The sequence below is a fragment of the Oncorhynchus tshawytscha genome, linkage group LG30 (genome assembly GCF_018296145.1).
Source record: "Oncorhynchus tshawytscha isolate Ot180627B linkage group LG30, Otsh_v2.0, whole genome shotgun sequence".
NCBI lineage: Eukaryota > Metazoa > Chordata > Actinopteri > Salmoniformes > Salmonidae > Oncorhynchus > Oncorhynchus tshawytscha.
In genome coordinates, this window is record NC_056458.1 from 2,250,759 (window position 1) to 2,311,706 (window position 60,948).

Sequence of the window (60,948 nt, forward strand, 5' to 3'; positions counted from 1 at the left end):
GTTTATTGGGGTGTAGCGTGATAAGCGGAATTCAATATCATTCCAATGCAAGAATCCCCCCAAATTGTGCCCGATTTCAACTGCCCCCTCACCGATTTCACTTTATTCTGGCGCCAGGTCTGCAGCAGTGACAGGCACATGGATCAGAGTGGAGACAGAGATCTAGTCTCCAGTCTCTTACAGAGAGGGATAGGACCAGGGGGGGAGGAGAGAGAGATGAGGGGGATAAGGGAGGAAAATGACGAGGAAGAGAGTGAGAAGGGAACAGAGACGCACGAGTAAAATGAGAGAACAGGGTCAAATACAAAGAGGATTTGAAAGGGATGTGATGATATTATTTTAATAAGAGTAATACAAACAGAGAAACACTGCTTTCACCTTTTTCTAAGTGTGTGTGTGTGTGTGTTACCCGTAGAGAGGTGAAGATTACAGCCAGTGAACCAGTGAAGACCAAGAACACAGACAGAGGTGACAGCTGGCCCTTGTTGCCATGGCAGTAGTTCCTGTCTTGATCACCTGGCCAAACACACCCAACATAACAAACACTCAGCAGCCAGTCTGTACAAGTCAATATAGGCAACTTATTATAGCCCAACACATGCAGTTAGCTTCCTCTTAGCAGTCAGTCTGTAAACATCTACAGACACATATTTATTATGACCTAACATGAGCAGTTACCTTGCTTGTTTTCTCACCATTGACAAAGACCAAAAAGCCTTGCCTTCCTTTGCAGCAAACTAATCAAATGTTGTACTTCTTCTCCTGCTAAACTTTACAGATGCATTCTTATCCCATAGGCCAGCTCCTACGGTATACCATCTGCTGACTGTACCGCAACTGCCAGAAGCCTTCCAGCTGATTATATTTCCATGCAAATGGACAATAAAAGCGTTGTATGGTATCATACCCGACTAGCAACAACAGCCAGCGTGCTGGAGGCCTGCGTCGCAGAGATGAAATGTTTATGGACCAGAGAAAAGGTCAGCGCAGAGGTCAGGAGCAACATCACACCACTGTAGGCCAAGATTAACAACACACCTGCAGGAAACAAGGACAGTTAGGACACAGCCATTGTACAGAACATAAACACATTATTCCTGTGAATTGTAGCCTAAAATAAACTGTTAGGCATGAACTATTTATGTTGTACTCCCATGGCTGACATATTTTTCCTTTTACAAATGGGGTAGTGAATTGCCAAACTTTATCTGATCGAATGTTTGTGTTAAAAACATTTCAGAATTACCAGTATTGATTTAAAATGTTATCTGTAAGCAGGGACTCATGCACATTAGAAGCACACATGTATACAGAGGGGAGTGGTCATACGTTTGAGGGTGTTACTACTGTAGTGTTGGATGAGGAAGCTCATGGCCAAACTCTGGATCGACATGAGTAGTCTCTGCCCAGGCTCTGTGCAACAAACAGACAGACGTGGAGCAAATAAAGATACAATGGTTTGTCAATTGATTGTTCATACTCGAGGGGGAAGTTGTTGGTGATGCAAAAGAGTACAGGACCTGTGATGGCATAGACCTGCAGTAGGACAGACCACCAGTTGATCCCTGATTCACTCCTGGCCTAAAGTACATTCCACAACTGAAGGGAGCTGTGCTCTAGAGAAGAGGGATGAAGGAGCATAACCCGAGATCCTCTTTATGTTTTTAATGGTAATTCGTACCTTTATGCAATTACTTCCCTTGCTCCGGATAATAGTCAAAAAACCTTCACCTTCACTATACTCCATCTTCTTCCATACTGGGTATGTGGATTTATTATAGCCCTCTCTCTCTCTCTGTGTGAGCTATGACCTGTTTCCATGAACTACACGGGGACCTGCACAGATATCTTCCAGAAAGGCTCATAGTTCTAGGCTGCCAAAGGGTCAGAGACCCCATTTGGTCTACATAGAACTCAACTGAGACATCCTTCCCTAGCTCTACTCTCACTTCCTGTTTACCCAGATTAAGTGACCTTTTGTATTTTGTTATTACAACATCCTCATCTTCTACACTATGGGTCAAGTTACCCCCTGCTTTCTCGGGTGGGTCGTGGTGTATTAAGAATATGGCTCCCACAACCAGACAGCACAGACCAACCAGTACTCCTGTAAAGCCCCACCCCTTCCCGGAAAATACATCACCAGCTAGAGACCAACCCACACTTTCACTTCTAACGAATCTTCGTTAGAGGTAACCTCCGAACCCTCCCGCAATGTGTTATATGAACCCAGGTAGCTCTTTCAGCTATTCTCACCGCAAAGGCTGTCACCAGGAGCATGGTATGGCCCCTCCCACTGTGACTGCTTCCAGTTCTATTTCTTTAGTGATTGGACCCAGACCCAGTCTTCTGGCAGAATCTTGTGTGTAATCTCCTTCTGTAGTTCTCCTGTTGGGCATAAAATCTCAGACATATGGGTGTGGTTACTGAACAGTTTCCTCATGTGTTCTGCTAGTATTTTCTGTCTCTACAACACCGTGTTCCGGCCTTCCTAATTCTGGCATTCTATATGGTCTTCCAAATACTTTCTCAAATGGGGATAACCCATCTTTATCGGGGGTTATTCTTATAGTCATTAACACAATAGGTAAACACTGTATCCAATTTTTTACCTGTACTCATGTGCGTTTTTCTAAGCCTGCTTTCTGTCTACTATTATTCTGTGCACAAATAACACAACGTGAACAATAAAACATTTTAAAAAGTTAGTTATTCCGTAAGCTACAAAGTGTTATCTAATTATCTCTACCATACCATCCCTCCGGTTGATACGTGGCTCTGCCATTGTATCAAAACAGCAGCGTATCTAAACAATAATTTCGGCAGTATGGGTAACTTATTAAAAGGTCTGAATAAAAATTCAGCATAATGCCACAGCATTTCCTAAACTTTACTGCTGTCACGTCTACTCCCGCTTACCTGGCAACCCTCATTACGCATGCCTGCGCCCCATCATGAGGCACACCTGGACTCCATCACTACCCTGATTACTTCCCTTTAATCTAGCAACTCCCTAACATCACTCCACAGGCAGTATTGGTTCAGTTTTCATGTCCAGACATTTCTCTTGATTTGTAACTCTCCATGTTCGTTATTATTAAACTCACCATCTGCACCTGCATCCTGACTCCTTGCGTCTGGTTACATAATACTGCATCAGAAATTATGGAAGAATACACCATCTTCCAGACATTCGAGAAACAGGGTCATCTACTACACCAACACTGCAACCAGCTGGCTCTACTGGATATGACCATGAAGGAGGTACTCCACGTTCTCCACCGCCTCGACTCCACCAGCGAGGTTCTCCATACCTCTGACAGAGGGCCTCTTACCTTCGGTCGTCAAAGTGAGCCAGTCCCCCAGCCGTCCGCCCAGGTCAGCGATGCCCGACTTATGACGGTACTCCTTCGAAATGCAGTGGCTTCCTACTCCAGTGCTCCCTCTATTTCGCCTACCAGATGGCAGCCCCCACCAAGATTGCCATGGTTATTTCCCAGCTGACCGGACAGGCGTTGGAGTGGGCTACGTCCGTCTGGGAGAGAGGAGCGGATGAGTTGGGTTCCTATGAGCGGTTCATGGCTCTGTTCAGGGCCATCCTCCAGAGAGCAGAGAGGGAGATGAGCAACTTTTTCAACACCAGCAGGGTGCCCAGACTGATGTGGAGTGCGCCCTACCTTTCGGACTGTGGCAGCCTCCAGCATATATAATGAGCCGGCATTCCGCACTCTATTCCGCAGTGGACTGCGCGAGGAGATCCAGATGGAGTTGGCATGTGAAAGATGACAACCTATCCTTGGACGCTCTCATCTCGATGGCCATCCATGCGTATAACCTTCTTTGGGAGTGTCGGTGTCCACCTCGCCACTTGCCTCGCTCTTATGACTGTCCTGTGGCAGAACCCATGGAGGTGGGGGCCACGCACCTCTCTGCAGCTTCGCCGGAGAGAGCTGGGGCTCTGTCCCTATTGCAGCCAGGAGGGACACCAGCTTCAGCGGTGCCCTGTGCGTCCAAACCCGGGGTCCTCTAGAGCAGAGCGGCGGCCCTGTGGCCTTCCGTCCTTAGGGTATTCCATCATCTCTTTCCGCCAAACACTTTCTGGGTTCAATTTCACTGGCTGGCTTTCCCTCATCTGTCTCTATAGCTCTACTGGACTCCGGTGCTGCTGGGAACTTCATCAACCAGGCTCCTGACTCCTCCCTGAACACAACTTCTTATAAACTCTCCTCTCTTTTTCCTGTCCAAGCTCTGGATTTGCAACCATTGGGATCCAGCACATTTACTCACGTCACAGCACCACTCACCCTCACAGTGGGACACAAGCACCAGGAAAGCCTTCCCTTCTTCATCATCGCACCCATACACAAAGTTATCCTCAGCCACCCACCATCTCCTGGTCAGAGAGGAGGATTACCGCCCGGGGACCAGGATGTCGGAAGACCTGCTTTCCCACACACTGTGGTTCCACGTCGGGGAGGGTCCTGTGAGTGTCCACCAGCCCATCAATCAGTCCTTCCGTATCATTGGCCCGTGTTTTGGGACGTAGATGTGGACATCCGCCAGGCTCTGGAGAGGGAAGCCGCTACTGCCACCTGCCCTCCGGAGTGCATCTACGTCACCAAGGGGATCAGAGATTGGTTGCTGACCTGGGCACACACATCCCTCGCTGCTGGACATCCAGGTATCACCCGCACCGCTCAATCACTTTCTTAGAAATACTGGTGTCCCACTTTGGCGCAGGACGTTGCACAACTTGCCAACTCATGTTCAGTACGTACTAAATCTCCCCGGCATGCTCCAGCAGGTAAACTCTTTCCACTTCCCGTGGCTCAGCGTCCCTGGTCTCATCTGTCCATTGATTTTGTCACTGATTTCCCCTCTGATGGTTTCACCACCATTTTGGTGGTTGTGGACATATTCTCAAAATCATGGCGTTTCATCCTTATGTCTGGTCTCCCTACTGCTCTCCAGTTTGCTGAGGCACTGTTCCAGCAGGTCTTCCAGCACTATAGCCTTCCGGGGGATATCATCTCCGATCGTGGCCCGCAATTCACATCACGTGACTGAAGGCTTTCATGAAGAAGCAGGGGGTCATGGTCAGCCTCACCTCCGGGTACCATTCTCAATCTACGGGCAGGTGGAGAGGATGCCCCAGGAGCTGGGGAGGTTCCTGAGGTGTCACTGCCAGGACCGGCAGGGGGAGCAGGCCCGATTCTTTCCTTGGGCTGAATATGCCCAGAATTCATTGCGACACTCCACCGAGCTGACTCCCTTCCAGTGTGTTCTGGGTTATCAACCGGCCCTGGCTCTGAGGAATCCGAGCCAGACCAACGCTCCTGCGGTGGACGAGTGGTTTAGACGTGCAGAAGAGGTATGGAACGATGCCCACCTGAGACTCCAGCGCACCATCCGCCGTCAGAAAGAGCAGGTGGATCGCCACCGCAGTGAGGCTCCCATGTTCCATCCTGGCGATCACATCTGTCTCTCTACCAGGAACCTCCCACTCCGCCTGCCCTGTAAGAAGCTGAGTCCCCGGTTTGTGGGGCTGTTCAAAGTACTCCGGAGGGTCAACGAGGTAGATTACAACTCCCCACTAACTATACGATCTCACCATCTTTTCATGTTTCCCTTCTCAGGTCGGTGGTTCCCGGTCCCCTGGCTGATGCCATCCCCCAACACCCCTCCGCCTCCCTTGAACACACTGAGGGGAGCCCCGCCTATGCCGTCAGTTCACTCCTGGATGTCGTGTGAGTCGGCTCCAGTACCTGGTGGACTGGGAGGGGTATGGTCCAGAGGAGTGGTGCTGAGTTCCGGTGTACGACATTCTAGATCCCAACATCATCCGAGAATTCCACCTTCGCCATCTGGCCCGCTCCTCGACGGCTTCGTCCTGCGGCTCGAGTTGCGTGTCGGGGGTGGGGGCAACCCATCATTACGCACACCTGGCAACCCTCTTTATGCACACCTGCGCCACTTCATGAGGCACACCTGGAATCTGTCACTACCCTGATTACTCCCCCTTTATCTAGCACTCCCTCGCATCACTCTTCAGGCAGCATTGGTTCAGTTTTCATGTCCAGACGTTTTGCTTCCTGACTCCCATGTGTCGATGTTACAACTGCGGCAAAGTTGATATGCTTCAGTTTGCTGCCATATGACTGGTTTCACATTTGTCTCCAGCGTTAAGGTAAAACAGATCTAAAACATGTGTAATTTATATTTACAATTCCCTTATCCAAATGTATTACTCATTTACCTAACTCTTATCAATAGCTCTTATCAAGTTGTAAATGGCAGTGAATTGTGTTATTTTTATCTGTAAAAATAAAGTAGATGCTTTTTCCACTAGGAAACAGTAGGTTAGCTAAACCTTATTCATGGTTTCCTTGCACGTAAAGGTAGTGGAATTATGAGGGAATTAAGTCAAGGTCAGAACAAAGTGTATCTGTAGCCACACCCTCATTTATTTATTTGATCTCCACCCCAAATGAAAAGCGGGAGAATAGCATGCTATTCTCATGTTCAAGTTCAAGGTCAGAATCCTCATAGAAAAGTGTATAAAAAGAGAATTGCATTCCATTTATGCACGCTTAACTCGTGTCAATCGGTCCCTTGAGGTGTAGATTTAAAAAATGAAGGTGTGGCAGAGGTGTGTTTACAGACATATTCTGATCTTGACTTAATTCCTTCATAATTCCACCAAGTTTGAGAACTGTGGAACAGCATCTACTTTATTTTTTCATATAGAAATAACACAATTCTAAATGCATGGTAATTTACAAATTGATAAGAGCTAAACTGTTTGGATAAGGGGATTGTAAATATAAATGACAGTTGTTTTAGATCTATTTTTACCTTATGATCGCTGGAGACGTGAAACCAGTCACACGGCACTAGAGACAGCCAACTGAAGCATATCAACATATCACCTTTTCACAGTGAAGTTTATGAAATGCTGGCCTTACAACTTGCAGGGATACAATTTGGAGACCCAAGCTATAGTAGCCAAGCGCAAATGACAGTGTGGTGCTAAACCTGCCGAGTTGATTTAGGATTTCTAGAATGTTTTAATTATATACCCAGGCTTTTCACTGTGATTTTTACCATTTGTATCATGTTAATATTAGCCACTATCGGCAGCCACCATCAGTTATACCCACATATGCTTATAACTGTCACTTTAATGTTAGTTTCTTTACATTTTAAATCATTCAATTACATCATTAGTCTACCTTTCTGTCCTCTGTCACGTTCATATGGTTGTTCCTGAGGATCACTAGAAATATCGGATCATATTAGGAAAAATGTATTACAAGTTGTGGAATAATTTGTGGAACGCAGATCATTTGTAGCAGTTTAAACCTGGAGCCTGGTGTACGGTTCACAACGACTGGACCGTTGTCATCACAGTTCCATGATTAGTGATGATTATTAGGTTAGATTTATAGACTAATATATAGACTACTGTTCAACCCCTATTGTACACTTTTTGTACACTTTTACCTTCCATTATTTAATCGATTGAATAATTGAATATGGCAAGTTTTACCAATATATTTTGTGTGTAAAGGCTCTCCAAATCATTTTTTTGTTTTATTATTCATAAATACTTTCCTAACCCTAAATAATATACAAGATGAGTATTTTTGTATTTAGTAATTGGTGCTGAAAAAGAGACAAACATACACTGAGTGTACAAAACATTACAAACACCTTTCTAATATTGAGTTGCACCGCCTTTAGCCCTCAGGACATCCTCAATTTGTTGGGGCATGGAATCTACAAGGTGTCGAAAGCGTTCCACAGGGATGCTGGCCCTTGTCGACTCCAACGCTTCGCACAATTGTGTCAAGTTGGCTGGATGTCCTTTGGGTGGTGGACCATTTTTGATACACACAGGAAACTGTTGAGCATGAAAAACCCAGCAGCGTTGCAGTTCTTGACAGACTCAAACCGGTACGCCTGGCACTTAAATATTTTGTCTTGCCCATTCACCCTCTGAATGGCACACATATAAACTCAGCAAAAAAATAAACACCCTCTCACTGTCAACTGCGTTTATTTTCAGCAAACTTAACATGTGTAAATATTTGTATAAACATAACAAGATTCCACAACTGAGACATAAACTGAACACGTTCTACAGACATGTGACGAACAGAAATGGAATAATGTGTGCCTGAACAAAGGGGGTGGGGGTCAAAATCAAAAGTAACAGTCAGTATCTGGTGTGGCCACCAGCTGCATTAACTACTGCAGTGCTTCTCCTCCTCATGGACTGCCTCAGATTTGCCAGTTCTTGCTGTGAGATGTTAACCCACTCTTCCACCAAGGCACTGGCAGGTTCCCAGAATATTTCTAGGGGGAATGGCCCTAGCCCTCACCCTCCAATCCAACAGGTCCCAGATGTGCTCAATGGGATTGAGATCTGGGCTCTTCGCTGGACATGGCAGAACACCAACATTCCTGTCCTGCAGGAAATCACGCACAGAATGAGCAGTATGGCTGGCGGCACTGTCATGGTGGAGGGTCATGTCAGGATGAGCCTGCAGGAAGGGTACCACATGAGGGAGGAGGATGTCTTCCCTGTAATGCACAGCTTTGAGATTGCCTGCAATGACAGCAAGCTCAGTCCAAAGATGCTGTGACACACCGCCCCAGTCCATGACGGACCCTCCACCTCCAAATCGATCCCGCTCCAGAGTACAGGCCTCGGTGTAATGCTCATTCCTTCGACAATAAACGCGAATCCGACCATAACCCATGGTGAGACAAAACTGTGACTCGTCACTGAAGAGCATTTCTTGCCAATCCTGTCTGGTCCAGCGACGGTGGATTTGTGCCCTTAGGCAACGTTGTTGCGGGTAATGTCTGGTGAGGACCTGCATTACAACAGGCCTACAAGCCCTCAGTCCAGCCTCTCTCAGCCTATTGTGGACAGTCTGAGCACTGATGGAGGGATTGTGCGTTCCTGGTGTAACTCGGGCAGTTGTTGTTGCCATCCTGTACCTGTCCCGCAGGTGTGATGTTTGGATGTACGGATCCTGTGCAGGTGTTGTTACACGTGATCTGCCACTGCGAGGATGATCAGCTGTCCATCCTGTCTCCCTGTCGCGCTGTCTTAGGCGTCTCACAGTACGGACATTGCAATGTATTTCCCTTGTCACATCTGCAGCCCTCATGCCTCTTTGCAGCATGCCTAAGGCACGTTCAGAGTCAGTAGAAAGACCTCTTTAGTGTCCTAAGTTTTCATAACTGTGACCTTAATTGCCTACCGTCTTTAAGCTGTTAGTGTCTTAATGACTGTTCCACGGGTGCATTTTTTTTAGCTGAGTTTACAATCTATGTCTCAATTGTCTCAAGTCTTAAAAATCCTTCTTTAACCTGTCTCCTCCCCTTTTAATAGGTGACATCAATAAGGAATCACAGCTTCCACCTGGATTCACCTGGTCAGTCTCTACAGTATGTCATGGAAAGATGTTTCCTAATGTTTTGTACACTTTTGTACACTAACAGTATATGTATTTACATGGCTTTCTTTCATTGATCCGTAATATATTATTATTATGTATTTATTATTTATGAGTCTTTCAAGAAAATGTATTTTAAATGTCCACCAAATTTAAAGAGTGGGTTTAGATAAATGTACTGAATGAAAACTACAGAGAAAATCTGTTGGCCAGGAACTTGGTTGAATTAGTTGAATTCAATTGATACAGCGCTCGCAAGGGAACCACGCCGGAAACTTATGTTACGCACCTGCGTAAGGTAAGTCTGAATACCAACTACTGAGATGTCACACTCTGATCTGTCTCACCTGTTCTTGTGATTGTCTCCACCTCCACCTCCTCCAGGTGTCGCTTATTTTCCCCAGGTTATTTATCCCTGTGTTTCCAGTCTCTCTGTGCCAGTTCATCTTGTATGTTTGTCAAGTTAACCACTCCTTTTTCTCTTCTCTTTGCTTTCCTTTTTCTCTTCTCTTCTCTTTGTTTTCTGGACTCCATTCCCGCCTAAGACTACAACCATCTGCCTCATGTGTCTGCATCTGGGTCTCGCCTTGTGCCCTTAATTGAGAAGTGCATAGGAAAGGCATGCATAGGTAGACATACATTTCCTGAGTCTGAATTGGGCTCATGTTGAAAAAATAAATAATGTATAAATGAACATGCACAATGTAATCATCTGTCAAATATGTAAGTTGAAAGCACTGTTTTCGTGTGTGGGTGTCTCTGACCTTGCCAACAGACGAAGACCTGTGAAAGGATCAGTGGTTCACTAATCAGGGCCTTGATGGGCTCTGTGTCACGCCCTGGCCTTAGTATTTTGTGTTTTCTTTATTATTTTGGTCAGGCCAGGGTGTGACATGGGTGATTTATGTGGTTTGTTTTGTCTAGGGGTTTTGTAGTTTATGGGATTGTGTTTAGTTAAGTAGTCTAGTTAAGTCTATGGTTGCCTAGAGTGGTTCTCAATCAGAGGCAGGTGTTTATCGTTGTCTCTGATTGGGAACCATATTTAGGCAGCCATATTCTTTAGGTATTTTGTGGGTGATTGTTCCTGTCTCTGTGTTTTGCACCAGTTAGGACTGTTGTCGGTTTTCACGTTACATTTATTGTTTTTTGTAAATTGTTCATATTTTCATCTTTCATTAAAGATGTTTATGAATAACCACGCTGCATTTTGGTCCTCCTCTCTTTCACCAGAAGAAAACTGTAACAGAATCACCCACCACAACAGGACCAAGCGGCGTGGTGACAGGCAGCGGCAGCAGGAGCAGCGAAATCAAGATTTCTGGACTTGGGAGGAAATCTTGGACGGAAAAGGACCCTGGGCACAGCCAGGAGAATATCGCCGCCCCAAAGAAGAGCTGGAGACGGCAAAGGCGGAGAGGCGCTGGTATGAGGAGGCAGCACGGCGGCGCGGATGGAAGCCCGAGAGTCAGCCCCAAAAATGTCAAGGGGGGGGCACACAGGGAGTATGGCGAAGCCAGGTAGGAGACCTGCGCCAACTTCCTGTGCTTACCGGGGGGCTAGAGAGACTGGGCAGGCACCGTGTTATGCTGTGGAGCGCATGGTGTCTCCAGTGCGGGTGCATAGCCCGGTGCGGTACATACTAGCTCCTCGTATCGGCCGGGCTAGAGTGGGCATCGAGCCAAGTGCCATGAAGCCGGCTCTACGCATCTGGTCTCCAGTGCGTCTCCTTGGGCCGGCTTACATGGCACCAACCTTGCGAACGGTGTCCCCGGTTCGCCTGCATAGCCCAGTGCGGGCTATTCCACCTCGCCGCACTGGCAGGGCGACCGGGAGCATTCAACCAGGTAAGGTTGGGCAGGCTCGGTGCTCAAGAGCTCCAGTGCCCCTGCACGGTCCGGTCTATCCAGTACCACCTCCACGCACCAGCCCTCCGGTGGCAGCTCCCCGCACCAGGCTTCCTGTGCGTGTCCTCGGCCCAGTACCACCAGTGCCAGCACCACGCACCAGGCCTACAGTGCGCTTCACCTGTCCAGCGCTGCCGGAGTCTCCCGTCTGTCCAGCGCTGCCGGAGTCTCAAATCAAATCAAATGTATTTATATAGCCCTTCGTACATCAGCTGATATCTCAAAGTGCTGTACAGAAACCCAGCCTAAAACCCCAAACAGCAAGCAATGCAGTTGTAGAAGCACGGTGGCTAGGATAAACTCCCTAGAAAGGCCAAAACCTAGGAAGAAACCTAGAGAGGAACCAGGCTATGTGGGGTGGCCAGTCCTCTTCTGGCTGTGCCAGGTGGAGATTATAACAGAACATGGCCAAGATGTTCAAATGTTCATAAATGACCAGCATGGTCGAATAATAATAAGGCAGAACAGTTGAAACTGGAGCAGCAGCACGGCCAGGTGGACTGGGGACAGCAAGGAGTCATCATGTCAGGTAGTCCTGGGGCATGGTCCTAGGGCTCAGGTCCTCCAAGAGAGAGAAAAAAAGAGAGAATTAGAGAGAGCATATGTGGGGTGGCCAGTCCTCTTCTGGCTGTGCCGGGTGGAGATTATAACAGAACACGGCCAAGATGTTCAAATGTTCATAAATGATCAGCATGTTCGAATAATAAGAAGGCAGAACAGTTGAAACTGGAGCAGCAGCACGGCCAGGTGGACTGGGGACAGCAAGGAGTCATCATGTCAGGTAATCCTGGGGCATGGTCCTAGGGCTCAGGTCCTCCGAGAGAGAGAAGGAGAGAATTAGAGAACGCACACTTAGATTCACACAGGACACCGAATAGGACAGGAAAAGTACTCCAGATATAACAAACTGACCCTAGCCCCCCGACACATAAACTACTGCAGCATAAATACTGGAGGCTGAGACAGGAGGGGTCAGGAGACAATGTGGACCCATCCGAGGACACCCCCGGACAGGACCAAACAGGAAGGATATAACCCCACCCACTTTGCCAAAGCACAGCCCCCAAACCACTAGAGGGATATCTTCAACCACCAACTTACCATCCTGAGACAGGGCCGAGTATAGCCCACAAAGATCTCCGCCATGGCACAACCCAAGGGGGGGCGCCAACCCAGACAGGAAGATCACATCAGTGAATCAACCCACTCAGGTGACGCACCCCTTCCAGGGACGGCATGAGAGAGCCCCAGTAAGCCAATGACTCAGCCCCTGTAACAGGGTTAGAGGCAGAGAATCCCAGTGGAAAGAGGGGAACCGGCCAGGCAGAGACAGCAAGGGCGGTTCGTTGCTCCAGAGCCTTTCCGTTCACCTTCCCACTCCTGGGCCAGACTACACTCAATCATATGACCCACTGAAGAGATGAGTCTTCAGTAAGGACTTAAAGGTTGAGACCGAGTTTGCGTCTCTGACATGGGTAGACAGACCGTTCCATAAAAATGGAGCTCTATAGGAGAAAGCCCTGCCTCCAGCTGTTTGCTTAGAAATTCTAGGGACAATTAGGAGGCCTGCGTCTTGTGACCGTAGCGTACGTGTAGGTATGTACGGCAGGACCAAATCAGAGAGATAGGTAGGAGCAAGCCCATGTAATGCTTTGTAGGTTAGCAGTAAAACCTTGAAATCAGCCCTTGCTTTGACAGGAAGCCAGTGTAGAGAGGCTAGCACTGGAGTAATATGATCAAATTTTTTGGTTCTAGTCAGGATTCTAGCAGCCGTATTTAGCACCAACTGAAGTTTAATTGGTGCTTTATCCGGGTAGCCGGAAAGTAGAGCATTGCAGTAGTCTAACCTAGAAGTGACAAAAGCATGGATTAATTTTTCTGCATCATTTTTGGACAGAAAGTTTCTGATTTTTGCAATGTTACGTAGATGGAAAAAAGCTGTCCTTGAAATGGTCTTGATATGTTCTTCAAAAGAGAGATCAGGGTCCAGAGTAATGCCGAGGTCCTTCACAGTTTTATTTGAGACGACTGTACAACCATTAAGATTAATTGTCAGATTCAACAGAAGATCTCTTTGTTTCTTGGGACCTAGAACAAGCATCTCTGTTTTGTCCGAGTTTAAAAGTAGAAAGTTTGCAGCCATCCACTTCCTTATGTCTGAAACACATGCTTCTAGCAAGGGCAATTTTGGGGCTTCACCATGTTTCATTGAAATGTACAGCTGTGTGTCATCTGCATAGCAGTGAAAGTTAACATTATGTTTTCGAATAACATCCCCAAGAGGTAAAATATATAGTGAAAACAATAGTGGTCCTAAAACGGAACCTTGAGGAACACCGAAATTTACAGTTGATTTGTCAGAGGACAAACCATTCACAGAGACAAACTGATATCTTTCCGACAGATAAGATCTAAACCAGGCCAGAACTTGTCCGTGTAGACCAATTTGGGTTTCCAATCTCTCCAAAAGAATGTGGTGATCGATGGTATCAAAAGCAGCACTAAGGTCTAGGAGCACGAGGACAGATGCAGAGCCTCGGTCCGATGCCATTAAAATGTCATTTACCACCTTCACAAGTGCCGTCTCAGTGCTATGATGGGGTCTAAAACCAGACTGAAGCATTTCGTATACATTGTTTGTCTTCAGGAAGGCAGTAAGTTGCTGCGCAACAGCCTATTCTAAAATTTTTGAGAGGAATGGAAGATTCGATATAGGCCGATAGTTTTTTATATTTTCTGGATCAAGGTTTGGCTTTTTCAAGAGAGGCTTTATTACTGCCACTTTTAGTGAGTTTGGTACACATCCGGTGGATAGAGAGCCGTTTATTATGTTCAACATAGGAGGGCCAAGCACAGGAAGCAGCTCTTTCAGTAGTTGGAATAGGGTCCAGTATGCAGCTTGAAGGTTTAGAGGCCATGATTATTTTCATCATTGTGTCAAGAGATATATTACTAAAACACTTGAGCGTGTCTCTCTTGATCCTAGGTCCTGGGAGAGTTGTGCAGACTCAGGACAACTGAGCTTTGAAGGAATACGCAGATTTAAAGAGGAGTCCGTAATTTGCTTTCTAATAATCATAATCTTTTCCTCAAAGAAGTTCATGAATTTATCACTGCTAAAGTGAAAGTCATCCTCTCTTGGGGAATGCTGCTTTTTAGTTAGCTTTGCGACAGTATCAAAAAGGAATTTCGGATTGTTCTTATTTTCCTTAATTAAGTTTGAAAAATAGGATGATCGAGCAGCAGTAAGGGCTCTTCGGTACTGCACGGTACTGTCTTTCCAAGCTAGTCGGAAGACTTCCAGTTTGGTGTGGCGCCATTTCCGTTCCAATTTTCTGGAAGCTTGCTTCAGAGCTCGGGTATTTTCTGTGTACCAGGGAGCTAGTTTCTTATGAGAAATGTTTTTAGTTTTTAGGGTTGCAACTGCATCTAGGGTATTGCGCAAGGTTAAATTGAGTTCCTCAGTTAGGTGGTTAACTGATTTTTGTCCTCTGGCGTCCTTGGGTAGACAGAGGGAATCTCGAAGGACATCAAGGAATCTTTGTGTAGTCTGTGAATTTATAGCACGACTTTTGATGTTCCTTGGTTGGGGTCTGAGCAGATTATTTGTTGCAATTGCAAACGTAATAAAATGGTGGTCTGATAGTCCAGGATTATGAGGAAAAACATTAAGATCCACAACATTTATTCCATGGGACAAAACTAGGTCCAGCGTATGACTGTGACAGTGAGTGGGTCCAGAGACATGTTGGACAAAACCCACTGAGTCGATGATGGCTCCGAAAGCCTTTTGGAGTGGGTCTGTGGACTTTTCCATGTGAATATTAAAGTCACCAAAGATTAGAATATTATCTGCTATGACTACAAGGTCCGATAGGAATTCAGGGAACTCAGTGAGGAACGCTGTATATGGCCCAGGAGGCCTGTAAACAGTAGCTATAAAAAGTGATTGAGTAGGCTGCATAGATTTCATGACTAGAAGCTCAAAAGACAAAAACGTCTTTTTTTTTTTTTTTTGTAAATTGAAATTTGCTATCGTAAATGTTAGCAACACCTCCGCCTTTGCGGGATGCACGGGGATATGGTCACTAGTGTAGCCAGGAGGTGAGGCCTCATTTAACACAGTAAATTCATCAGGCTTAAGCCATGTTTCAGTCAGGCCAATCACATCAAGATTATGATCAGTGATTAGTTCATTGACTATAATTGCCTTTGAAGTAAGGGATCTAACATTAAGTAGCCCTATTTTGAGATGTGAGGTATCATGATCTCTTTCAATACTGACAGGAATGGAGGTGGTCTTTATCCCAGTGAGATTGCTAAGGTGAACACCGCCATGTTTAGTTTTGCCCAACCCAGGTCGAGGCACAGACACGGTCTCAATGGTGATAGCTGAGCTGACTACACTGTCTATGCTAGTGGCAGACTCCGCTATGCTGGCAGGCTGGCTAACAGCCTGCTGCCTGGCCTGCACCCTATTTCATTGTGGAGCTAGAGGAGTTAGAGCCCTGTCTATGTTGGTAGATAATGATGTTGGGGCGATCAGGCCTGGCTCGCGGTCAATGTTCTAATTCATCCCCAAGGTGTTCGATGGGGTTGAGGTCAGGGCTCTGTGCAGGCCAGAGAAGTTCTTCAACACTAATCTCAACAAACCATTTCTGTATGGACCTCGCTTTGTGCACATGGGCATTGTCACGCTGAAACTAAGGGGCCTAGGCTGAACCATGAAAAACAGTCTCAGACCATTATTCTTCCTCCACCAATCCTTAACAGTTGGCACTATGCATTCAGGCAGGTATCGTTCTCCTGGCATCCCCCAAACCCAGATTAGTCCGTCGGATTGCCAGATGGCGAAGCGTGATTCATCACTCTAGAGAACGTGTTTCCACTGCTCCAGAGTCCAATGGCGGCTAGCTTTATACCACTCCAGCCGACACTTGGCATTGCGCATGGTGATCTTAGGCTTGTGAGGCTGCTCGGCCATAGAAACCCATTTCATAAAGCTCCCGACGAACAGTTCTTGTGCTGGCATTGTTTCCAGAGGCAGTTTGGAACTCTGTAGTGAGTGTTGCAACCGAGGACAGATGATTTTTACGCGTTACGCGCTTCAACACTCGGTGGTCCCGTTCTGTGAGCTTGTGTGGTCTTCCACTTCCCTGCTGAGCCGTTGTTGCTCCTAGATGTTTCCACTTCACAATAGCAGCACTTTCGGTTGACCGGGGCAGCTCTAGCAGGGAGGAAATTTGACGAATTGACTTGTGCCACATTGAAAGACGGTGACACATTGAAAGTCACTGAGTTCTTCAGTAAGGCCATTCTACTGCCAATGTTTTTCTTTGAAGATTGCATGCCTGTGTGCTCGATCTAATGCACCTGTCAGCAACGGGTGTGGCTGAAATAGCCAAATCCACTAATTTGAAGGTGTGTCCACAGACTTTTCTATATACATATAGTGTAAATGTACTTAAAACCCTATTGAATAAAAACTCCTCGAAAACATTTGTTGGCCAGCAAGTGGGAGGGTTTTCAGTGGTTGAATTAAATATATAGCGCACGGTACAGTAGCTACACCTGCAGAGCACGTTATGCGACTGAATAAGGTTAGTCTGAATACCAACTACTGAGAAATGTGCAGGTCGGAAAGGATTGCGAGGCGGAGGGGCAGGTTTCGGGACGAGAGCCAGACCCGGTCCCCCGGGGCCTCACTGCGGTGAAGGTCTGCGCCAACTTTTTGGAGCAGCACGGGCGCTGAAGGTGGACATGGGCAGCGTCCCATGTTTCCTCCGCGCACTGGAACCAGTCGTCCACTGCAGGAGTCTCGGTCTGACTCTGATGCCAAGGAGCCAGAACTGGCTGATACGCCAGTACACATTGGAAGGGAGAGAGATTAGTGGAGGAGTGGCGGAGAGAGTTCTGGGCCATCTCTACCCAGGGCACGAACGCTGCCCACTCCTCCGGCCGGTCCTAGCAATAAGACCTCGGAAACCGACCCACATCCTGGTTAACTCTCTCCACCTGCCCATGACTCTCGGGGTGAAAACCTGAGGTAAGGCTGACCGAGACCCCCAGATGTTCCATGAACGCCCTCCAGACCCTCGACGTGAACTCGGGACCCCGATCAGACACTATATCCTCAGGCACCCCGTAGTGCCGGAAGATGTGTGTAAACAGAGCCTCCGCAGTCTGTAGGGCCGTAGGGAGACCGGGCAAAGGGAGGAGATGACAGGACTTAGAAAAATGATCCACAACGACCAGGATCGTGGTGTTACCCTGTGAAGGAGGAAGTCAGGAAATCTACCGACAGGTGTGACCACGGCCGTTGTGAAACAGGTAAGGGTTGTAACTTACCTCTGGGCAGGTGCCTAGGAGCCTTACACTAAGCGCACACCGAGCAGGAGGAAACATAAACCCTCACATCCTTAGCCAAAGTGGGCCACCAGTACTTCCCACTAAGAGAGCGCACCGTCCGACCGATCCCAGGATGACCAGAGGAAGGTGACGTGTGGGCTCAATAGATCAGCCGGTCACGGACAGCAGACGGAACGTACAGATGCCCAGCTGGACACTGGAGGGGAGCGGGCTCTGCACGTAATGCCTGCTGAATGTCCGCGTCCAGCTCCCACATTACCAGCGCCACCAGGCAAGAGGCGGGGAGTATGGGAGTGGGATCCATGGGCCGCTCCCTCGTGTCATACAGCCGGGACAATGCGTCTGCCTTAACGTTCTGAGAGCCTGGTCTGTAAGAGAGGGTAATCACAAAACGAGTGAAAAACATGGCCCACCTTGCCTGGTGAGGGTTCAGTCTCCTCGCCGCCCGGATGTACTCCAGATTGCGGTGGTCAGTCCAGAAGAGAAAAGGGTGTTTAGCCCCCTCAAGCCAATGTCTCCACGCCTTCAAGGCTTTGACGACAGCCAACAGCTTCCGGTCCCCCACATCATAGTTTCACTCCGCCGGGCTGAGCTTCTTCGAGAAGAAGGCACAGGGGCGGAGCTTCGGTGACGTACCTGAGTGCTGAGAGAGCACCGCTCCTATCCCAGCCTTGGACGGTCCACCTCCACTATGAACATCAAAGAGGGATCCGGATGGGCCATCACGGGAGCCGAGGTAAAGAGAGCCCTCAGGTGACTAAAAGCCCTGTTCACCTCAGCTGACCACTGCAAGTGCACCGGGCCCCCCTTCAGCAGTGAGGTAATGGGAGCCGCCACCTGACCAAAACCCTGGATAAACCTCCGGTAGTAGTTGGCAAACCCTAAGAACCGCTGCACCTCCTTTACCGTGGTGGGAGTCTGCCAATTACGCACGGCTGCAATGCGGTCACTCTCCATCTCCACCCCTGAAGTGGATATGCGATACCCTAGGAAGGAGACGGACTGTTGGAAGAACAGGCATTTCTCAGCCTTGACGTAAAGGTCATGCTCCAACAGGTGACCAAGCACTCTGTGCACCAGGGACACATGCTCAGCGTGTGTAGCGGAGTATATCAAAATGTCATCAATATACACTACACCCTGCCCGTGCAGGTCCCTGAAAATTTTGTCTACAAAGGCTTGGAAGACTAATGGCGCATTCATCAACCCATGCGGCATGACGAGGTACTCATAGTGCCCAGAGGTGGTACTGAAAGCCGTCTTCCACTCGTCTCCCTCTCGGATACGCACCAGGTTGTAAGCCTTCCTAAGATCTAGTTTGGTGAAGAAGCACGTCCCGTGCATTGACTCTATCGGTGTGGCTATGAGCGGTAGTGGGTAACTATACCTCACAGTGATCTGATTCAGACCTTCTTCTTCGCAAAACAGAACCTCGAGGAGGAGGGTGAAGTGGAGGACCGAATGTACCCCAGACGCAGGGATTCGGAGACATACAGTGCCTTGCGAAAGTATTCGGCCCCCTTGAACTTTGCGACCTTTTGCCACATTTTAGGCTTCAAACATAAAGATATAAAACTGTATTTTTTTGTGAAGAATCAACAACAAGTGGGACACGATCATGAAGTGGAACGACATTTCTTGGATATTTCAAACTGTTTTAACAAATCAAAAACTGAAAAATTGGGCGTGCAAAATTATTCAGCCCCTTTACTTTCAGTGCAGCAAACTCTCTCCAGAAGTTCAGTGAGGATCTCTGAATGATCCAATGTTGACCTAAATGACTAATGATGATAAATACAATCCACCTGTGTGTAATCAAGTCTCTGTATAAATGCACCTGCACTGTGATAGTCTCAGAGGTCCGTTAAAAGCGCAGAGAGCATCATGAAGAACAAGGAACACACCAGGCAGGTCCGAGATACTGTTGTGAAGAAGTTTAAAGCTGGATTTGGATACAAAAAGATTTCCCAAGCTTTAAACATCCCAAGGAGCACTGTGCAAGCGATAATATTGAAATGGAAGGAGTATCAGACCACTGCAAATCTACCAAGACCTGGCCGTCCCTCTAAACTTTCAGCTCATACAAGGAGAAGACTGATCAGAGATGCAGCCAAGAGGCCCATGATCACTCTGGATGAACTGCAGAGATCTACAGCTGAGGTGGGAGACTCTGTCCATAGGACAACAATCAGTCGTATATTGCACAAATCTGGCCTTTATGGAAGAGTGGCAAGAAGAAAGCCATTTCTTAAAGATATCCATAAAAAGTGTTGTTTAAAGTTTGCCACAAGCCACCTGGGAGACACACCAAACATGTGGAAGAAGGTGCTCTGGTCAGATGAAACCAAAATTGAACTTTTTGGCAACAATGCAAAACGTTATGTTTGGCGTAAAAGCAACACAGCTCATCACCCTGAACACACCATCCCCACTGTCAAACATGGTGTTGGCAGCATCATGGTTTGGGCCTGCTTTTCTTCAGCAGGGACAAGGAAGATGGTTAAAATTGATGGGAAGATGGATGGAGCCAAATACATGACCATTCTGGAAGAAAACCTGATGGAGTCTACAAAAGACCTGAGACTGGGACGGAGAGTTGTCTTCCAACAAGACAATGATCCAAAACATAAAGCAAAATCTACAATGGAATGGTTCAAAAATAAACATATCCAGGTGTTAGAATGGCCAAGTCAAAGTCCAGACCTGAATCCAATCGAGAATCTGTGGAAAGAACTGAAAACTGCTGTTCACAAATGCTCTCCATCCAACCTCACTGAGCTCGAGCTGTTTTGCAAGGAGGAATGGGAAAAAATGTCAGTCTCTCGATGTGCAAAACTGATAGAGACATACCCCAAGCGACTTTACAGTGTAATCGCAGCAAAAGGTGGCGCTACAAAGTATTAACTTAAGGGGCCGAATAATTTTGCACGCCCAATTTTTCAGTTTTTGATTTGTTAAAAAAGTTTGAAATATCCAATAAATGTCGTTCCACTTCACGATTGTGTCCCACTTGTTGTTGATTCTTCACAAGAAAATACAGTTTTATATCTTTATGTTTGAAGCCTGAAATGTGGCAAAAGGTCGCAAAGTTCAAGGGGGCCAAATACTTTCGCAAGGCGCTGTATGTTTCCATAGCCTCTATCTCCGCCTGTGAGAGGAGATGCACGTGACTCCTGGGAAGTGCAGCGTCTACCAGGAGATCTATCACACAATCGCCCCGTCGATGAGGTGGTAATTGAGTCGCCTTCTTTTTGGAGAAGGCGAGAGCCAACTCGGCATATTCATGGGGTATGCGCATGGTGGAGACCTGGTCTGGACTTTCCACCATAGTAGCACCAACGGAAACCCCTAAACACCTACCTGAGCACTCTCGCAACCACCCCGTGAGAGCCCTCTGTGGCCAAGAAACGGTGGGGTTATGACAAGCTAACCAGGGTAGGCCCAGCAGCATGGGAAATGCAGGAGAGTCAATAAGGAAGAGACTAATTATCTCCGTATGACCCCCCTGCATCACCATGCCCAAAGGCGCGGTGACCTCCCTAATCAACCCTGATCCTAATGGTCGACTATCTAAGGCTTGAACGGGGAAGGGCACATCCACGGGAACGATGGGGATCCCTAAATTATAGGCTATCAATAAAATTCCCAGCTGCGCCTGAATCGACGAGCTTCTTCTGCTGGGAATGCGGGGAAAACTCAGGGAACGTAACAGACAAACATATGTAGTTTTTTTTGGAATTGTTAGTTAGATTACTTGCTCGTTATTACTGCATTGTCGGAACTAGAAGCACAAGCATTTCGCTACACTCGCATTAACATCTGCTAACCATGTGTATGTGACAAATAAAATTTGATTTGATTTGATTTGATTTATGTGCAACAGAGGGCTCTGGGTGAGAATGGTGCCGGCTCACCTGGGGTGACGCCAGAGCGCCCTGCCTGCTGCCTTGATTCCCAGAGGAACCAACCTGGCACCGACTGGCAGTGTGACCTCTGCGGCCACAGATGGTGCATTAGCGGGAACCCCCTCCAGTCTCCCTGCGCCCTGCCCCTCCCAGCTCCATGGGTATCGGAGAGGGGGTGCAGGAGGATGGAACCACCAGACCCCGATCTGAACAACCGCGAGTAGCCAGCAGGTTGTCCAGCCAGATGGACAGGTCCACCAGATGGTCAAACGTGAGGGTGGTGTCTCTGCAGGCCAGCTCCCGACAGACGTCCTTCTGCAGACTGCAGTGGTAATGGTCGATCAGGGCCCAGATGTTCCATCCCGCGCCGGCAGCCAAGGTCATAAACTCCAGGGCGAACTCCTGGGCGCTCCTCGTCTCCTGCCTCAGATGGCTCTACCCTCGGGCGCGTGGTCGAAGACTGCCCGGAAACGGCAGGTGAACTCCTCAAACTGGTCCAACGCCACATCTCCCTCTCTCCACACGGCGTTGACCTACTCCAGGGCTCTCCCGGTGAGGCACGAGACGAGGGCGGAAACCCTCTCACGGTCCGATAGAGCCGGGTGGACGGTGGCCAGATAGAGGTCTAATTGCAACAAGAACCCCTGGCAGTTCGCAGCCCTCCCATCGTACTCCTGGGGCAAGGAAAGACGGATCCCACTGGGTTCATGCAGGAAAGGGGCGCTCAGGAGAAACCCCTGTTGTGCTAGTGGAGGCGCTGGAAAAACTCCCTGTCTCACCCAGCGGTCCATTGTCTGGACAACACGATCCATGACAGCGCCAAGATGGTGAAGCATACCTGCATGCTCCTGGACGCGCTCCTCCACCTCAATGGCCAGGGTACCTTCTCCTGCTGACTCCATAGTTAAGGTCGGAGATTCTGTAATCGGTGGGAGGCATGACACCTTGATGCACTTGGCAAGGTAACAAAGGGTGGTATGTAAAGAAACTGTTGTTCTTCTGTAGAATGTTTTTTTGAGACCATCAGGCGATGTCCTATATTTTTTTTTAAAGGGGGTGTCCCCTAAACAAGCTGGGATCTAGACAAAATCTCCAGAACGGCATATGTTTTAAGTAACTGTCCAGTGAAAATCTCACTTTAAAAGTTCATTTTCCATTAACTCATAACCAAATAATGTTGTTGACTCATCCTATACTCGTATTTGTGGCCAAAGCATAAATTGTAGGGGAAAAAAACACTTCAAAAACCCAACATCAAACATCGCAAAGAAACCATTTAAAAAATGCTTGCTATTTCCTCATAGAATATGATGCCATGGCCAATCAGCGGTCTAGAGCAGGATGAGCTGGCCAATCAGAGGTCTACTTGCTTGAATATTTGTAATGACCGGTATACGCCCACACCATCTGTTGTTGGGGTACACCTACACCATTCCAACACAGAACAGTTGCTTTTTAACATACTTCATTTTAAAATGTTGGAAGGAAAACTATCTCACTCATTTTCGAAGTAATTATAGGTCATATATCATAGAAATCTGAAACCACTGGACAGCTACTTTAAAGGTAATTGGAGACAGGAATTGTTCTTATGACATTCCCATGAAACATGTCTAGAACATTAATATCTTATATTCTGAGAACATGGCAACCATGTTCTGTAAATATTTGGTGGGACATTGATGGAATATTGTCCTAACCCTCTGGACACTGGACACAGCCTCAGGAGGCTGAAGAAATTCGGCTTGTCACCAAAAGCACTCACAAACTTCTACAGATGCACAATCGAGAGCATCCTGGCGGGCTGTATCACCGCCTGGTATGGCAACTGCACCGCCCTCAACCGTAGGGCTCTCCAGAGGGTAGTGAGGTCTGCACAACGCATCACCGGGGGCAAACTACCTGCCCTCCAGGACACCTACACCACCCGATGCTACAGGAAGGCCATAAAGATCATCAAGGACATCAACCACCCGAGCCACTGCCTGTTCACCCCGCTGTCATCCAGAAGGCGAGGTCAGTACAGGTGCATCAAAGCTGGGACCGAGAGACTGAAAAACAGCTTCTATCTCAAGGCCATCAGACTGTTAAACAGCCACCACTAACATTGAGTGGCTACTGCCAACACACTGTCAATGACACTGACTCTACTCCAGCCACTTTAATAATGGGAATTGATGGGAAATGATGTAAATATATCACTAGCCACTTTAAACAATGCTACCTTATATAATGTTACTTACCCTACATTATTCATCTCATATGCATACGTAGATACTGTACTCTATATCATCGACTGCATCCTTATGTAATACATGTATCACTAGCCACTTTAACTATGCCACTTGGTTTACATACTCATCTCATATGTATATACTGTACTCGATATCATCTACTGTATCTTGCCTATGCTGCTCTGTACCATCACTCATTCATATATCCTTATGTACATATTCTTTATCCCCTTACACTGTGTATAAGACAGTAGTTTTTTTTGGAATTGTTAGTTAGATTACTTGTTGGTTATTACTGCATTGTCGGAACTAGAAGCACAAGCATTTCGCTACACTCGCATTAACATCTGCTAACCATGTGTATGTGACAAATAAAATTTGATTTGATTTGACATGAATGTTTTTGCAATGTTCCATTGAAACGTGTCTAGAACATTAATATTGGATATTCTGAGAACATGGCAACCACGTTCTGGGTAAGTTCTGTTTGACATTTAGGGAATGTTCTCCTAACTCTAATGCCAAAACATTCTAAATAGGTTCTCAGGAGATTTTTGCTCACATACTTAGATGGTTCCCCTAACTAACAGAAAACTGGACACTCAAACATCTGGGGAACATTGCGGGTAACATTACAAAAACTTTCTCTCCCTAGAATTGTCATCTGCGCTAACACCAAAGAGCTCCCTTAATTACTACTCACAGGTTTTAACTCATGGTAATCTTCAAAGAAAATAGAAACCTACACACTGCTTTTGCTAGTATCACTTATTTTTATTCAAGCTTACATGTCGGCCTCTTGGTTTTTGTCAGATCCTTTTTTTTGTAATCAAACTGAGTATGTAACTGAGAAATCTTTGGTTAGCGGTGCACACAAATGTTTCCAATTAACATCTCAATTTGGAAGTTACAGTTACTCAATTCAAAACGGCTAATATTTGTAAGTGGTGAATGACATTCCTTTATCCTAGCTCACCATGGCTAGTGTGCAGTCTCTTATTAATGTTTAACCAGTCACTTGTTAATGTTTTACTGCTGATGTCAAAGACTTATTGTATCCCTCCCATCTACAGCATCATGCACTACCGGTCCAAAGTTCACAAGGAGTGGGGTTTTTACAGAAACTCAGATAGACAATACAAACACACACTGGCGGAACACATTCAGTGTAGCTTGGAAGATTTGAAAGAAGCAGAACAACACAAAAACAATTACCCTCTCTTATTCATTAGAGAATATTGTGACAATGGGGGCATACTAAACAGACAAATAACTGTAGTCTGGAGGCTTCGTAGGTTATTTCTCAGGTACCCTATTCTGACTATGGTTTGGTGTTTATCACCAAAGGAAACCATGCCAACCTCTAGTGTTAATCATAACACCATAATCGATTTGACATAAATGACGCCATTCAAAGTCCCCCAGCCGTGTTTGGTGAAGAATAGGTGTCCAATTATAGCCTTTGCTTTACTATGACTCACAGTACACTGTTACACCCACACAAAACCACTCCTCTCACCTAGTATGTATTCTATTCCCCCCGTACATCACCAGGTAGAGAGAAAAAAAGGTGAGTGGACGAGACGATTGTTTTCATCAGAAAAGACCCTTTGTGGAATTCTAAGAGTTTGTTTTACAACTTTATACCTAACTGAAAGAACCCTGTTTTTCTTTTGGAATGTTCAAGGCTCTCATCGCCCAAGGGTCTCAAACCTATTGGCTGCACAGTTCTTAGACAAGTCAAACAGTACGTGGCAGATAGGATGTGTACAGGTAAATGCTCCCGGTGTATCGGGGTGACGCTATACCCGCTGGCAGTCATCTCAATCATCTGTAACATCATACTGTTCTTCCCGGGTTGGGAGACCAGTTACGCCAAAGACGGATACATCACAGAAGAGGTGAAGTACATGGGAGGACTGGTTGGAGGGGGACTAATGGTAAGTTCTTTCTTCTTAAATAATGAATGGTGTTTAATTTAATCATGCAATATTTTTTAAAGTACAAGCCATTGGGAAATCCCCCATAACCATTCATATGAGAATGTCAGAGAAATGTCATATGGACTTTGTTTTGTGTATTGATGAAACCCTTGTTAGGTTCCACATGATTCACAAGTATATGTATAATGGGGAGTCACCCATGAGTTGACACAGTTAAGTTATCCAAGGGGGCCAGTGATTCAAATATGGTTTGCATGTTTGAGTGTTTTCTACTAGTTTTTAGATTTTTACATGGTTAGGGACAAACTACAGTGTGATATGTAAGTAATCTGGTGAATCATGCTGCTTTATTTGCCAAGAAGCTCACCACAGCCCTTATCAAAGTGCACATTTGCTGGACCTTCCTACTACTGCCTCATTCATTCAAGAACAAGAGCAACAAAATAATTCACACACAAAAATAAAAACATTCAACCATTCTCACATTCAACCACTTGTAATTGCCTTGTTCAAACGCAAATAGTTGTTATTGTCAAATGTCGATTTTTTAAAATTGAGCCTTTACTTAACCAGGATAAAAGTCCTTGAGGTTACATGCATGGTACTGATTTCCTTGCCCATTCCCTTTCCAGGTGTTGGTCCCAGCATTGTACATCCATGTTACTGGACAGCAGGGATGCTGTGCCAACCGCTGCGGGGTAAGTCCTCTTTACAGACAAGAAAACACTGGAGAAGTCTATAAGAATGATAACTGTTGAACTCTAAAAGACTAGAAAACTCTAAAAAGAAGAGCAGGGAATTGAAAGATTACTTTCGAAAGATTACAAAAGGATCAGAGCTACAGATGCAGATAGACAGAGACCGATAGACAGATACAGAGAGTAAGGTAGATAGAGAGAGACAGAGCAAGAGAGAAAGAAAGAAAGGAATCATATGTGATAGGATGCAAAGAAAACAGGAAATACTAAATAAGATAGTCATAATTTTTTTGCACTTTGAAATGAACATGTATTATTTGTTATTGTAATTCTATGTTTTTTTAATTATAACTTTATTTACGAACCTGTAATAATGCTGAAAGACCAATATATTAAAACTTAACTAATCTTGTTTCCACAGATGTTCCTCTCCATTGCCTTTGCTGCGGTCGGGGTTGCTGGCGCCCTCTACAGTTTCATAGTGGCAATGCTTGGCCTGATTAATGGGCCCTACTGTAGAGTGCTGCTGCTCTGGACAACTCCCTTCAAAGACAGGTTAGTGTCTTCATAGATCAATCACAAACACACACTCATTAATGCACGCACGCACGCGCACACACACACACACACACACACACAACACACACACACACACACACACACACACACACACACACACACACACACACACACACACACACACACACACACACACACACACACACACACACACACACACACACACACACACACACACACAACTATGCTTATAATGAATTTCAACCCTCTCCGGCTTTCCTCATCAGACAGGACAGTTACCTGAACAACCGTGATCTGTGGGGATTGTGCACAGCGCCTAAAAACGTGGTGGAGTTTAACATTGGGCTGTTTGCCATCCTGCTGGTGACAAGCTCTCTGCAGCTGGTGCTCTGTTGCACCCAGATGATCAACGGGCTCTTTGGATGCCTCTGTGGAACCTGCACCAACAAAGGGGTATGGAAGGGGAGGGGTCCCTTACACCTGTTTGTGAGACAGTTATCATTGGATTTAATAGAAATATTTTCTTCAATTAAGTACATTCTTAAATGTAATGTTATTGATGTGATGTAAATCCTTAAAATGTATCAGCTATAGCCTACACTGCTGAAAAGTTATACGCTATAGGAAAAGGAGTCCAATTAACTCTTATAGTATTGTCCTCTAGAGAGCTGAATAGTCCTTCACTGTGGGGAAAGTTTCCTTATTAAATTGTTAATCTTGTCCCAAGCAGGTTATTTAATGGAAGGAAGACTCTTACTCTACTCTCCATCCATGATGGATTGACTGGCGCCTCTAAGTGGACCAAGAGAGACATTGGCTTGAATATGTTTGCAATGTGATGTACAACATTCTCCCTTATTTTAATGTTTGCAATGTGATGTACAACATTCTCCCTTATTTTAATGTTTGCAATGTGATATCCCTTCTAAATTAGCATTTTAGCCATTTAGCAGACACTCTTCTTCAGAGTGACTACAGTTAGTGAATTCAACTAAGGCAGGTAAGACAACCGCATATCAACCGTATACCAAATGACCATTTGTCAGTATAGTTAGATGCAAATGTATAATGTGTTTAAATGTGTTTTCAACAAAAAATAACGCCTTGTCCGATACATGGATTGGTGTCATTTCAGAATTTTCCCAGTAAACTCTTCAGTGACATGAAATTGCTATTCAGTGGTGCAGCATATAATATACAATATAAATTCTCTGTATTCATTATATACATGCATTGTACACATTTTCTGAAATAAAATGAAATCTTTTTTATTCTTACATTCTATTTGTGCTCTCTTCTCCATTGTATTGATACATAGGACACTTTCTGTTGAAAATAAGAGAGACAAATGTATGATTTCTACTAATTGAGTCCATTACTAAGTAATGGTTAATGATGGTCTATTCTCCATTACAAGAGGCATGAATTAATGCGGTGCCTTCAGAAAGTATTCACACCCCTTTTGTCCAAATGTTGTGTTACAAAGTGGGATTAAAATGTATTTAATTATAATTTTTAGTCCAAGTGGAATACAAATTCTAACATTGGTAAAACATGAATGAAAAATAAAACACTAATATATGTTGATTAGGTAAGTATTTAACCCACTGAGTTAAAAACGTGGGACACAATCATGAAGTGGAACGACATTTATTGGATATTTCAAACTTTTTAACAAATCAAAAACTGAAAAATTGGGCATGCAAAATTATTCAGCCCCCTTAAGTTAATACTTTGTAGCGCCGCCTTTTGCTGCGATTACAGCTCTAAGTCGCTTGGGGTATGTCTCTATCAGTTTTGCACATCGAGAGACTGAAATTTTTTCCCATTCCTCCTTGCAAAACAGCTCGAGCTCAGTGAGGTTGGATGGAGAGCATTTGTGAACAGCAGTTTTCAGTTCTTTCCACAGATTCTCGATTGGATTCAGGTCTGGACTTTGACTTGGCCATTCTAACACCTGGATTTATTTTTGAACCATTCCATTGTAGATTTTGCTTTATGTTTTGGATCATTGTCTTGTTGGAAGACAAATCTCCGTCCCAGTCTCAGGTCTTTTGCAGACTCCATCAGGTTCTCTTCGAGAATGGTCCTGTATTTGACTCCATCCATCTTCCCATCAATTTTAACCATCTTCCCTGTCCCTGCTGAAGAAAAGCAGGCCCAAACCATGATGCTGCCACCACCATGTTTGACAGTGGGGATGGTGTGTTCAGGGTGATGAGCTGTGTTGCTTTTACGCCAAACATAACGTTTTGCATTGTTGCCAAAAAGTTAAATTTTGGTTTCATCTGACCAGAGCACCTTCTTCCACATGTTTGGTGTGTCTCCCAGGTGGCTTGTGGCAAACTTTAAACAACACTTTTTATGGATATCTTTAAGAAATGGCTTTCTTCTTGCCACTCTTCCATAAAGGCCAGATTTGTGCTATAAACGACTGATTGGACAGAGTCCTATGGACAGAGTCTCCCACCTCAGCTGTAGATCTCTGCAGTTCATCCAGAGTGATCATGGGCCTCTTGGCTGCATCTCTGATCAGTCTTCTCCTTGTATGAGCTGAAAGTTTAGAGGGACGGCCAGGTCTTGGTAGATTTGCAGTGGTCTGATACTCCTTCCATTTCAATATTATCGCTTGCACAGTGCTCCTTGGGATGTTTAAAGCTTGGGAAATCTTTTTGTATCCAAATCCGGCTTTAAACTTCTTCACAACAGTATCTCGGACCTGCCTGGTGTGTTCCTTGTTCTTCATGATGCTCTCTGCGCTTTTAACGGACCTCTGAGACTATCACAGTGCAGGTGCATTTATACGGAGACTTGATTACACACAGGTGGATTGTATTTATCATCATTAGTCATTTAGGTCAACATTGGATCATTCAGAGATCCTCACTGAACTTCTGGAGAGAGTTTGCTGCACTGAAAGTAAAGGGGCTGAATAATTTTGCACGCCCAATTTTTCAGTTTTTGTTTGTTAAAAAGTTTGAAATATCCAATAAATGTCGTTCCACTTCATGATTGTGTCCCACTTGTTGTTGATTCTTCACAAAAAATACAGTTTTATATCTTTTGTTTGAAGCCTGAAATGCAGCAAAAGGTCACAAAGTTCAAGGGGGCCGAATACTTTCGCAAGGCACTGTATATATAGATTAAAAGCAGAAGAAGCCTTTATTAGACAGAAAAAAATGATTGAGGAGGGAGAACAGATTTCATCCTATTTCTTTAGACTTGATAAATTTCACTCTAAAAATAACACTATCCATAAGTTAAATGTTAAACGTTTTTGTTAAAATCACCTTTTTCAGCAATTACATCTGGGAAAGTCTCTAAGAGCTTTGCACACCTGAATTGTACAATGTATACACATTATTATTTCAAAATTATTCTAGATCTGTTAAATTGGTTGTTGATCCCCAGCTAACAATGACCTGTCGATCCGCCAGTATTTTTTGGGTGGCACGCCGTCAGTGGCTTGCCGCGGTCGGGCCTCCGGTGGCAGATCATTGGCATGCCGAAAGTCGGCAATCGCTCATCAGTCCACTAGCGTTTCTTGAGCGGTAAGCCGTTATGCTAGGTGGTCTTCAGTGGAAGAACCTTCAGTGGAGGAACTTCGGGCATGTCGATATGTGGACCCGTGCGTGCGACCTGCTGTAACACCTTCTCATAAATTGAATAAGTACTGCTACTATTGCTGAAAACAATATACAGTATGAAGAGTGGTACTCCGTGGTGTGTTGTGCTGTATTTGCCCCAAACATTCAGGACATAAAGTTAATTTCTTTGTCATATTTTTTGCCGTTTTACATTAGTGCCTTATCGCAAACAGGATGCAAGTTTTGGAATATTTTTTAGGCTTCCTTCTTTTCACTCTGTCAATTAGGTTAGTATTTTCCTATTACAGCCATTAAACTCTAACTGTTAGGGCATTATCACATCTGAAATTCGGTACCCTGGTTTGGTTACCTGGAGCTTTTGTTATAATTCCACAGAATATGTTTTGATTCCACAAAACCTAAAAATAACAGTTTACATGACATCAGCGAGCTAGCTTGTTTACCACAGGCAAAAAAGTCCACGCGACTCACACTGCCACGTCAGAATACATGGTACTCTGGTCCCGGATCTTGAACCCACTACTCACGCAGGTCTAGGATTCGTTTGCGCAGATCAAGGTAGCAAACACCCTAAAGCATTAGCCTTATGGTGAAATTCCTGAGCAGTTTCCTTCCTCTCTGGCAACTAGGAAGGATGCCTGTATCTTTATAGTGACTGGATGTATTGCTACACCATCCCGTGTAATCAATAACTTTGCCATGCTTAAAGGGATATTTAATGTCTGATTTTTTTTTATATATCTACCAATAGACGTCCTTATTTGCAAGGCATTGGAAAACCTCCCTGGTCTTTGTGGTTGAATCTGTTTGAAATTCACTGCTCGACTGAGGGACCTTACAAATAATTGTATGGTGTGGGGTACAGATGAGGTACTCAAAAATCATTTTAAAAACACACCATACAATTTACGTGACGTGTTAAGAACATGTGTACCCCTGAACTTATTTAGACTTGACATAAAAGGGGTTGAATACTTATTGACTCAAGACATTTCAGCTTTTCATTAATTTGTCAAAATTTTGAAAAACACAATTCCACTATGACATTTGAGTATAGGCCAGTGACATCAAAAATCTACATGTTTAATTTAGGCTGTAACAACAAAATGTGGAAAAGGTCAAGGGGTGTGAAGTACTGAATGCAGCACATGAGATGTCCCACATCTTTGTCCTGCAGTGACACTTTTAATGCAAGTCATGTAATTACAATACAAAAACTATTTTCCCCCAACATATACAGTTAGTATTCTTTACTCTATACAGTATTATTGTACTCTTTACAGTAGGAAAGTATAATAGGCTACTCGGTCCTGATCATTTCCTGAACATGAATGAAAGAATATGCATCTTTATTTGAAATAAATATAGCATATTTAAAATGTCTAAAGTGTAAAGGCTTGTTTAAGGAATATTTGACAATGGAATGATACCTCCGGCAGATCATTGCAATTGGCAGTTTGGATATGATACTTAGTCGGTGTTGCTTGAAGCTGAGAATTTCATGGTTTGGCACATCACAATATAACATTACAGTACATGACGAACAAGGTGAAGAATAGTGGTTAATAGACAAACAACAATAACAAGGTAACACTTCACCCACAATTCCTCCCCTATGTAATTACAAAACTGCTCAAATCAATTAGAACGCAGTTACTGACGTATAACATGTTAGCACAATGTTGTTACTATTAATACATTTCAGCATTATTACACAGGTATAAGAGCAACTGAATGTTAAGCGTTAACAATATTAATGACTAAAAAAGGACAGAAAAACACTGAACATTTGAACAATGGAGTTACATTTCAGGGAACTTGGCATAAAGGAAATCCGGCTGCAGTATTGAAATGCATTTGAAAAACGAGTGCTGTTTTCTTGAAATGGCTGGAAAATACAGTACTATTGCAGTGCCTTTCTCAATCGTGTACCAGCACTATGACAAGTAAGCCAGAGGGGTATACAACAAAGGATCAATGAGTTACCCTGCCTAAATATTCTGAAATAACTTTGTATCTTTTGGTTGAAGGATCAGCTTGAAATGGCATGGTCTAATTGACTCAACAACCAAAAAACACATATTTCTTAATGAATCAGAACATCAATAGTTATTTCTGGTTGTTTATCAAAGTTAGCTGGCTAAGTCATTGAGCCCACTTTGTAGTATACCCCTCGGGTCAGGTCCACTCCGGTGGAGTGTTGAGAATAGGAGGAAAATAATGGTTGGCTGTGTAGATGCATTGCCATTCTGCAGTAGACAGACAAGACCACAAAAGAACAGTAACAACTCAGGGGTATACTACAAATCAGGATCAATGCATTAGCCAGCCAACTTTGATAAACAGAGAAATAACAGATCATTTTCTGGTTCTTTAAGAAAGCTACACTTAGATACAGTGGGGAGAACAAGTATTTGATAACCTGCAAAATCAGCAGTGTTTCCTACTTACAAAGCATGTAGAGGTCTGTCATTTTTATTATAGGTACACTTCAACTGTGAGAGACGGAATCTAAAACAAAAATCCAGAAAATCACATTGTATGATTTTTTAAGTATTTCATTTGCATTTTATTGCATGACATAAGTATTTGATACATCAGAAAAGCAGAACTTAATATTTGGTACAGAAACCTTTGTTTGAAATTACAGAGATCATACGTTTCCTGTAGTTCTTGACCAGGTTTACACACACTGCAGCAGGGATTTTGGCCCACTCCTCCATACAGACCTTCTCCAGATCCTTCAGGTTTTCGGGGCTGTCGCTGGGCAATACGGACTTTCAGCTCCCTCCAAAGATTTTCTATTGGGTTCAAGTCTGGAGACTGGCTAGGCCACTCCAGGACCTTGAGATGCTTCTTACGGAGCCACTCCTTAGTTGCCCTGGCTATGTGTTTCGGGTCGTTGTCATGCTGGAAAACCCAGCCACGACCCATCTTCAATGCTCTTACTGAGGTATATGGCCCCATCCATCCTCCCCTCAATACGGTGCAGTCGTCCTGTCCCCTTTGCAGAAAAGCATCCCCAAGGAATGATATTTCCACCTCCATGCTTCACGGTTGGGATGGTGTTCTTGGGGTTGTACTCATCCTTCTTCTTCCTCCAAACACGGCGAGTGGAGTTTAGACCAAAAAGCTCTATTTTTGTCTTATCAGACCACATGACCTTCTCCCATTCCTCCTCTGGCAAACTTCAGACGGGCCTGGACATGCGCTGGCTTGAGCAGGGGGACCTTGTGTGTGCTGCAGGATTTTAATCCATGACGGCGTAGTGTGTTACTAATGGTTTTCTTTGAGACTGTGGTACCAGCTCTCTTCAGGTCATTGACCAGGTCCTGCCGTGTAGTTCTGGGCTGATCCCTCACCTTCCTCATGATCATTGATGCCCCACGAGGTGAGATCTTGCATGGAGCCCCAGACCGAGGGTGATTGACCGTCATCTTGAACTTCAACAGTTGATGCCTTCTCACCAATCTGCTTGCCTATTGTCCTGTAGCCCATCCCAGACTTGTGCAGGTCTACAATTTTATCCCTGATGTCCTTACACAGCTATCTGGTCTTGGCCATTGTGGAGAGGTTGGAGTCTGTTTGATTGAGTGTGTGGACAGGTGTCTTTTATACAGGTAATGAGTTCAAACAGGTGCAGATAATACAGGTAATGAGTGGAGAACAGGAGGGCTTCTTAAAGAAAAACTAACAGGTCTGTGAGAGCCGGAATTCTTACTGGTTGGTAGGTGATCAAATACTTATGTCATGCAATAAAATGCAAATTATTTATTTAAAAATCATACAATGTGATTTTCTGGATTTTTGTTTTAGATTCCGTCTCTCACATTTGAAGAGTACCTATGATACAAGTTACAGACCTCTACATGCTTTGTAAGTAAAAAAAACCTGCAAAATCAGCAGTGTATCAAATACTTGTTCTCCCCACTGTATTGTGTTTTTGTTTGTGGAGTCAATTAGACCATGCACATTTCAATCTTATTTCTTTAAAATATATTTTTAAATTCTGAATATATATAACCAAGTTAACTGTCGAACTCCTTTATTCTGCTTTGTAGTATTCCCCTCTCGCAGATCAAGAAATAGATTATAATTATTCTGAGATTCTGCTCTGACGTACCACAGACAAATGCTCATTTAAAAAGGACTTTATAAAATAACATGTATTTTATTAATACTGTAAAAAAATAAAACACTAAATACTCCACTTCCAGACCGTGATCCCGTTTCAAATCAGGTCTGGGAATGCATCCTGTATATCAACCTTACACCAAGTGTACAAAGAATTAGGTCCATGACATCGTTTTCAACTGGATTCACCCGGTCAGTCTATGATCCCTTATCGATGTCACCTGTTAAATCTACTTCAATCAGTGTAGACAAAGGGGAGGAGACAGGTTAAAGAAGGATTTTTAAGCCTTGAGACAATAGAGACATGGATTGTGTGTGTATGCCATTCAGAGAAGATTTAAGTGCCTTTGAACGGGGAATGGTACTATAGTAGGTGCCAGGCGCACCGGTTGAAGTCTGTCAGGAACTGCAATGCTGCTGGGTTTTTCATGTGCAACAGTTTCCTGTGTGTATCAAGAATGGTCCACCACCCAAAGAACATCCAGCCAATTGACACATCTTTGGGAAGCATTGGAGTCAACATGGGCCAGCATCCCTGTGGAACGCTTTTAACACCTTGTAGAGTCCATTCCCTAACGAATTGAGGCTGTTAAGGGCAAAAGGGGATGCAACTCAATATTAGGTTCCTAATATTTTGTTCACTCATTGTTTATTCACATTTAAGTCAAGTATCTAAAAACATAATATTAGCCACAATGCTTCTCTGAGGAGTGTGGGTTCCGAGCCCAACCCAGCGGGCAAAGCTCAATCCACTTACAACCAGAACTCATTGAAATCAGGTCATTTCAACCAGTTCGGAGTGTTGTAGGAGGTTAACGACACAACGTAGTAGGGTTAACCAGTACAAATGACAAGGCAAAAAAAGAGATGGGGGACATCGTTGTCGGAGGAGGACCAGGTCAGCTGTCAAACTGTTTCATCATGAACTTACGGCTGGCCTCGTACCCCAGGAACAGGGCTCCGTTGGCGGGGAACGTGCGGAGCATGGTGGGAGTCAAACCAGAATAGAGCGCCCTTACACCTAAACAAAAAGGGAAAGACATGAAAGGATAATATTTCCTACTGTCCTCAACAAAGCGTGTAAGAGGAGTGATGCATCTTGCTTGATTTTTACAAAGTCAGAATGTTGGCTTGGTCGATTGCCCACAAGCACATCACATGTAGGGAGAACAAATTATACATCTGTATCTCAAACTATTTTTTTTTTGGGGGGGATTAATTATCTATGATGTTTGAAGATATGAATTGTAAAGACATTCCTGTTTAAAAATGTTGCCCAAAACCATAAAACATCCCACACAGTGCCTACCTTCCGTCCTCATGATAGTCATCATGGTCTTGAAGAAACCTTCCTGGCGCCCTATCATTGACATGACCTGGATGCGAGACTTGACACAGTCAAAGGGGTAGACCACCAGCCACAGGCATGCACCCCCGAAACCCCCACTGAACACAATAGGGGCCACTCCTGTAACATACACATAGCCACAAGTCATCAGGAACACAGCCATAAGCATAATGTGTTTTTTTCTAACAAGCTAACCAAATTAGGTTGAATGTTTTGGAAAGAGAGTTTGGCGCAAAAGGTGATTACTTTACATTGGCCAATTCCGACATAATCCCAAAAGGAATCCCAATCAAGTATATTGCTACACAATTCATCTTTAAAAGCCTTTTCCTTTATCCCATACCCTCGGAAGGCCCAGGACTCTAACATCTAGGCTACTTGCCATCCCTTAATAGTTAAGTAACACTACAGTACCTATGTCATCCTTGCTGCACTTCATGTTGTCAGCAAAGGTGGTTCGGCAGAGCTCGTAGGCCCCGAAGAAGCAGAAGTACCCGGGCACCTCTCTGGCGATGGTTGTGGTCAGGCCTGTGAAAAACCCTGTAGGACCATTTTGCTTCATCACTGACTTCACCACCGACCACACCGTGCTGTTGGCAGAGAAAGTGAGAAAGAGAGGCAGAGAGAGAGAAAATGTGAAGTTTTATGGAAAGCGACTTACAAAACAGTGAGTGCATACTTAAAATTTGTATGGGATCCCTGCGGGAATTGAACCAACAACCTTGGTACTATTAGTGCTACACTTTTACAAACTCAGCCATACCGGACCACTCCTCCAGTTCAGAGGTAGAAAAGCTCTTTTATAAGGAGGTAATATGAAAATCAAAAGATGGTCATTTTGTAAGAATAGTTTACACAACCTTGGAAGCACTCTAAACAAAACAGGAAAACAAAAACATGTTTTAAAGTAGCAAAACTTAAGTGAAAAATTTAAGTAATTATGCGAATATCCTTTAAAAAAGGACCAAAGCAGACGTTTTTATATTAATTTCTGGGTAACAATTAAGTAACTTACTGTAATAGTTTTACATTAATATGGTCAAAAAGAAAAAAAGTCGAGCAAGATTTTTGCTAGGACTGCCTTGGAGTGTCTGAGCGGGGAGGGGAAAACTTGCTGTTACTGAGCAAGTTTGCTTTGCATTGCTCGCTGCCCCGGGTGTGTGGAGATCTCACTTTAGGACCAATGGAAAGGTCTAAAATGTGCAAACCCTGCCCTTCCTGAGCACTAGGTGATGCAAAACGATCTCGCCCATTGGCAGAGAGGTTTGGAACTCTGTTATTGGTCTATTAACTAGAGGTCGACCGATTATGATTTTTCAATACCGATTATTGGAGGACCAAAAAAGCAGATACCGATTTATTTATTTATATTTATATTTATATATATATATATATATACATATATATATACATATGTGTGTAATGATGACAATTACAACAATACTGAATGAACAATGAACACTTATTTTAACCATAATACATAAATAGAATCTATTTAGTCTCAAATACAATTTGGTTTAAATAATGCAAAAACACAGTGTTGGAGAAGAAAGTAAAGTGCAATATGTGCCATGTAAAAAAGCTAACATTCAAGTCCTTTGCTCAGAACATATGAAAGCTGGTGGTTCAATATTCCCAGTTAAGAAGTTTTAGGTTGTAGTTATGACACATTGACTATTTCTCTCTATACTATTTGTATTTCATATACCTTTGACTATTTTGATGTTCTTATAGGCACTTTAGTATTGCCAGCCTAATCTCAGGAGTTGATAGGCTTGAAGCCATAAACAGCGCTGTGATTAAAGCGTTGCTAAGAGCTGCTGGCAAACGCAGTAAAGTTTGAATGAATGCTTACGAGCGTGCTGCTGCCTACCACCGCTCAGACTGCTCTATCAAATCATAGACTTAAATTGTAATATAATAAACACAGAAATATGAGCCTTTGGTCATTAATATGGTCGATCTGGAAACTATCATTTCTAAAACAAATACGTTTATTCTTTCAGTGAAATACAGAACCGTTACGTATTTTATCGAACAGTTGGCAACCCTAAGTCTAAATATTGCTGTTACATTGCACAACCTTCAATGTTGTCATAATTATGTACAATTCTGGCAAATTAGTTTGCAATGAGCAAGGCGGCCCAAACTGTTGCACATACCCTGACTCTGCGTGCAATGAACGCAAGAGAAGTGACACAATTTCCCTAGTTAATATTGTCTGCTAACATACATTTCTTTTCATTTCAACTAAATATGCAGGTTTAAAAAAAAGACTTCTGTGTATTGATTTTAAGAAAGGCATTGGTGTTTATGGTTAGGTACATTCGTGCAACGATTGTGCTTTTTCATGAATGCACTTTTGTTAAAACATCCCCCGTTTGGCGAAGTAGGCTGTGATTCAATGATAATCAATGCGGTGCCTGTTAATTTGTATGCAACGCAGGACAAGCTAGTTAACCTAGTAATATCATCAACCATGTGTAGTTAACTAGTGATGATGTTAAGATTACCTTGGCTCCTTGCTGCACTTGCGTAACAGGTGGTCAGCCTGCCACGCAGTCTCCTCGAGGAATGCAATGTAAACGGCCATAATCGCCATCCAAAAATGACATTTACCGATTGTTATGAAAACTTGAAATCGGCCCTAATTTATTTTTTAATCGGCCATGCCGATTCAATCGTTCGACCTCTAACATTAACTCATTTACCGCCTGTCGAAGCTCCTCTCATGCAAAATCTGCTGATTAGAAGGTCCCGTGTAGATTGTATTTTCAACCAGTAACTAATCAGGAAATAACACTTTTACAGTGTTAGTTTCATCAGCTGTTATACAATATGATACAAAACCCAGGACAAATGTTGACTGCACTGGGCCTTTAAACACTCACTTTTGGCCCTTTGCGATCTTGCCAGACGCTTCCATCTCGTACATGGCTTGAAGACGACACTTGACCAGCTCAGTGGGGCACAGGACCAGAGAGGAGAAGATGGATGCAACCGACCCAGCACAGGCTTTTTGCATGTCACTGAAAGACAGAGACATATAGAGAAAGAGAGAACATACAGTAGGAGATGGTATGCCTACTACTGAAAGAGAGCGAGCATTCAATTAGGCCTACACATTCTAGTATCTTTCCTTACCTGAGTGGAGCCTCCGTTCCCAGTCCCGCCATTGTGCGAACCACCTCCTGGCAGAATCCGTAGCTCATGAAGAGGACAGAATTCTCAGCGATGTTAGCCATCAGGGCTGGGCTGGTACCCTGGTAGAGCCCTCGGAGACCCACCTGTCTGTACAATTTAGAGTTGTTTATTAAAGTGCCACTCCACCAGATTAGAACAATTTACAAGATATTGTTTACAACACTATAAAAACAACCACAGGCAGACAAAATACTTGATGTCATCCATATTAGTCAAAATACATTACATCAGTGCATTTGGAAAGTATTCAGACCCATTGACTTTTTCCACGTTGTTACATTACAGCCTTACCCTAAAATAGATAAGGGTATTTTTGCCCCCCATCAATCTACACACAATACTCTATAATAAGAAAGCAAAAACAGGTTATACCTTTTTTGCAAACTTATTCAAAATAACAGACATACCTTATTTACATAAGTATTCAGACTCTTTGCTATGAGATTCGAAATTGAGTTCAGGTGCATCTTGTTTCCATTGGTCATCCTTGAGATATTTCTACAGCTTGATTAGAGTCCACTTGTGGTAAACTCAATTGATAGGACAGAATTTAGAAAGGGACACCTGTCGATATAGGTCCCACAGTTGACGGTGCATGTCAGAGCAAAAACCAAGCCATGAGGTCGAAGGAATTGTCCGTAGAGCTCCGAGACAGGATTGTGTCGAGGCACAGATCTGGGGAAGGGTACCAAAAAAAAGTATGCAGCATTGAAGGTCCCAAGAACACATTGGTCTCCATCATTCTTAAATGGAAGAACTTTGGAACACCCAAGACACTTCTTAGAGCTGGCTGCTGGAGAAGGGCCTTGGTCAGGGAGGTGACCAAGAACCCGATGGTCATTCTGACAGAGCTCCAGAGTTCCTCTGTGGAGATAGGAAAACCTTACTGAAGGACACCAATCTCGCCTTTATGTTAGAGAGACCAGACAGAAGCCACTTCTCAGGAAAAGGCACGACAGCCCAATTGGAGTTTGCCAAAAGGCACCTAAAGGACTGTCCATGAGAAACAAGATTCTCTGGTCTGATGAAACCAAGATTGAAATCTTTGGCCTGAATGCCAAGAGTCACATCTGGAAGAAACCTGGCGCCATCCTTATGGTGAAGCATGGTGGTGACAGCATTATGCTGTGAGAATGCTTTTCAGAGGCAGGGACTGGGAGACTAGTCAGGATTGAAGGAAAGATTAATGAAGCAAAGTACAGCGCGATCCTTGATGAAAACCTACTCCAGAGCGCTCAGGACCTCACCTTCCAACAGGACATCAACACTAAGCACACAGCCAAGACAACACAGGAGTGGCTTGGGGACAAGTCTCTGAATGTCCTTGTCCGGGCCACTCTTGAACACGATCAAACATCTTTGGAGCCCTTAAAATAGCTGTGCAGCGACGCTTCCCATCCCACCTGACAGGGCTTGAGAGGATCTGCAGAGAAGGGAGAAACTCCACAAATACAGATGTGCGAAGCTTTTAGCGTCACACCCAAGAAGACTCTAGGCTGTAATCGCTGCCAAAGGTGCTTCAACAAAGTACTGAGTACTGTCTGGCCACTCTACCATAAAGGCCTGATTGGTGAAGTGCTGCAGAGATGGTTGTCCGTCTGGAAGGTTCTCCCATCTCCACAGAGGAACTCGGGAGCTCTGTCAGAGTGAACATTGGGTTCTTGGTCACCTTCCCTGACCAAGGCCCTTCTCCCCCGATTGCTCCGTTTGGCCGGGTGTCCAGCACTAGGAAGAGTCTTGGTGGTTCCAAACTTCTTCCATTTAAGAATGATGGAGACCAATGTGTTCTTGGGAACCTTCAATGCTGCAGAAACGTTTTGGTATCTTATTCCAGATCTGTGCCTCGACACAATCCTGTCTCAGAGCTCTATGGACTATTCCTTGAACCTCATGGCTTGGTTTTTGCTCTGACATGCACCGTCAATTGTGTGACCTTACATAGACCTTTCCAAATCACGTCCAATCAATTGAATCTACAACAGATAGACTCCAATCAAATTGAAGAATCATCAAGGATGATCAATGGGAACAGGATACAGCTGAGCTCAATTTGGAGTCTCATAGCATAGGGTATGAATACTTATGTAAATAAGGTATCTGTTTAAGATGTTTATGTTATTTTTATTTTTTAACTGTTTTTGCTGTTATTGTGTTATTGCATGTAGATTGATGAGGACTTAAAAAAAATGTTATCCATTTTAGAATAAGGCTGTAACATAACAAAATGTTGAAAACGTCAAGGGGTCTGAATACTTTCCAAATGCACTGTACTTTAACATGGACCTGTGATAGACTAGCGTTCTGTCCTGTCCAGGGGTTGTACTTTTATATTAAAACTGCCTCATGCTACAGAAACAGGAGACAGCCAGAATGTCCCATAGGGCAGGAGCCTCAGACAAAGCTACATTCTCATTGTGTGGCGGGCCGGGCGCAGTGCACGCTAACCAGGTCGCCAGGTGCACAGTGTTTCCTCCGACACATTGGTGCGGCTGGCTTCCGGGTTGGATGCGCGCTGTGTTAAGAAGCAGTGCGGCTTGGTTGAGTTGTGTTTCGGAGGACGCATGGCTTTCGACCTTCGTCTCTCCCGAGCCCGTACGGGAGTTGTAGCGAGACAAGATAGTAACTACTAACAATTGGATACCACGAAATTGGGGAGAAAGGGGGGTAAAATAAAAATTATTTTAAAAAGAAGCTACATACTTGTATGTGGAGGAGAAGCAGTGGACAAAGCCTCGGTACAAGGAGGGAAAGGTCTGCATCTTCACCTTGGCTGTGTCCAGGGGCTGACCGCTCAGCACACACGCTGTACCTCCTGGGTAGGGTGTGGAGTGGGGACAGTTAAAAGGAGCCATTTCACTTCATAGGAGTTGACAACAATTAGATCTGGGACACAAAACCTGAACCTTATGATTACAAAGAGAAGTGTGGGGTCATCTTTCATCATGCAAAGTTACAAGGAATCCTACCTCTTTAGTGTATCTAAAGTTCAGCTCTGATTCAGCGCTTACCCTCCCCCACATTTTACACTGATAAGGATCTGTGGAGTGGGCTTTGTGATAGTGTGTGTGACAGTGATCACAGCCATTGGAAACAAAGGGCCCGGCTGGGGGAAGGCAATAGTCAGCAGTCAGTGTCCTGCTAGATCAGGTGAGGACTCTGAACAATGGACACCTTTTAGCATTGCTACTGCTATTACATTACAATAGTTAGGTCAAGCTCTCAAGAACATTTACTCAGATGTAGTTACACAAATAGTCAAATGTTGAGATATTTCATCTCCATCTTGGCCATCCAGACCACTGGTCTGCAATAAGTGTAAGTAATAAGGATTTGCAACCTTATTATTGTGATAAGTATTCAAAAACCAAACACTTAAAAAGGGACAAGCCGCAGTAGAAACAATAACAAAGCATACTTCCCGACAAAGCTGAGGGACGAGGCTGTATGTAACCACTATCAAATTCATAAACAGGGCTATGGATGCAAGGACTGACCATCCATGATATCAAAATTATATATTTTTAAATCATGTTGAGGCTATATACAGTGTGTGTTTACATTTAAAATCTGTTTACAAATAGTGGAGTAAAACATGTTTATTTCTGGGGTTCTGATGGGGTACAACAGTTGAACTATGCTCATGCGGCATTTATAAGTTATACATTCTTCAAGAATCAAATGGGTAAATATAAATTTAAGTAAAAATGAATAGTAACTGCAGATTTTCCCTTATAAAAAGACAGGCGACAAACGTTGACTTTAGTTTATTTCTTATTTTGCATGCGTTTATCACTGCTGCACTGCAAAATAAAAATGTAAATAAATAGAACAAAGGTCACGTCATCCGTCTTTTCTAGTGTGTGGTTCTCTTACTTCCTTTTTTAAACTAGGCTAGTTTTCCTACGAAAACAAGTTTTTTTTTATATCAAATAATGTTTGAATACTAGTTGTTTGTGCCAAACCAGCACCCCGAACTAGACACTGCTGTGCACCGAGTTTTCCCTTTCTTTTTTTAAGTGTGTGATGCGTTTTATTCAAAGGGACCCCAACATTCTTTATTGGCCATACAGCCCAAACAGACCTGGGACTAGGATATTCATATTGATGTTACAGTATAATGTTGTTACTTTACACTGGCGTAGCACACACCGCTGCAGCCCCCACAAGGCGGGGGCCCACAAGCTTTTGGGCCCCCCAGATGGTTTATGACATGTTCATATGCTATGACAAAAATGGTTAGGGATGACAGGAAGTTAGCTTAAAACCTGCAACATTTTCCCTCAGCCTCATGTCAAAATGTTTACAAAAGCAGGAAATTAGCTCAGAGATTCTTCAAACAGTCCTTCTCCAGCAGGGAAACTTTTTTTTTTAAATAGTAGAATGTAATTTTTTTGGCCATAATTTGAGTTTAAAAATGTTTATTTAGGGGACTTTTATAAGAAAAAAATTGTTTTTGGAATTTTCTATATACTTTCAATATTATTCATTCACATGTTGGCTCTATGCCTGGAAATGTCCTTGTCCAGAGCAAAGGATCCCAATTTCAAACACTGCAAAAAAGTGTTTAACATTTAAGAAAACAGGCAATAATGGATATTAAGTTTGAATAATTTCATATTAGAATTAAACAATCAAGGCCATAAAACACTTGTTGGACAATAATTGTACAAATGAAATGCCTTTTTCGCAAGAGCTCTAAAACAGCTACATTTTCTCTCAGCCTCATAGCAACATTTTTAAAATAGCATGAGATTAGCTACGAAACTGCACATTTTTGTCTCTGCCCCATTAGGGGCAAAAACACAAAATAATAATTTGGGCCCCCTGAAACTGTGCTTTGCAACTGTTACTTTACCTATAGCTCCAGCTGAGAGGTCAATGATGGCCTGCACCACTGGGTGTGGGGCCATTGAGATGGAGATCTGGAACTACCTGTAGAAGGGTTCCTCCTTTATTATGGTACAGTGCCTACTGCAACGCCAATCTGTGAAACAACCATATACAGTAAATACTCACTGTACAAAAAAACTACAAAAATACTATTACATGTTAAACCAGTTATCACTCACCATAAAAAAAATCAGGGAAATAAGATTAGTGGGTACAGTAGAAAAACGATAAATAACTAGGCAAGTCAGTTAAGAACAAATTCTTATTTAAGCTACAGTATAGATCGCACCTTAATAAAACATTGACAAAAATGTTACTCCATTTCACCATGGTAGTTGTTTTTCCCACGACAAGTGAGGCAGTAAATCACAGTTCCTCTATTGTTCACATGTAACTCTAATAGAGTGAATAACTTGTAATTAGCTGTCCATTCACAATTCCAATGCAAGTCTCAATTTGCTAGTCTGTCATCACTCTTCATTCGAAGCAGAAACTGGTGCAAAAGTTCAAGGAGTCAGAGAAGGCGACTGTCACGCTCAACACATAGATTGAAACCATAGATTGTATATATAAATTAATACGGTATTAACTGTGAAAACCGCTCTCGAGTGCGCCGAGTCTGACACCATAAGCCATATATTCACTCTTGTTGTACAGTGCATTGCGGCCATCGTGTTGGTATATCAAAAGTTAGTTTGCGATCTGAACAAGAATGGTGAAAATGACTCGGGTGTCCGGCTAAGCAAGCTACAACATTAACAGCTGGCAATGCATCGAATGTAAGGACAACCGGTAGCTAGCTTTTAGCAGTAGCTACATATTACGACGATGATGTAAGCTAGCTAGCTACCTATACTGCTAACGGCAGGGTTCATTCGAGTTCTCTACATTTATTTAGCTTCATATAGAACACTACTCTCTCATTCCGACGTACCTTTGATGCTACGTAGAAAAGGTTGCTAGAGACACAGCATCCAAGGCCATATCATTCAAACGTGCGTTTCGACAGAGAGGAAGAGGCGAAGCGAGATATAGTTTTACTCCGCCCAAAATCTGTCCACGAAAATAACGCCACGGAGTGAGTCATTTTTTGTATGGAGGTCAATGTGTCGAATTTGGTCAACAAAAATTGTAATTGATAATTTGCTACGTGAGGTTTATTTGATCGAATAGAAGTTTCGTAATGGTTGTTACGAATACACTGATATACGTGGATTTCGCATTTCGGCAACTTTGAAATAAACTATTTATGGCAGCTGTGCCTTTCTTTTTTTTAGATAGATATACATAGAGGACTCATGGCTATAACCCGTTTTAGCATGGACATTGGGCTTGTTTGACATTGCAGCCACCGGAAAGCAACCACTGTCAGGTAAAGTCCACAAAATATATTGAATGTAACAAACAGTTACATGACATACAGCATGGTCAATCAAGTTACTGTTTCTGACATTTTCTGACTACTAAATAACTATTGATTTAGAACCAGGAGAGTTACCGCAAGTCACAAAGAAAACAGGAGCTGCATCCTCTATTCCAGTTCACCAATCTAATACAATGACAAAAGATATCAAAAACAATTTAGTCCAAACAATATAAGCTAAATATGATGTGGCTGTCCAAGGTTCTGATTTCCGTGTATGTGTGTGTGCAAGTAGAAAAAAAACATATTGACTCACCCTATTGGGGAGAAACACCAATTTAATCCTCTTCTTTTTTATGTTGAGGAAGCAGTCTATGACTCTGTCATACAGTGAACGCTTTTATTTTTTGTTGTTCTAGGCTACCTGGCTAAAATGCTTGCTCGCTAGCCTAACTTCCTGTCATGGGCAACATTAGCTAGTTAACATAAGCCTTCTACATCTAACTACATATTGAACTTTCATCCTTTCAGTCCAGGGGCACATTGTATGAATTTATGTTCGGATCAGAATCGCCGTTACAACCATTAGCCAGTACAGAGAACTAAGTAAAACCTTTAGTCCAAATCCCATCTCTATCCATGGCTAATTTAGGAAAGGGACAATTTTGGCTAGCTAGCTAGCTAGCCGGAGGACAACACCACAACGAGATGTAACAATTCAAGTTGTTTCTATGCTCTCAATGTGATGTGATAGGAGTGAAGCCAAATCCAAATTGGCTTCCTTTGACACTTATTTTTGGTGCACCAGGACCATTCACAGTTGAGCTCACTCAGTTTAGCGCAACGCTGATTGGCTATTATTTTAGACTCTTTTTTTTTATCAAGGGAGGCCAAATGCTCGCTGACTTCCCCTGCATTCAAAGCTATGGGCGGCAACAATGTCATACTCTTTTTAACCAGACAGCATAAGATAGATAGACTACACTTACAGAGACAGAGGGGTGCTGTTTCGCTCGCTCTGAAACTTTCTCGGGTGAGATACATTCAGCCTCTTGAGAATTGAAGGAAAATTATGAACACACAGAGATTACATTTTTTTTTTCTTCCTCAACTATTTGGGGCCTGGCTTCCCTATTTTGGGAAGCCTGGCTTCCCTTGGCATTCGTGAATACACTCCACTGAAAAATAAGCAGGTTTCGACTCATACCCTGACCTTGAGAAGGGATTGCGTGATGCAGCATGCTGGGTGGGGCGTTATACGTTCCTCCATTCATTGTCCAATGGAATTTCGCCTCGCTTCGCGTTCCTACGAAACTATGCAGTTTTTTGTTTTTTTACGTGTTATTTCTTACATTAGTACCCCAGGTCATCTTAGGTTTCATTACATACAGTCGAGAAGAACTACTGAATATAAGATCAGCGTCAACTCACCATCAGTACGACCAAGAATATGTTTTTCGCGACGCGGATCCTGTGTTCTGCCTTACAAACAGGACAACGGAGTGGATCCAATGCAGCGACCCAAAAAAACGACTCCGAAAAAGAGGGAAACGAGGCGGTCTTCTGGTCAGACTCCGGAGACGGGCACACCGTGCACCACTCCCTAGCATTCTTCTTGCCAATGTCCAGTCTCTTGACAACAAGGTTGATGAAATCCGAGCAAGGGTAGCATTCCAGAGGGACATCAGAGACTGTAACGTTCTTTGCTTCACGGAAACATGACTCACTGGGGAGACGCTATCCGAGGCGGTGCAGCCTACGGGTTTCTCCACGCATCGCGCCGACAGAAACAAACATCTTTCTAGTAAGAAGAGGGGCGGGGGCGTATGCCTTATGGCTAACGTGACATGGTGTGATGAAAGAAACATTCAGGAACTCAAATCCTTATGTTCACCTGATTTAGAATTCCTCACAATCAAATGTAGACCGCATTATCTACCAAGAGAATTCTCTTCGATTATAATCACAGCCGTATATATCCCCCCCCCCAAGCAGACACATCGATGGCTCTGAACGAACTTTATTTAACTCTTTGCAAACTGGAAACCATTTATCCGGAGGCTGCATTCATTGTAGCTGGGGATTTTAACAAGGCTAATCTGAAAACAAGACTCCCTAAATTTTATCAGCGTATCGATTGCGCAACCAGGGGTGGAAAGACCTTGGATCATTGTTACTCTAACTTCCGTGACGCATATAAGGCCCTGCCCCGCCCCCCTTTCGGAAAAGCTGACCACGACTCCATTTTGTTGATCCCTGCCTACAGACAGAAACTAAAACAAGAGGCTCCCACGCTGAGGTCTGTCCAACGCTGGTCCGACCAAGCTGACTCCACACTCCAAGACTGCTTCCATCACGTGGACTGGGATATGTTTCGTATTGCGTCAGATAACAATATTGACGGATACGCTGATTCGGTGTGCGAGTTCATTAGAACGTGCGTTGAAGATGTCGTTCCCATAGCAACGATTAAAACATTCCCTAACCAGAAACCGTGGATTGATGGCAGCATTCGCGTGAAACTGAAAGCGCGAACCACTGCTTTTAATCAGGGCAAGGTGTCTGGTAACATGACCGAATACAAACAGTGCAGCTATTCCCTCCGCAAGGCTATCAAACAAGCTAAGCGTCAGTACAGCGACAAAGTAGAATCTCAATTCAACGGCTCAGACACAAGAGGCATGTGGCAGGGTCTACAGTCAATCACGGATTACAGGAAGAAATCCAGCCCAGTCACGGACCAGGATGTCTTGCTCCCAGGCAGACTAAATAACTTTTTTGCCCGCTTTGAGGACAATACAGTGCCACTGACACAGCCTGCAACGAAAACATGCGGTCTCTCCTTCACTGCAGCCGAGGTGAGTAAGACATTTAAACGTGTTAACCCTCGCAAGGCTGCAGGCCCAGACGGCATCCCCAGCCGCGCCCTCAGAGCATGCGCAGACCAGCTGGCCGGTGTGTTTACGGACATATTCAATCAATCCCTATACCAGTCTGCTGTTCCCACATGCTTCAAGAGGGCCACCATTGTTCCTGTTCCCAAGAAAGCTAAGGTAACTGAGCTAAACGACTACCGCCCGTAGCACTCACTTCCGTCATCATGAAGTGCTTTGAGAGACTAGTCAAGGACCATATCACCTTCACCCTACCTGACACCCTAGACCCACTCCAATTTGCTTACCGCCCAAATAGGTCCACAGACGATGCAATCTCAACCACACTGCCCTAACCCATCTGGACAAGAGGAATACCTATGTGAGAATGCTGTTCATCGACTACAGCTCGGCATTCAACACCATAGTACCCTCCAAGCTCGTCATCAAGCTCGAGACCCTGGGTCTCGACCCCGCCCTGTGCAACTGGGTACTGGACTTCCTGACGGGCCGCCCCCAGGTGGTGAGGGTAGGCAACAACATCTCCTCCCCGCTGATCCTCAACACTGGGGCCCCACAAGGGTGCGTTCTGAGCCCTCTCCTGTACTCCCTGTTCACCCACGACTGCGTGGCCACGCACGCCTCCAACTCAATCATCAAGTTTGCGGACGACACAACAGTGGTAGGCTTGATTACCAACAACGACGAGACGGCCTACAGGGAGGAGGTGAGGGCCCTCGGAGTGTGGTGTCAGGAAAATAACCTCACACTCAACGTCAACAAAACTAAGGAGATGATTGTGGACTTCAGGAAACAGCAGAGGGAACACCCCCCTATCCACATCGATGGAACAGTAGTGGAGAGGGTAGCAAGTTTTAAGTTCCTCGGCATACACATCACAGACAAACTGAATTGGTCCACTCACACAGACAGCATCGTGAAGAAGGCGCAGCAGCGCCTCTTCAACCTCAGGAGGCTGAAGAAATCCGGCTTGTCACCAAAAGCACTCACAAACTTCTACAGATGCACAATCGAGAGCATCCTGGCGGGCTGTATCACCGCCTGGTACGGCAACTGCTCCGCCCTCAACCGTAAGGCTCTCCAGAGGGTAGTGAGGTCTGCACAACGCATCACCGGGGGCAAACTACCTGCCCTCCAGGACACCTACACCACCCGATGTTACAGGAAGGCCATAAAGATCATCAAGGACATCAACCACCCGAGCCACTGCCTGTTCACCCCGCTATCATCCAGAAGGCGAGGTCAGTACAGGTGCATCAAAGCTGGGACCGAGAGACTGAAAAACAGCTTCTATCTCAAGGCCATCAGACTGTTAAACAGCCACCACTAACATTGAGTGGCTGCTGCCAACACACTGACACTGACTCAATTCCAGCCACTTTAATAATGGGAATTGATGGGAAATTATGTAAATATATCACTAGCCACTTTAAACAATGCTACCTTGAATAATGTAGGGTAAGTAACATTATATATCTCATATGCATACGTATATACTGTACTCTATATCATCGACTGTATCCTTATGTAATACATGTATCACTAGCCACTTTAACTATGCCACTTTGTTTACATACTCATCTCATATGTATATACTGTACTCGATACCATCTACTGTATCTTGCCTATGCTGCTCTGTACCATCACTCATTCCTATATCCTTATGTACATATTCTTTATCCCCTTACACTGTGTATAAGACAGTAGTTTTGGAATTGTTAGTTAGATTACTTGTTGGTTATTACTGCATTGTCGGAACTAGAAGCACAAGCATTTCGCTACACTCGCATTAACATCTGCTAACCATGTGTATGTGACAAATAAAATTTGATTTGATTCTTCTTCTTATTGTGAATTTCCGCCAGACTAGACACCTTTTGCTGTATTACTGCCTTTCTCAGTTCGGAATGTGCATTCCACATTATGACAAAACCAAAAAATAAAGGGAATAGGGAATGGGAAAAACTGAAATTGCACTACCCCTGCACCTATACACTATGCCCAAAAATCCACCACCCCATCCCACTACTTGGCCCTAAATGATCCTACACCAGACTGTCGACCTGGGAGGATGGACCCCCTTCTCTCAAAACTTCCTGTAGATCTTCTAGACTAAAATCTCTCACACACACATTTTTCTCTGCTGCAGCAACTACCACATCTATCTCTGTGATTTCCACTCTATCAGTGCAGTGCAGTTGATTACCATGGCTGTAAACGCAATCAATCCAACCTTACTAAAATGCATCCTCTCTAGCTCTCTCTCTTCAGGCCTACTCACTTGGGGGCTCCCAGTCGACTCACTCACTCTTGGCTATCCTCTACTTTCTTCACTGCCTCAAAATAGGAAACTTTCTGTCCCTCTCGAACTCTGGCAATCTCAACCCGTCTCTCTCACACAGGGCACTTTGGATACCCAGCTTGTATGGGCACCCCCATCGTTGACACACAGTGCTTTCTCTATCCCAACTGTACACTCCCTCTGACTATTCCCTCCTACACATTTCTCACATGGTAGGATCTCCCTTCTACACACTGCTGCAACATGTCCGAATCCTTGGCACCTAAAGCACTGAAGCGGGGTTCAGAACATAGGCCCTCACAGAATAGCAATTATAACCTAAACTTACCTTATTAGGAAGAAACTCTGTGTCAAAGCTCAACAAGACAGACAGGGTATTCTGTCTCGCCATTGTCTCATCAAACGGCAGGCATCACAAACACTAGGAATTTTCCTTTAATTTGATCCACTTCTACACTCAATGCTACCCCCTTGATCACCCATTTTGAGGCGCCCTGCTACGGAAAACAAAGCACACCACAGGTTGAGCCCCAAGCTGCGTGATTCGAATCGGCCGCTTCCTCTGGGAGGCGGTTACACAAAAAAATCAAAACAATTCCACTCCTAGAAACTTTCACAGATGTAATCATTCCCAGTTTGTCCTTTACCCAGTCCGACACACTATATGGGTCGACCACAATGCAGGAATCCACTCTTTCCATCTCTGGTAGGATACTCAGGGCAAACGTTAGTAGTCTTCACATTACACCTGTCGCTGCAGGTAGGCCCACTTCATTCTGGACTGGCTCAACCTCAGAGCGCTCACCACTGCGGCATGACGCCATTTCAAGATCATCAAGGTTCTCAAGAGAGCATAAAGACCTATAAGTCATATTACTTGGTTTGTATTCAGGAGACGTATGTATGTACACATCGAACGAATCTGTATACACAGGAGACAAATCTCAGAGCTTAACAGCGCCATTCTTACGCTAAGAGTCATCGCACCTCCTCCGTCCAAAAACTGCAACGGTCATTGGTATTTTCTAAATTAGATTTTCTCAACTCCTGCATCATCTCTCCTCCACCCTCTCTTGCCTACTTTTTAAAATGGTAACGGAGGAGAGTTAACGTGGACGAAAATGCGCTTGCATTAAATTAGAAGCTCCTCACGCGTCTTCCACTCACGCGCATCAAGCAAATTACTTTTACAGGGGGTAGATCCCAAAATAAATGTGTAAAGTGATCAAAACAAATTAAGTTCGTTGCGTAATACATTTTGTAGATACAATGATAAGTAAATGTGTGCATGCTTTTCTCCTCCGACATGGGGTGTGGCAGATATCAAACCCTTCAGGTAGGATACGCTTGTGTTTCCTCGCCAAAGGGAGTCTATTGAAGATGACTACTCACACATTTACACGCTCCTCAACTGCAAAAGTCTATAAGGACACGTCTGACACCCAAACTGATATTTAATTTCAGTATTTATAAACAATGTAGTTGCCGTTAGGCATTTGTCCGATATTTTTGTTGTTGTTGAAAAGCAGATAAATAAAATTGGCCAGGAGAAGAAGAAAAAATCCCATTGCGAAATAATGCTGTTTAGCCTATTCATTTATGGAAATACATTTGACTGGTCATGCTTATCGGTTAAATTGCATACTTTAGTCGAATTAAATTGCTTTATGTGTACAGTATATTCATTATGTATCTTATTTATCATAAGCATACAGAGCCTTTAGGGGAAAATCTGTCAGACAGAGCAAGTGCTGCTGCTGCTACTGCAGCTTCTTGTGGTGCTTTCAAGACAATTGGGAACACGAAAATATACAGGTAAAATCATGACGTCAGTGATCTTCAGGTCAGAAAGAGGCTCGAGTTCCCGAATTGGATGACCGTTCAAAACGGAGCCAGGCTATTTCTTTACAAGTTGACCAATATAATAGGTAGCCTAAACTGTTATACTACAGTAGATTGACATAGACTAGTGATTTTGCTGATTGTTACACGTCTTGTTGGCTGAGGAAAAGTACATGTGGACAGTTATTCTAATATGTTCGAAGTGCACATCAGAATTCGGTAAGAAAGACCGCACGTCTTTGCATTCTCGACTTCTTCATCACTGGAACCACTCACCAAAGAAGCCAACACAGCCCTTGCACACCCTCATTCCCCTCCCATGTGGTTAATGTCGAGCGGAAACATTATTTAAACACATTGTTTCACTACGGACAGTTTGATCGTCGCACAAGAAGGAAACGTGTATGGACGACATTGTAGGCGTTTGTGAAGAGCAATCATGTATAGAATACTACTATTGTCCGTCTGTCCGGTTAGAAATCGTGCATTACATGTGTACATCCGCGAGGCATGTTTAAGGTCGTCGAAATGTGATATGGTTTCACTCCCCATTTGCAGGTAAGTTCTCATATCACCCTCCACAAGGTTGTCTGATGACAACTGCACAATCAAGCTACAGTAGCTAACGTAAGCTAGCTAAACAATCTTAGAGAGCCATAAAGCTAACTAGGCTACACACTAGTGATGGGAAACTGAGGCTTTCTGAAGGCTTCGGCGCTTTTTTCCCCGGCAAATTGTGATGTACAAAACCTGAACTGTATGGGTGGTGTTTGAAAGCAGCTTGGAATCGAAGAATGCACTGATGGTTTGGGTGTTATCTCGTATTTTGTAACATATGTTTTGAAAAAACATGTGATCAAACAAAGCTTTCTGACCTCATTGATGACATTTCTGATAAAGTGAAACATGCTTTTGGCACACTGCTTTGAAGTTAGCTGCTTAGTGATGAATGAGCTCTGGTATCAAAGGTAACATCACTATAACACCGGGCTGGTCCTGGTTGTTCTGCCACCCTAGACAAAAAATTGCCACCCTACAAGAATAGGCCCAGTAAGCAAAATGATACCAAAAATATATAATTTTCCACATGTTGAAGTTAGTTCAATTTAGGTTCTGAATGAAATTTAAAAGATGTAATTTATAGAAGTCTATGTTTGGGCCAAATCAAGGCTGGTTCAGACTGGACAAAGTCTGAACCAAAAACCAACGTCCGTGGATGTGGAAATCAAGGCCGGTCTGGATTGAAACAAAAAAGGCATCAGCGGCAGTCAGTGCTTACTGAGTTATAGCCTACAGCAGGGATGAGCGAATTCAATTTCAGGTAACGCTGTAGGCCAGGGATGGGCAACTCCAGTCCTCAGGGATGGCGTGGTGTCACTTTTTGCCCATCCCTAGTCAACACAGCTGATGAAACTAATTCCATTCTAAACTGAAGTTTATGATTAGTTGATTATTGGAGTCAGGTGTGTTAGCTGGGGCTGGGGCAAAAGTTTGACACCAATCAGGCCCCAGAGGACTGGAGTTGCCCATCCCTGGCCTACAGCGTTGCCTGAAATGTAAATCTACCGTTTTGTAACCCCCCTACAAAAAAAAGACGGCTGATCCGGACAGGACCAAAAAAACGACGTCGTCAGTCTGTTTACTGGGATGTAGCCTGCCATGTCTGCCCGCAAAGGAATTTTATGAATGACCGTTGGCTTTATTAGTCCTGCTTGCTGTGGCTATTTAAGCTCAGAATATCAGATACACAACTTTATCAGGAGGAGTTATCCTGAGCCTATTTGCTAAGTGTTTACACAGCGGGAAATGCAGAAGTGATCAGCATGTAAAAAATTTACTGATAGCAACTTGAAACCACTGATCATGACAATTTAGCCCACGGGATGGAACTCCTGGACATCAGTTGTGAGTAGCCTGATTGTCCATTCCATATTGTATATTTTACTTTAACCTGTCCTGTTTTTAGGATATGTTTGTTAACATGTCAGCACATTTTTAATTTGATTGTGTGCCAATCAAATAAAAAATGAGCTAATCTGAGAAGCTTGCAGGATGTAAAAAGTGTCTGTCTCATTACATTGTCATACATTTGATCTCCAGCCTGTAGGCTGCTGTAGGCTACCATTTGCTAGATCTGCTACAGGATGTATGTAAAATGTTTTGACGGAATGTTGGAACACAGCAGCGATGCGTCTCGCCAACAGCCCCTCGGAGAGGCCCGCTGGGAATGGACAAGATCAATATTTTGCGTCCCTGCCTTTGACTAAGTGGGCACTGCGATTGTTGAGAGAACTAATTGTTTTTGGGAAGAATTATGTGAGATTTTATGTGTTGGTGGTCTTGGTCAGTTTACCTCTGAAAATGCCACCTTCACAAATCTGCCGCATAATCCTGGAACATCTCATCTTTATCTACAATAAAGATCTAATCTAACTTTGCAGCCATGTAGCAAACTATCGCAAGTCTATATTGTTTCAGTACTAGTGCAGCACAATGTCTTTGAGGGCCACTGTCTTGCAAGTTAGAGTATTTAGCTTTAATGTTTCTTGTGCTTACACGGTCTCTCTCCCTCACCCAGAGCTACGAATGGAGGGGTCTTCAATGCATTTGGCACAAGCTCTGTCATCCACTGTGAAAAGAAAGAGGGGCCACTCCCTCCCAAGGAAGAAAATAGTGCATTGAAGGATGGTGAGCAGAAGGTAGCAATAAAGATGGTTGGAGAGAAGGTCATAGAGCTACAAGATTATGTAAAAATGGTAGCAGAACAGAGCGAGCAGAGAGTAGGGGTGAAAATGGAGGGAGTAACAGAGAGTGTCAAAATTGAAGAAATTCTTATACAAACAGAAGAGGTTGAGAAAAAACTAGAATCAAAGGTGGAGGCAGCAAAGGCGAGTGAGAAAATCAAAGAAAAAATCCAGATTATAACAGAGGTTGAGCCAATTCTCGAGGTAAGAATGGAGGCTGTAAAGGAGAGCAAAATAGAGGAAATTCCAGTTAAGATGGATAGTGAGAAAATGGAAGCAATCCAGACTAAAACAGCACTTTTGCCCATTCCAGAAGTAAAGCTGGAGGATGTAAAGGAGAGTGAGGAAATGAAAGAAATCATGTTAGCCAGTAAAACAGAGGAGGTTAAACAAAAGCTAGAAGTAACAATGGCGGTAGGAAAGGAGGGTGAAACAATTGTTGAGATCCAGGTTAAAACAGAAGAGGTTGTAGATGTAAAGAAAGAGGGAGACAAAGTTGTAGAGGAGCAGATGTTAGAGGTCAATAAGGAGGAACAACAGACAGAAGCCCCCCCCAAGGATGAAATTCAGCCTGTGAAGAGTGGGAAGGAGAGTCTGCTGGACCTCCTGGGGGCCATGAAGGTCGAGGTCACCAACAAAAGGAAGTTTAAGGCCTTAAAGGTGCAGAGGACCTCTGAGACTGCTGCCAGGCCCATGCCAGCAGCTATGGAGAGCACCACCAGTATGTTCCAGGAGGCCACTGGCATGGCTGACGTACCAGCACCTGCCCCAAGGTGAGGAGACTTGTGCCGTGGTCGACTCGTAATTCTGTTTTTTTTTCTATCTTCCGCTGAGATCCAACTGCTTCTATTGATACACCTGTTTTCACAATAGGTGGCCATATATCTAGTCTCACCCTTCTACCAAATTCACCCTTTTGTGTGTGTGCAGTGAGCCACTGAGCCCTGAGCTGGTTGCTGCTGTCTCTGCTGCTGCAGCTACTTTACCTAACCAAAGCCAGGCTGAGTCAGAGCTGCTGAAGAAGCTGAGGCAACATGAAGCTATCGGAGAGGCACAGAAGAACGGGGACGTCAACAACATTGGGCAAGTGTCTTCTCATTTACTCTTACTAGCACTGATTTAGCACCTGGCAGCTATTTCTGAACATTTTAACTTGCAAGGATTGTGATTATGTGGTTGTTTTACTTGCTTTAGTTGAATGCACTGATTGCAAGTTGCTCTAGATATGTTTACTATAGAAGTAAAGTTTAACTATAATTTGAGTCTTGTTCCCTGGCTGTAGAGGTCCATAGTGTATTCTAACAGCCGTGAAACAAGCAGATATGCAATCTAATGAAGATATCATTGTTTCAGGGTTATCATTGCTGACATGAAGGTGGGGAAGAAGCCCAACGGCAGGCAGAACGCCCGGCCGGCCAATCAGATCCGCTTTGATGAAGATGGGCGGGGCTACACCCATGATAGAGGCATCACTGCAGAGTTGGATGGTGGATTACGGAGGAGGTAAGGATAATGCCCTGGACATAGCTAGGACTATAGTGCTGAAGCAAAAATGTCCTGTCTTCATTCATAATTAAATGTCTCAAAGAACAAGTAGCGCTCTGTTTCTGCATATAGATTTTTATTTATTGATGAGGCAGACTTACGTTTCGTCGTAATCGCCTTCATCAGAGCCTTGTGTAATGCTTTCATGTGTTAACCTCTGTCTTCTGCATTTTTTAAATTGTACAATAACCCTAAATAAATCAGGCAAACTATTCCAATAATATTCTGGCACATCCAGGAAGTCTTTTAGTGTAGGTAGTCTTTGTCTAGACATTATTTAATAGTGCTTGATTGAACTTGACCCTTGCCCTTTGACCCTGTGGTTGTCAGGAGAAGTCTATTTTCAGGGAAAAGGCTGAACATCTTCACCCCGAGCACTGAACCGGAGGCAGACACAGATATAGCTGTTCCGACCCTATGGGACATGGAGTTAGCCAATCAAGTGGCCCTGTCAACCAATCAAATGCCTCGTAATGGCTTTGAGGAGATGATCCAGTGGACCAAAGAGGGCAGGCTGTGGCAGTATCCAATTAACAATGAGGCTGGTGAGTTCCCGATGGGAGTTTTTCCTCGCCACTGCACTTTTACGCACTCTTTGGAGTCTAGGCCGGGTTACTGGCCGGTGTAGGTCGTCATTGTAAATAAGAATTTGTTCTTAACTGACTTGCCTAATTAAATAAAGGTTATGTTTATAAAAAATGTGTAAAAAAATATATACTTTAAAGCACAGACAACTGTTGATATAAAGAAAGGCTTTATGAATGTGATCAATTTGACTGAAGGAGAGACCGAGAAAAAGACAGTTTGGGCATGATTCGACAAGTGTTTTGTTTTTCTTCTCTGACCCCAATCCCCTTTTCTCCCACCTGTGTCTCAGGTCTTGAGGCGGAGGCCCAGGTGCCCTTCCATGAGCACGTGTTCCTGGAGAAACACCTGGAGGAAGGCTTCCCACGCCAGGGACCTGTCAGACACTTCATGGAGCTGGTGGTCTCGGGCCTGGCTAAAAATCCCTACTACACAATACAGCAAAAGAGAGAACATATAGCCTGGTTCAGGGACTACTTTCAGCAGAAAGAGGAGGTCCTCAAGGAGGCAGAGGTTTACCTCAACTGAACTGTGTTGGCAAAATTTAAGAGAAACACAATCTTTAAGTAATTTATGATCACACAAATGCTAATGTGGGATTTAAGGGTTGTAGACTCCTATGGCATGACAGCCTTGTCTCAGGGCTAGGGTGATCAGTATACTAAAACAATAATGACAGACACACCCCCCTCCTGAAAACTGTCACTCAAGAGATTGGATGGTATTTTCCCATGAGAGAACCAATGGAGATGGTTAACAGAGACCCTGGTATAGCCCTTAATCGGATACACCATGTATTGCTTTGGTTGTTCAGAGACTCTTTTTAACTATACACACCGTGCTGTTTCTCTACCTTGACAATTCCACTGTTGGTGTCTGATCAAGGAGAAGTACACTGCTCCAAAAAATAAAGGGAACACTAAAATAACACATCCTAGATCTGAATGAAATATTCTTATGAAATACTTTTTTCTTTACATAGTTGAATGTGCTGACAACAAAATCACACAAATTATCAATGGAAATCAAATTTATCAACCCATGGAGGTCTGGATTTGGAGTCACACTCCAAATTAAAGTGGAAAACCACACGGCAGGCTGATCCAACTTTGATGTAATGTCCTTAAAACAAGTCAAAATGAGGTTCAGTAGTGTGTGTGTGGCCTCCACGTGCCTGTATGACCTCCCTACAATGCCTGAGTATGCTCCTGATGAGGTGGTGGACGGTCTCCTGAGGGATCTCCTCCCAGACCTGGACTAAAGCATCCACCAATTCCTGGACAGTCTGCAACGTGGTGTTGGTGGATGGAGCGAGACATGTCCCAGATGTGCTCAATTGGATTCAGGTCTGGGGAACGGGCGGGCCAGTCCATAGCATCAATGCCTTCCTCTTGCAGGAACTGCTGACACACTCCAGCTTCATGAGGCCTAGCATTGTCTTGCATTAGGAGGAACCCAGGGCCAACCGCACCAGCATATGGTCTCACAAGGGGTCTGAGGATCTCATCTCGGTACCTAATATTAGGCAGTCAGGCTACCTCTGGCGAGCATATGGAGGGGCTGTGCGGCCCCCCAAAGAAATGCCACCCCACACCATGACTGACCCACTGCCAAACCGGTCATGCTGGAGGATGTTGCAGGCAGCAGAACGTTCTCCACGGCATCTCCACACTCTGTCACATGTGCTCAGTGTGAACCTGCTTTCATCTGTGAAGAGCACAGGGTGCCAGTGGCGAATTTGCCAATCTTGGTGTTCTCTGGCAAATGCCAAACGTCCTGCACGGTGTTGGGCTGTAAGCACAACCCCCACCTGTGGACGTCGGGCCCTCATACCACCCTCATGGAGTCTGTTTCTGACCGTTTGAGCAGACACATGCACATTTGTGGCCTGCTGGAGGTCATTTTGCAGGGCTCTGGCAGTGTTCTTCCTGCTCCTCCTTGCACAAAGGCGGAGGTAGCGGTCCTGCTGCTGGGTTGTTGCCCTCCTACGGCCTCCTCCATGTCTCCTGATGTACTGGCCTGTCTCATGGTACCGCCTCCTAACTTCCTAAGTGGACAGTTTGATTTCCAGAAGTGTGATTGACTTGGAGTTACATTGTGTTTTTTAAGTGTTCCCTTTATTTTTTTGAGCAGTGTATATAGCAAACGCGTTGTGTGCTTCAGATGGATCCGTCCTCGTGCTGTGTAGTCTGTGTGCAATTTAACGAATAACTATTACATTTAATTGACACATTGAACTCGGCACTGCAAGATTTAGCTTAAAAATAGCTATTGTTATTGAGATGTTATTGAAATAAACACTGTTTTCAAAGTCTTGTTTGCTGCTAGGATTTCTTTTAAGACAGGTGAGACTCTTAAGTGTTTTTGTGTTCCTGGAAAACATTATTACCCGGTCAATAAGAAATGATTTTAAAAAGGGCTTGATCGGTTTTGGCCTTAGTAACCTCACTGTAAGCCAAACAGGATAGAGGGAGAGTGTTTTGTAGAATGTTTTTAATAGAAAGGCCTTAAGGTTAAGAGAATAAAAACATTCTCCTTTACAATTGTTGTGTGAAATGTTCCTATAAACAATTTCACAGCGTTAGTTTCCTATCCTGGGATCACGATGGATGTTGTTTTTCCACAGTTCTCAGGTCAGCAGTGAAATCAGTGTTAATGTGTCCCAAATGGCAACCTTGTCCCTATATATAGTGCACTACATTTGACCAGGGCCTCTATGGGCTATGGTAAAAAAAACATCCTAAATTTACACAGGACTTCTAAGTTTCTCGATGCCAAATTGCTTTTAGTCGTATATATTTACTCAGTCATTGCGACATTATGTTCACCCGTAAAAAGTTTTTACAGGAAAGGGGGGTTAGGAGGGTGAAAAAAACAATGAAAGCAAATACCTACTAATTACAGTCTTGTTCTGAAAACACTTAGCAGTTCCATTGTGTGACACGATTGGAAGAATGATAGCACTTGGCACATGATTCAATGAAAGGGAGTTGCTTTGAGTCCTAAAGTAAATTAATCCCCAAATGTTATCATTATTTATACAAATAATATATTATTTGTAAGATGTCTATTTGACTTCTAAAAGACTGCAAACAAATGTTGCATTGCTCTTCTTAGGGTGTAATGTTATTTACCAGGGTTGGGGTCAATTTCCATTTAAATTCAGAATGTAAACTTACTTCAAATTGGGTAAATTCATTAGAATTGAATCACTTTTTTGACAGCATCACTTTTGATTTAAATAAAACTTCACATAGATGTTTTCCTATGGAAGAAGTGGTCAGAATGTGGCTTTTTGAACCTGAATGCCAAAACATTCAGGACATAAGTGCTTGTCTTCATTATTGGAAAATATAAAAGGTTGAGTTTAATATAATTTATAAGATTATCAAGTGTTGTCAAATTATTTTATTTATTGAAGACAGT

The 60,948-nt window shown here is 44.0% G+C and overlaps 3 protein-coding genes across 4 annotated transcripts; 2 read left to right on the plus strand and 1 right to left on the minus strand.

Moving 5' to 3' along the window:
* Positions 1-25,349: 25,349 nt before the first annotated feature.
* tm4sf21a (transmembrane 4 L six family member 21a) lies at positions 25,350-28,340 on the plus strand. Its single transcript, XM_024394874.2, has 6 exons — positions 25,350-25,452; positions 25,570-25,822; positions 26,458-26,523; positions 26,945-27,078; positions 27,330-27,516; positions 27,794-28,340. Exons 2-6 carry the CDS (start codon positions 25,646-25,648, stop codon positions 27,800-27,802), a joined length of 573 nt encoding a protein of 190 aa, XP_024250642.1. The 5' UTR covers positions 25,350-25,452; positions 25,570-25,645; the 3' UTR covers positions 27,803-28,340.
* A 6,990-nt stretch (positions 28,341-35,330) lies between these two features.
* slc25a15b (solute carrier family 25 member 15b) lies at positions 35,331-51,800 on the minus strand. 2 transcript variants are annotated; one of them, XM_024394873.2, is made up of 8 exons: positions 51,777-51,800; positions 44,213-44,341; positions 42,058-42,169; positions 39,298-39,444; positions 39,045-39,182; positions 36,568-36,743; positions 36,115-36,273; positions 35,331-35,826 (listed from the first exon to the last, which is right to left on the minus strand). In XM_024394873.2, exons 2-8 carry the CDS (start codon positions 44,265-44,267, stop codon positions 35,705-35,707), a joined length of 909 nt encoding a protein of 302 aa, XP_024250641.1. In that variant the 5' UTR covers positions 44,268-44,341; positions 51,777-51,800; the 3' UTR covers positions 35,331-35,704. The 2 variants fall into 2 exon arrangements, with proteins under 2 accessions (XP_024250641.1, XP_024250640.1); XM_024394872.2 differs by lacking the exon at positions 51,777-51,800 and adding an exon at positions 45,182-45,314.
* A 1,208-nt stretch (positions 51,801-53,008) lies between these two features.
* mrps31 (mitochondrial ribosomal protein S31) lies at positions 53,009-58,184 on the plus strand. The gene is made up of 6 exons (XM_024394871.2): positions 53,009-53,206; positions 55,227-56,165; positions 56,323-56,475; positions 56,746-56,895; positions 57,268-57,482; positions 57,815-58,184. Exons 1-6 carry the CDS (start codon positions 53,088-53,090, stop codon positions 58,048-58,050), a joined length of 1,812 nt encoding a protein of 603 aa, XP_024250639.1. The 5' UTR covers positions 53,009-53,087; the 3' UTR covers positions 58,051-58,184.
* Positions 58,185-60,948: the final 2,764 nt, after the last annotated feature.

What these genes read in the sequence shown, in the direction of transcription:
- tm4sf21a (XM_024394874.2), top strand. Translation starts at nt 25,646, where the DNA reads ATGTGTACAGGTAAATGCTCCCGGTGTATCGGGGTGACGCTATACCCG. An exon ending in GCTGTGCCAACCGCTGCGGG is followed by an intron (nt 26,524 to 26,944) that starts GTAAGTCCTCTT and finishes TTGTTTCCACAG; the next exon opens with ATGTTCCTCTCCATTGCCTT. An exon ending in ACAACTCCCTTCAAAGACAG is followed by an intron (nt 27,079 to 27,329) that starts GTTAGTGTCTTC and finishes TTTCCTCATCAG; the next exon opens with ACAGGACAGTTACCTGAACA.
- slc25a15b (XM_024394873.2), bottom strand. Translation starts at nt 44,267, where the DNA reads ATGGCCCCACACCCAGTGGTGCAGGCCATCATTGACCTCTCAGCTGGA. An exon ending in TGCTTCTCCTCCACATACAA is followed by an intron (nt 39,445 to 42,057) that starts GTATGTAGCTTC and finishes TAAATTGTACAG; the next exon opens with ACAGGTGGGTCTCCGAGGGC. An exon ending in GGAACGGAGGCTCCACTCAG is followed by an intron (nt 39,183 to 39,297) that starts GTAAGGAAAGAT and finishes TCTGTCTTTCAG; the next exon opens with TGACATGCAAAAAGCCTGTG.
- mrps31 (XM_024394871.2), top strand. Translation starts at nt 53,088, where the DNA reads ATGTATAGAATACTACTATTGTCCGTCTGTCCGGTTAGAAATCGTGCA. An exon ending in GTTTCACTCCCCATTTGCAG is followed by an intron (nt 53,207 to 55,226) that starts GTAAGTTCTCAT and finishes TCCCTCACCCAG; the next exon opens with AGCTACGAATGGAGGGGTCT. An exon ending in GGGGACGTCAACAACATTGG is followed by an intron (nt 56,476 to 56,745) that starts GCAAGTGTCTTC and finishes TCATTGTTTCAG; the next exon opens with GGTTATCATTGCTGACATGA.